Genomic DNA, 72,089 nt, shown 5'->3' with positions numbered 1-72,089 from the left:
GGATGCTAATGCTCTACCTTCACTCTCTGGCACTCCATACATTGAGCAACAAAATTAGTAACATTTCTCCTCATTATGCCCAAAAGTATAGCTATTTAAGATTATCATGCATCTTCATGACACCAAGATGTGTAGAATATGGTGTATGATGTGCTTCCAAAAAAACCAAGGTATGAAGATCACCAAACATAGGTACATAGATACACCCCAAGTGTCGCAATAGCTCATCAACCTCAAGAATATAACCTAAAATTCTCCTGTCAAGAGTACGTCTAGACCAATTTTTGCTCTAACCTCCTGATACCAAATGTCACTCCAAGATATGGCCTCACAAATCCACTCCCAATGACATCACCGATACCACATGTCACCTCCTACTCAAGGCATCTATGATAACATTCTCCTTCCCTTTAATACAATGAAAATCAAAGTCATACTCGCATAGGAACTCTATTTAGTGATGTTGCCATGCATTTAGTTTTGGCTAAGTAAAGATACAATGCAAGCTCCTATGATTGCTATGCAACTCAAACCTATGTCTCAAAAGAAAATGCTTCCAATGAACAAGGCTATGCACCATGGCCATGAGTTCCAAAACATGAGTGGGGCTATTAAGCTCATGATCCTTGAGTTTCATAGACTAATATGCAATCAATCAACCATCCTGCATCAACATTGCACCCAAGCCTTCGAACAAAGCATCAATGCAAACCATGAAATCACCTATAGGATTAGGCACTACAAGGATTGGTGCACTAGTCAAATAATCCTTAAGAGAATTAAATTTTTCCTCACACTAAACTAACCAAACATACTTCTTCCCTTTCCACTAAAGAGAAGTGATGGGATGAGCTACTCGTGAGAAATCCTTCATGAAGCAATGATAGTAACCTATCAATCCTATGAAACTATGAACTTTTGAGACATTAGTGGGTATTTCCCAATCCATGACAACATGAATATTCTCAAGAACCACTACAATTCCATCATTAGTCATGATGTGCCCCAAATACTTCACCTCTAACTAGAAGAACCCACATTTACTCAAGTTTCCATATAACTTATGGTCTCTCAAGCACTAAAACACTTGATGTAAATAGACTTCATACTCCTCTATAGTCTTTGAATAGATCAATATGTCATTCAAGAATACATGACACACTGATCAAGGCATGTGCAAAATACTCCATTCACCAAACTCATAAAAACTGATGGTGGATTGGTTAACCCAAAGGGTACAACCATAAACTCATAATGCCCATACAATATACAAAAATATGTTTGATGAATGTCAACCTCCTAGATATGAAGTTTAAGGTATCCCAACTTCAAATCAATCTTTGAGAACAATCGTGCCCCCTTCATTTGATCAAACAAGTCATTAATCCTTGGCAAAGGATACCCTTTCTTTACTGTCACCTTATTCAACTACTGGTAGTCAATGCACAAATGCAATGAACCATCCTTCTTCATGAAGATGACTAGTGCACCCCATGAGGATACACTAGGACAAATATAGCCCTTGGCCAAAAATTCCTCCAACTACAATCTGAGCTCACTTCACTCATGAGTAGTCATGTGGTAAGGTGCTCATAAAATTGGCTCTACTCTTGGTACAAGATCAATCTAAAAATTAATGTCATGTTATGGTGGTATACCTAGAATCTCATCAGGAAACACATTTGCATACTCATGAAGGAGTGGGTGATCATAAAGTGTCACTGTATAGCTCTTAGCTTCCTCAAGATCACTGACAAAGAAAATAAACAACTGAAAACCCTTTCACACACTCCACTTTAGCTAACTAGTTGAGATCATCTGAAGTAAGATTGGTCTCAAAACTCCCAAAAGTTCCACCTACCAACCTATTTCATCAACATATTGTACTATCTTACAATAGAAATCAATATTTTATTAATGGGAAGCTAACTAATCCATGCCCAACACAATGTTATACGATCCTAGAGATAAAATGTGTAGATCCACTATGGTGGTGAAGGTTTCCAAATTCAAACTGCAATAGCTAATCAAAAAATCTATAGCTGCTTTGGAACCCATGGCTAACTCAACCTACCACATATCAACCTAATGCATTGCCACTAACCCACATTGTTGAACAAGAGATGGTGAAATAAAAGAATTTAAAGCACCAAAGTCAAACAAAATTGAAGCTAAAATGCCATGCAATATAACTATAGCTTTGACTACCATACCTTGATGCTCAAATTAAGGGTTATCAACTACCATAAAGACTTGATGATTCCTTCTAGCATCTCTCACTATAGGCTTTGATCTGGCTACACCCTTACTAGGTCCTATAGATGGTTTAATACAAAACTCAAAATATTTATGGTTAGGCTGACCAAAAGAATAACAGTTTCCCCCAAAGTTGGAACTTGTTCCATGACCACCCTAAGTAGCACTAGGATAAGGAGCACTACCCCTACTAGAGTTTTTCCAAATACTTTGAGAAGGATGATCCTACTTAGATTTTTTTCCTCAACCCTAGTTATCTCCTTTCTTCCTTGAGTCAACTATATGCTATCTGCCTTTAGGCCATATTCCCCTTTGTCAAAAATGATGACAACCACCTTGTGAGGGTGATGACTGGGCTTGGCCCTTCCTTGAGGACCTAGAATACTATGTATCCTACCCCAAAGGTCATGTACTTTGGTTCTAAGAACCAAATCTACCACTAAACCCCCTATCTATATTACTCTCTAGAATCCTTGCTTTCTCTATGGTAAGTGAAAGTGTCCTTTGTTGGTGAGCATGGACATCACCAATGCTAGAGTCCCTAAGGCCCCTAACAAAATGTTGAGTGATGAGTGCCTCATCATGCCTATAGCTTGAGTACTATTGCAACCCAAGGAACTTCTTCTCATACTAATCTATTATCATGAAACCCTACTTAAGCTCATGGAATTCATCAATTTGAGGCTCACAGTATTATAGCAATAGGAATTTCTCCCTGAACCTATCCTCAAAGTTCTCACAAGTGAGATTTTCCACATCAATATGAAGCCTATCACTCTCCATATCCCACCAAATGGAACCATGTTCCCTTAGCTATGTGATCATGCAATAGGCTTTCACATTGCTCCCATAAGGTAGTAAGGAGAAGGAATGCCCCATATCAAGTAACCAAGTCTCATCCTTGAGTCTTGTCCCCTGGCCATCAAACAAAAATGGTTTGGACCACTGAAGTTCCCACATCATTTAAAGTTGAGTGAAATCATCATCATCCTAACCACAACCGCTCCATCGGTGACTTATTGCATTGGTTGGTGTATGAGAATGTTCCCATTTATGCTCCTCCTCTCTATAATCTGATTGATGGGAATCTCCATGATGAGATCCTTTTTCATGATTAGGTTCTTGTTAGTTCTCCTCCACATGAGGAACCAACTAAGAAATAATATCTTGAAGCACTGGCATTAATGTCTCAATGCCATTCTAGTTATTATTGCCATATCCTCCCCCTCATCCTAACATTCCTCTTCCTCGAGTTCTCTTGAACCACTCATTGGCTACCACCCTAACTACTAGGTGTTCATGTAGGAGGCATCACTATGGAAGCAACAAGAGAAAGTCAAAAACATCCTCACAAGCATAAGAAATGAAAACATGAACCAACAAGATATCAAAATACCAACATATTATAGCAATATGCAATAGAAATACAAACATAGTGGAAGCATAACATAGAGATCCCAATGTTGCAACATGGGCTCTGATACTAGATGCAATGCTTTTCTTGGAGATCCTTGGAAATAAGGATAAATATAAGCCAAGGTAAAAAAAATTAAGAACAAGTAAGGATGCACATGACATACAACTTACGAGCACCATAAAGATCACAATGGAAGACTAAACAACCATCCAAACACCACTATTGACCAAAACAATAAACTACATAAGAACATAAACAAATACAAATTTGAAAACGTACTAAATTTGAAATGCAACTCCAAGGTATTTGAGAACACCATAAAGGGTATCCAAAACACCTCCAAAAAACTTTTGAAAAAATAGAAAAGTGCCAGTTGTCCACCCAAGTAGGTTTTTTCAAAACCCAGGCGGTACTTTAAAACATCATAGTATGATACTTTTTAGTATGATACAACCTTTCTAATGAAAGCATGCAATACAATTAGGGTTTGGTTGACAGTTCTTAAGAAGGTGTACAATAATTTACTAGTATCATATGACCTTTCTTCAATGGGCGTGCAATACATTGTAGTATAACATGACATTACTCTAAAAGATGTGCGATACAATTAGGGGTCATATGATAAATCTCTTTTGGGTGTGCAATACTTTAAAGTATCACCCAATGTTGATGCATAGTCACCTAGGAGCATAAGAAAAACTCCAAGGATGAATCAAGGGATAAAATAAGAACATGAAACTTCCACACCAGGGAGTGCTAGATCCATAGTCAAGGCATAGACACTCAAACACAATAGCTACAAGAAGGAAACTACATCCAACTATCTAACATAATAGTAAAGGGAAAATATAGAAAGCAACATCACAATGTATAGAAATGACATCACAATAAATTGAACAACCAAAATAAGTATGTGGTTCCTCCCAACTATAATAAGACCATCATCAGTCCTAGCCATCCCTTGAACATAACATCCCAAACTACCCAACAAATTGTCAATACTATCTTATGAGAACGTCAGTACTAAAACATACTACAACATAAGAATAAGGAAATCTAACATGCTATAAGTAAAGCATAAGATAATCCTACAAATCAAACCCATCATCTAACATATGCTAAAAAACATAATAAAGAAATGTGTCTGACATCATCTAAACATGATATAGAAGCATTTATATGAAAGTATAAATCACAAGAAGGCATACTTTGGAACTTAAAGTACCAAGTGAAAACATTCAACAATAGTTGCACTGGGATAGTAGACCATCTCTGTACACTAGTCCCCAGTAGTGGTGAAGCTAGCTATGCCTCCCAACCATGTGGAACCCATAGGTCCACTCCCATCATGTTGATGAAAATAATAATCCAACCAAAAATACAAAAAAAGAAAGCTTCCATGGCTAACACTCAAGCTAGATAGTATGATGACTAAAACCAAGAACATAGGCAATACATTAACTACAAGTCCTAGTCAAACACTCACTGGGCTACCAAGTAGGGGCTAACATCATGGAGAGTTGCTTGGCATTGACAAGCCCAAGCTAATATTGGAAGTTAAACTCCCCAATGAGAAATGCACACTTTAGATGGTAGCTCTTCCGAATAGAAAGTGCACAAGCCCAACTTTTTAATTATCTTATATATATTACAACCTAGTATTTTAATTTAGTTATCACTTATATAAAACTTCCTCTTCCAACCAATAGGAAATAGTCACCAGGTTACAAGATAGAAGCCCCTCCATGTGCTACCCTACCCTACCCATGCTCATTTATTAACGAGTGCCCCTAGACATGCATATTCCCAACCCAACCCTAAATTATTATAACTTCTAAAAATACAATAGAAGATTGGGACTCACAAATATACATGCATGTACTCATGTGTGGTGCACCACCATCATAAAGTTCATAACACAAGGACTGGATGAGAACACAATGTAGAAATACATTCAACTAAAAATAGACTCGGGAGGAAAGATGTGACATGCATCCCAATGCAACATAAAAGTGCAACAATGGTTTGACTAAAATCCAAACAAATGATCTAGTTCCACAACCAACATCATGCCAAGAAAACATGAGAAATAGGGTGCACACAAAGTGAGGTAAACATCCCAAAAATTGGAAAACTTTTAAATTAAAATCCATTTGGTCCTTGGGTAAAAAAACTCTCAAAAATCCAATAATATTTGGGTTCAAACACTATATGCAAAAATGGAAAACATAACAGTGTGAAACCCCAAGCCCCCATCTCAAAAATAGGGAAAATTTTCATACTCGACAAACTAGGTAGAACCAACAAATAGAAATGAAGGGGAATAGTAGTTCTTAGCCTCCTAACAAACTACCACTAGAAACAAAAGCTAAAATAAAGCAAAAATAAGAAATTGGAAAAGCCCTACTTAACAACAAAAGGGTTGAAACTAAAAACAACACAATAAAACAAATTTCCCATTGAAACTACCAAAAATCAAGGCACAACAAGGTTCACCCCAGCTAGATCTAAGGAGACTAGTCTTGTGAAGATCCCACACTCACAAATCTCAAAACAATTAGAAACATGATCCTCCAGAAGAAGATTCTTAAAAAAGCTTTCAAATTTGCGTTTTGCAAAAGTAAGAAGTGAGAAAAAAATTCCACTTTTCAATACTTATTCACTTTTCAAGTGAATAATCAATTAGGGAAAATAGCTAGTTAGACTAGCTAAACTCTAAATCAACCCAAATGAAAATAGGCTATCCCTCATAATAGGAATTCACCAAAGCAACAACTGTTAGAAATTAAATTCAATAAAATTTAAAGCCCAAAAATCCAAAATCACATAAAACTTCTTAAGAACTTTCACAACCATGCAAACTAATAAATGCATACACACACTCACTAGTCCAATCGCATAATGCAAATTAATTTATATTTAATAATAACTGAATGGTTAATTAAACAATTAAATAAGAATGCTTTGACCCTTCAAGAATGATATTGGTAAAATATGAATAGCTAAATCACTAACTCTATGTGCCACTACCAGGGATATAAATCTTGCACACTAAAACATACGATCAAGTGCAATTACATATAACAACATACTTGAAGCAATAAATGCATTAAATAGCTAATTTAACCATTTATTCAATTATACCTAATCAATCCATTTGCATCACTCATGTTCACATAAAGCATCAAGATACAAGAATAAAGTAAATAACCATAGCATAAAATCCATCACATAATAGAATCAAAGATATGTCCAAATACTAGATAATTAGATATTATCATAGACCTACTGTCATCTCAAAATGGCATCAACATGCAAATATGATAAACTAAACAACATAGTAGTGTTAGATTGTGGTGACTGATCAGGAAAGTAGTATACATACTTCATAAATAGTGGGGTAGCCGACATATTATGGACAAGCCGACATAAATTTTTTTTTGGAAGTAGCCGACATGGTAGCCGACATATTATGGCCGACATATGGCCGACATGTTATAACCCTAAAGCGGTTTAATACTTGTATAAAAAGGGCTTAGGGTTGGGTATTTTTTATGTGTGGTGATACGAAATTGGTTCTTGCGGCGGTATTGAGCTGTAAGGGATTACGGGTTGTAATCAGGTTGTAATCACTGGATTGTAATAAGATCGGACTTGCTATTTGGTGGACGTAGCCTAGGGATTGGGTGAACCACATTAAATCTTGGTGCCTTGTGTTCATTTCTGTGTGTTCTATTATTTTTTTTATTGGTTATATTTGCATGTAGTTTTTATTTCTGTCCGTGGTTTATCCTAACAAGTGGTATCAGAGCCTAGTTGTTTCTCAGTTATCCTCTGCAGGAAAGTCTCACGGTTAAGTGGGAGTCTCACGGTTGAGTGGGAGCAATGGTAGATGATGGTAAGCTAAGGGTTGATAGGTTTAATGGGCAGAACTTCCAGTTATGGAAGATGCAAATCGAAGACTATTTATATCAGAAGGATTTATGGAAGCCGTTGGAAGGAAAAGCCAAGAATCAAGGAACTAGGTCAGAGGCTGAATGGGATCTTTTGGATAGAAAGGCACTCGAAAGCATTCGGTTATGCTTGGCACCATCGGTGGCATTTAATATTACAAAAGCAAAGACGACAGAAGATTTGATGAAAACCCTAGCGACACTGTATGAAAAGCCCTTCGCTTCAAATAAGGTATTTCTCATGAAGTGTTTATTTAATATGAAAATGGCAGAAGGTGGATCTGTTGCAGATCATTTAAATGAGTTTAATACTATTACTAGTCAATTATCTTCTGTGGGTATCAATTTTGATGAAGAAATTAGGGCTCTCTTGATTTTGTGTTCTTTGCCTGAAAGCTGGAATGGCTTGGTAATGGCAGTGAGTAATTCTGTTCCTGGATCAAGTACCCTAAAATATGATGATGTGATCGGTGTTATTTTAAGTGAGGAAACTCGTAGAAAATCCTCAGGTGGATCTACATCAGGAAGTGCTTTAAATGCACAAAGCAGGGGCAGAACGACTGAAAGAGGAAGTAACTCTGGAAATCGTGGGAAATCAAGAGGAAAGTCAAAGGGGAGGAGGTCTCAATCGAGAGGACCAAATGATTGCTGGTACTATGGGAAACCATGGCACAAAAAGAAAGATTGCTGGACTCGAAAGAAAAATGAAGGAGATAAATCAGATGGAGACAAAGAGGCAAATGTGGTAAGTAATAAATCTGAAGAGGATGCTTTGCTTCTGTCTTTAGAGAGTGTTGATGATTCGTGGGTTTTAGATTCTGGTGCTTCTTTTCATGCTACACCTCATAGAGGTTATTTCATTGATTATGTCCAAGGGGATTTTGGGCTTGTTTATTTGGGGGATAATGAACCCTGTCAGATTGGTGGAAAGGGAAAAATTAAGATTAAGTTGCAGAATGGGAATCATTGGCTACTACATGAGGTAAGACATGTTCCAAAGCTGAGTAGGAATTTAATTTCAGCAGGGCAACTCGGTGATGAGGGTTGTGTAATTACTTTTAATGATAAAAATTGGAAGGTTTCAAAAGGTTCCCTTGTAGTAGCAAAAGGTGTGAAAGTAGGCACCTTATATCTTTGTACAGGTCATATTGTTCCTTCTACTTTGATTGTTTCAGAGAAAAATGAATATTCAGGAACAATTACTGCAGTTGAGCAGGGAGAACAAATAGCTGCTGTAGATTCTGATACAAAGTTGTGGCACAATAGACTTGGGCACATGAGTGAGAAAGGTATGAAAGTACTTCATTCAAGGAAAGTTTTACCAGGTCTAAAATGTGTGAATATGGATTTCTGTGAAAGTTGTGTGTATGGAAAACAAAAGAGAGTGAGTTTTGTAAAGACAGGGAAGGAAAACAAAAAGGAGAAATTAGAGCTTGTGCATACAGATGTATGGGGACCGGCTCAGGTATCTTCCCTTGGTGGCTCTCATTATTATGTTACATTTATTGATGATGCAACTAGAAAAGTATGGGTTTATTTCCTTAGACAAAAATCTGATGTATTTCAAACTTTTAAGAAATGGAAATGCTTGGTTGAAAATGAGACTGATAAGAAATTAAAATGTCTCAGATCTGATAATGGTGGTGAGTATTGCAGTCATGAATTTGAAGATTATTTCTCCACTAATGGTATTCGTAAGCAAAAAATTGTTCCAAGGACTCCACAGGAAAATGGAGTGGCTGAACGCATGAACAGGACTATAATGGAGCGCGCAAGGAGCATGAGGTTGTATGCTGGGTTGCCCTTACACATGTGGGTGGAGGCTGTCAATACTGTAGTATATTTGATTAATAGAGGTCCCTCTACTCCTTTGGGCTGTGGTATTCCAGAGGAAGCATGGACTGGTAAGAAGGTGAGTTATTCTTTTCTCAAGACCTTCGGTTGTGAAGCTTTTGCTCATATAGACTCTGAAAATAGAACCAAGCTAGAAGCAAAATCAAAGAAATGTGTCTTTGTTGGATATGGCATTAATGAATTTGGCTATAGGCTTTGGGATTTTGAAAATCATAAAATTATAAGAAGCCGGGATGTCATATTCAATGAAAAAGTGTTGTACAAAGATCTGTTGCAGCAACATGAGAAGAAAGAAGATGATTATGTAGTGCTGGATGATACTCCAAAAGTTGATGTTCCAGCCATTCCTCATGATGTGCAACAACTGCAACAAAAAATACCACACACACCAGTGAATGTTAGACAGTCAACAAGGCCAATTAGACCTCCACAAAGGTTTTCTCCCTCTTTGTATTCTATTTTACTTACTGATGCTGGTGAACCTGAAAGTTATGATGAAGCTGTGTAGGTGGATACTAAGATTCAGTGGGAGTCTGCAATGAAAGATGAAATGGACTCTTTGCTAAAAAATAAGACATGGGATTTGTGCAAGTTGCCTGCAAGTAAAAAGGCTTTACAGAATAAATGGGTTTACAGGTTGAAAGAAGAGGAAGCAGGTAAGAAAAGATTTAAGGCCAGGTTAGTTGTAAAAGGATTTGCACAGAAAAAGGGAATTGATTTTGATGAGATATTTTCTCCTGTTGTTAAAATGACTGCTATTCGTACTGTTTTAAGTCTTGTGGCTACTGAAGATTTGCATTTAGAGTAGATGGATGTTAAAATAGCCTTTCTTCATGGTGATTTGGATGAAGAAATATATATGGCTCAGCCACAGGGTTTTGAGGTCAAAGGTAAGGAGAACTTAGTGTGCAAATTGAAGAAAAGTTTATATGGCCTGAAGCAAGCACCTTGGCAATGGTATCTAAAATTTGATAGTTTTATGCATGAGCATGGATATAACAGGTGTCATTCAGATTACTGTGTTTATTTTAAGAGGTTGGATGATGATAGCTACATTATTTTATGTCTTTATGTTGATGATATGCTTATAGCTGGGTCTAACATGCATCATATTAAGGGGCTAAAATGCCAGTTAGCACATGCATTTGCTATGAAGGATTTGGGGGCAGCAAAACAAATCCTTGGTATGAAGATTTGCAGAGATAGGAAGAACAGAACATTGACACTATCTCAAGCTGATTATGTTGAGAAGGTGTTGCAACGTTTCTCTTTAGAGACTGCTAAAGCTGTCAGCACACCTTTACCTGGTCATTTGAAATTGACTAAGGAGATGTGTCCCAAGACATAGGAAGAGGAGGATAAGATGTCCAAGGTACCCTATGCTTCAGATATAGGAAGTTTGATGTATGCTATGGTATGCACTAGGCCAGATATTGCACATGCAGTGGGAGTCGTTAGCAGGTATATGAGTCATCCAGGTTTTGAGCATTGGAATGCTATCAAGTGGATTCTTAGATATTTGAGAGGAACATCCAATAAGTGTTTACACTTTGGGGGCTCTACTACTGATTTACAGGGCTATGTTGACTTAGATTTGGCTGGGGATATTGATACCAGGCGGAGTACTACAGGTTATGTCTTTACTGTTGGTGGGGCAGCCATGAGCTGGGTTTCTAGGCTACAGAAGATTAATGCTCTCTCCACTACAAAGGTAGAGTATGTTGCTGCTACAGAGGCAGCCAAAGAGATGATATGGCTTCAGTTCTTCTTGGAAGAATTGGGACATCCTCAGAAGGATAATTATTTGTTCACAGATAGTCAGAGTGCCATTCATCTTGCTAAGAATTTAGCTTTGCATTCTAAGACCAAACACATACAGTTGCGGTACCATTTCATTCGGTCAGTTTTGGAGGATGGACAGTTAAAGCTGGAGAAGATACATACCAATGAAAATCTAGCAGATATGTTGACAAAGGTTGTCACAAGGGAGAAGCCGAACTCCTCTTCAGCTTCAGTTGGTCTTTTAGACTAAATGTGGATAAAAGAATAGAAGAGTCCAGGGTGGTTTGATCTAGTGGGAGCCCCATGCGGTAGTTGTATTTCTACAGGATCAGTCTCCAAGTGGGAGGTTGTTGTTTAGTGTGGAGCCTGATCAGTCCCCAAGTGGGAGATTGTTAGATTTTGGTGACTGATCAGGAAAGTACTGTACATACTTCATAAATAGTGGGGTAGCCGACATGGTAGTCGACATATTATGGCCGACATATGGCCAACATGTTATAACCCTAAAGCGGTTTAATACTTGTATAAAAAGGGCTTAGGGTTGGGTATTTTTTATGTGTGGTGATACGAAATTGGTTCTTGTGGCGGTATTGAGCTGTAAGGGATTACGGGTTGTAATCAGGTTGTAATCACTGGATTGTAATAAGATCAGACTTGCTGTTTGGTGGACGTAGCCTAGGGATTGGGTGAACCACGTTAAATCTTGGTGCCTTGTGTTCATTTCTGTGTGTTCTATTATTTTTTTTATTGGTTATATTTGCATGTAGTTTTTATTTCTGTCCGTGGTTTATCCTAACAAGTAGTAAAGCATCTATGGTACTGAAATCAAAGTATAAAATCTGACCCTCAAGTCATCACAAAGTACTAATAATAAGATTATCAAGTATCTCTCAAATCAAAATAAATAAGCTATAGACTACAAACATGAGAGGCACTACAATAAAAGTTAAGTTCACTAGCATCTGTGAGTAAAATAGAGTATAAAGAAGGAGAAAATCTTTTTGAAAGTCTACTTAGCCTTGTTGACCATCTAACATTCATTGGGTGTGTGGTATTTTTTGTTGCAGTTGTTGCAGATCATGAGTTATTTTTGGAACATCATATTTTGCAGTATCATCCAACACTACATAATCATCTTCTTTCTTCTCATGCTACTACAATAGATCTTTGAACAACACTTTCTCATTGAATATGACATCCCTTCTTCTTACAATTTTATGATGTTCAAGATCCCAAAGCCTATAAAAAAATTCATCAATGACATATCCAACAAATACACATCTCTTTGGCTTATCTTCCATCTTGGTTCTAGTTTTAGAATCTATATGTGTGAATACTTCAAAACCAAAGTTTTAGAGAAAAGAGTAACTCACCTTCTTTCTATTCTATGATTCCTCTAGAATATCTCAACCCAAATGAGTAGAATGACCTCTATTAATAAAATATATAGTAGTATTAACAACCTCCACCCAAATGTTTAAGGGAAACCCTACATGCAACCTCATGCTCCTTGCATGCTCCACTTTAGTCTTATTCATGTTCTCAGCCACTCCATTTTTCTATGGAGTCCTAGGAACATTTTTATGTCTATGAATACCATTAGTAGAGAAATAATCTTCAAATTCAAGACTACAATACTCATCACCATTATCAGATCTAAAACATTTTAATTTCTTACCAGTCTCATTTTCAACCAAGCATTTCCATTTCTTAAAAGTTTGAAATACATCAAATTTATGTCTAAGGAAATAAACATGTAGTTTTCTGGTTGCATCATCAATAAATGTAACATAATTATGAGAACCACCAAGGAAAGATACCTAATCTAGTCCACATACATCTATATACACAAGCTTTAATCTCTCACTTTTCTTTTCCTTCCCACTCTTCACAAAACTCACTCTCCTTTTTTTTTTTCCATACACACAACTTTGACAAAAATCTATATTAATACATTTTATACTTGGTAAAATTTTCCTTGAATGAATTAATTTCATACCTTTCTCACTCATGTGCCAAAGTCTCTAGTGCCATAGCCTTGTATCAAAATCTATAATATTTTGTTTGCTCTCCCTACTCAACTACAACAACTATTCCTGAACATTCATTTTTCTCTGAAATGATCAAAGTAGAAGGAGCAATATGACTTGTACAAAGATATAAGGTTCCTAATTTCACAAATTTTTTTACTATAAGAGAATGTTTTGAAACCTTCCAAATTTTATCATTAAAAGTAACTACACAACCCTCATCACCGAGTTGTCCTGCTGAAATTAAATTCCTACTCAACCTTGGAACATGGCATACTTCATGTAGTAGCTAATGATTCTCATTTTACAACTTAATATTTTCCCTTTCCAATAATGAGATAAGTTTCATTATCCCCCAAATAAACAAGCCCAAAATCTCCTTAGACATAATCAATAAAATAACCTCTATTGGGTGTAGCATGAAATGAAGCTCTAGAATCTAAAACCCATGAATCATCAATAATTTCTAAAGAAAGAAGCAAATAATCCTCTTTGGATTTGTTTCTTACCACATTTTCCTCTTTGTTCCCTCCCTTATGGTTTGCCTCCTTTTTTGTTCTTTTGATTCTAGCAATCTTTCTTCTTATGCCCTAGTTTACCACAGTACTAGTAATCTCCAGGTCCTCTAGATTAAGACCTCTTTCCCTTTGACATTCCTCTTGATTTCTCATGATTTCTAGAATTGTTTCCTCTCTCAGTCATTCTACCTCTACTTTGTGTGTTTAAAGCACTTCCTAATGCAGATCCACCTAAGGTTTTCCTACAATTTTCCTCACTCAGAATAATACCAATCACATCATCATGTTTTAAGGTATTAGATCCAGAAACATAATTACTCATAGGCATTACCAAGCCATTCTAGCTTTTAGGTAAAGAACACAAAATCAAGAGAGCCATAATTTTTTCATCAAAATTAATACACATAGAAGATTGAGTAGTAACAATATTAAACTCATTTAAATGATCTACAAAAGACCCACCTTATTCCATCTTCATTATAAATAAATGCTCTATGAGAAATACCTTATTTGAAGTAGAGGGATTTTCATACAATTTTGCTAGGGTTTCTATCAACTCTTCCATCATCTTTTCTTTTGTAATGTTAAATGTCACCAATGGTGTGAGGCATAATTGATTACTTCCAAGTGTCTTTCTATCTAAATCTCCCAATCCTCATCTTTTATAGTTCCATGTTCCTTTTTTTTTTTCTTCCAATGGATTCCATAAATCCTTCTGATAAAGATACTCATCTATTTGCATTTTCCATGATTGAAAGTTCTACCCATTAAACTTGTCAACCTTCAACTTACCCTCATCTACCATCACTCCCACTAAACCATGAGACTCCCGCTCAACTACAAGACTTTCCTATAGAGGATAACTAAATAAAAAAACATCACTCTAATACAAGTTAGTAGGATTAAACCATACACAAAAATAAAAATTACATGAAAATATAAATAGTATCATAAAATATTGAATTACACAAGAGAGAACACAAGACACCAAGATTTAATGTGGTTCACCAAATTCCTAGGCTATGTCCACAAAATAGCAAGTCCAATATTATTATGATCTAGTGATTACAACATGACTACAATTTATAATCCCTTATAGCTCAATAACATCACAAGAAACAATTATTACATCACACATATAATGAAAATCCCTAACCCTAAGCATTTTTATACAAGTATTTTTGTCATTGTAGAGTTGTAATAAATTACAACATATCAGCCCAAATAATTATGAAGTATGTATAGTACTTCTTTGGTTAGTCACCATAAACTAACAAGCATTGTGTCCTTGAAGGAAAATCTTAAGCACTTAAGGAGATCTATGACACATTTTAGGAAAGATAGTCTAAATTTTGATGGAATTAAATATGATAGCTAGAAGGAAAAGATGAAGATAAACCTACCATGGATGAATCCAAAATTTTGGTTGGTTACGATAGAGCCTAAGAATATGATTGAGGAATATAAACTTGAAGGCTATGATGAAAAAAAGAAAAATATATTCATGCAATCTATGCTTTAAAGAGAAGCATTGTTATCACCTCTTCCTGAAATTGAATATGAAGAGGTAAAATATTCAAAACTTGCTAATGATATTTGGAATGCTTTAAAAATTACTTTTGAAGGTGATAAGAGTGCTAACTAGGATAGACTACATAGTAGGGTGTGTTTATTTCAAGATGCTAAGATATTCAAAGATGAAACAATAATAGGGTAATTTTCAAGAATATTAGAGATTGTCATAGGGATAAATAATTCTGGAGGATAAAAATCAAAAGACAAAGCTGTCTGGTAAATATTGAAGACCTTGACAACTACTTAAAAGCAATCAGTGCAGATGATTAGACATTTTATTCCTTGCACACATAACTTTATTAGATAGTCTCTTCTTGTGAGATTCTAGACATCTGAGATGTAGATGAAACAAAGTGGAGAATTTCCTAGAGTGGATACCACTTTTACTAGAGAGAGAGAGAGAGAGAGAGAGAGAGAGAGAGAGAGAGAGAGAGAGAGTTATTTTGATAAGAAGTGTTGGCACAAGTAGAGATTATGCTAGTAGTGGCCAAAAGAGTGATGAAGAAGATAAGAAGATTGAAGGACTTTCCTTGCTTATGAAGAGATAACTTAAAGGTAGAAAAAAATTTATTTGTTGGACACATAAAGAATTCAATCATTATTCCTCCAAATTTCCTAAAAGAGAAAAGAAGTTTAAGAAAAAAGCTTATAATTCAAGAGTACCTAAGCATTTCTTTTGTTTTAATGAGCATTGCAAATTTGATTTCAAAATGGTAGAATTTCTGAATTATAGTGATAAAATTTGATTTATTACTATTAAGAAGAAGAGTACTGAAGCACCTCACAATAGGTGTTCCATAGTCATGCGCTAGGCCTAGCTTAGGAATAATCTATTCAAGCTAAGGACTACTTTTCCCCTACCATGAGGTGCATTTAGATTGTCAACCCAAGGATGTATACTTGAAATGGTCGGCACAGTATGTGCACTAGGTACCTTGATGAGTCATTATGCTTGTGCTGCAGGAAAGTAAAAATGCAAAGGAAGGAAACTACACTACTGCTGTGGAAAGGAAAATACTGAATCTATGAATGTTAAAAACACAATGACAAGATAACAGAGATTCCATCTTGACTCATCCACTAGACTATTCTCATAGATGCTACAGGAATGTTCATGAAGTGTGATGCTACAGGAAGGAATTAACTAGCTACGTCTTACTTAAAATACTGCTAATGCTAGTAAAATGAATCTATTCTATCCTAATCTAATCCACCTTCCAAGTGGGCCCCCTTGGTTGGCATCTCTAATCTACCAATGCAGGATAGAAGCTAAAGAGAACTAATTCATTTCATTAATCAGTCATTACATGATTCAGAATTGTAAAACACAACTGCAAAAAACTGTAAATCAGTGTTCTCTCTTACTCCATAAAACTTATCAAAAACCAAAATTTTACACACAGGAGTCGATCCTGACATATATAGGAAATCTATTCTTTATTACATAATAGAAAAGTAACTATCCTAAGTTAAGTCTACAGGAGATAATATAGGAGAACAACTAAAAGTGGAAAGGAAGGATAACAGAATTGAGGAGGAAGCAATGAAGTCTTAGCATCCACTTGTTACAACATAAATGCAAAGAAGGCAATGGCTTGTAAAAGCTCCTCCTTATTCACTGCCATGTTTCTTGGAGTGGTTATAACTTGCTTTTCGTGGTTGTTCCTTGATGCTCGTTTCTCCTTGAATGCTGTCGGCAACCAACTTCTGGATTCTTCTGCTCATCCGTTAATCCTTATCATCAGGTTAGTTATGATATAAGACATATTTGCAAATAAACATCCATCAAACTAAATTCAAGCATAAGAATGCACATTTGGATATTTATATGAAATATTGTATATTAGATATAATTTAGGCAAAAGATGACATAGTTTTTCTACCTCATAAATCATCAAAGGTTTATCAAACATAGGCTTATAAGTGTTAAAACAAGGATAAACAGAGTATCACAAAGTATCTTAAACATAACAAAATAAAGGCATTTTTTAGACTCATCATCTGCCCCCTACTAAACTAATGCTTGTCCTCAAGCATTACACTTCTCTATCAAAAATCTGAGCTCCCCAACTTCTATCTTTCCCTTTCTGTTGCTCTTGAAGGTGTAATAGAATCCTCTAGTCGTTTCCCATACTTCTCGCCTATGGTCTTCCTGAAACTTATCAAGTTTGTCAACATCAATATCATACAGGGGCCACAAAAGCATTGGAGGTTGCATGGTCAAAGGACACCGTAGCTCTGGCCTTAGTTTCTTTCCTAGTTCTAAATATTTTGGAACTTGATATAGTGCTGCTTCCAAATTAATAGGACTGTGTGGCTCTAATTTCTTGAGAGAATCAGGTAACCGTGCCCATCTACTTCTTACTCTGGTCATAGATCTCTCGAATGCAAAATAGGGCAAGTTTTCATATTTGGCATACACTTTGGCTCTGGCAGAAAATACCTTCTTTCTAACTTCTAGATTACTCTTCCCATAGGTTAATGTATACCAATCTCGAAGCATTTCTTTTGGTTGTTTACTTTCTTCCCTCAAGGGTAAAGGTTTTTCTTCTCTCCTCATCTCTATAATTAACCAGTTGTTTGTCATAATTTTCCTCATTAGACATCCATGACATAAAAGCTTTCAAATGCACATCTCCTATATAAAGCAAAGGATTCCACTCAGTTTCTGCAGGAATGACAAAATTATGAATATACAACTCACACAATAGATTTTGCTGCCATGGTGGTAAGGTTTGATACAGCCCATAAAACTCTTATGCGGTTTTGAATTCTGCATTTACATTTCTGAGGGTTAACATCAACTAAAACAAAAGATATTGCTCTTCCAAACAAAAAGCATAAACTCAAGGAGGTGGTTTGCAAGAAAGAGCTTGATCAGCTAATTTAAGTGCATGTTCCATGCACTGTTTCTATCTTTCTAGTTGTTCTTTCAATTCTTCAATCTCCTCATTTTGTAATGTTATGATCTTGCTCATTCTTTTCTTCTCCTCTTTCCATAATGCTTCAGCAAATAAATATTGTCCATATAATTGGAAAAGGAGTTTTTGCAAGGTGGCAGCACTGTTATCCTCTTCATAATCCTTTTTCTTTTTCTATTCCTGCCATAGATGTTCCACCAAACTATTGATCCAGAAGCTTTTGTCATCTCAGTGTGAAGGGGAGAATGGTCAAAAATTATCTGCACAAGAGACTCTAGAGTAGGTGCTTTAGACAATATTGGATCTTTAAAAATATGCCCTCTCATTCTAGGGCTTCTCTGCAAAGGAGTTTCTTCTTGTACTACTATCTTTTGCCTACTTTTTTGTTTCGGTATCACTGCTATAGGATTAGTTGTTGCAATAACCTTCTTTGTTTTCTTCTATTGCTTAATTGCAAGACTAGGTTTTTGTTGAGCAATGGTTTCTTTTGGTGACTTCCATTTCTTTTTAGCTTTACTAGTAGTGGGTTTAGGGATGTCTTGTTCAGGTGGAGGTGCATTCTTTTGAATGGAAGCAAATTCTGGTTCAATCCCTTGTGCGTTTTCTGTTTCAGCTCCCTCAATATTTTGTTCTGCAAGCTCACTACTGGGAACTACGTTTTCCTGACCCTGCCATCCACTAAGGTCAACTTGAGGTTGTAGGGTTTTAAATTTCACAAAGTCATCCCATGTCAAAGGGGATACATCCCTAAGAGACCTTTCTATTAACAACTTAATCAAGGCATCGTGAGTGAATGAATTATCTTTCCCTTTTTGAGTCTCTTCCACACTAATACAAAGCATATTATACAGAAAATTTGGAAGATTCACAGCAATATTGTGCCTTATACAACTAAGCAACTTAAAATGGTGTGCATGTAAGTGAGAAAATTTTCCTTCACAAGTAAAATACCTGATGACATGCATTGCTAGCTTAGGGTATGGAGGCGGCAAAGATAATCTCTTGTACCCCTACTTTGTAACATCCAATTGAGGGTCATGCGGGGTAGTGAATTGGGCCCTTGCTGACCTAGCATCATGTGAGCTCGAATAATGCTCTCCAATAGAAGGTAACCCTATTACTTCTGCAATTCATTCTTCTATTGCAATTACTGTCAAACTCCACACAGAAGCTTCACCTTCATCAAATGTCTTGGTAAATTCTACAGCTACTTCTTCATCATATGCTATTAAATTCAAACAATAACCTAACCACCCACATGGATTGAATCTTCTTACTGCTTCTACATCAGAGAGCAATAAAATATGCTCAATCGGCTCTCTTCTCTATAAACCTCCTCCCATTTCTTGATACTTCTACTACTTCATTTCTCTCTCCCTTTCTAAATGCAAACTTCAAGACTCTGCATTATTTCTTAAACAATTCACTGCTTCTTTTTGGGGACATTAATTGCCATAACCAATTGTTATGTGCCATAATTAAACTTTAGGTAAAAGTAAATCATGAATTTGTGTGGAAATCGTCTGGAAACATGGTTCAAATGCCAAGATTTTAAAAATGGGTCACATCATGGCTTAGCATGAAAAATTAAAAAAAATTGTTCAGAAATTGGGAGTACAACACTTGACATGGCATACTTATGGTAAAAATTTCTCATTAATAAAGGGAAATTCCAAGATTTTAGAAAATCATCACAGTTAATCAGGCATGTCATTGGATAGTATGACACTCCCCTGCCGCCTGCTAATTTTATGACAAGTGTCCTCACTTGTCAGACTAGTATGGGTGAGGGACTGGAATACGCCATAATTATAAAGATTATGTAGTATTATATATAATTAACAAAATCTGCAAACTTATAAATGAATAATAGTTTGAAAATGTTTATACCTGCCAAGTGGATTGTCACATGCTCCAAAAAAAAGTGGCAGAAATAATGTAAACGGTAGCATCCATCAGCATGTGCAGATTTGATTGAAAACACAAAAACTTAATTGTGTAGAAAGTGAGTGGATGGAAGATTAAGAAATGGAGTGGGGTGGGTGGATGGAAGATTAAGATATGAATGGAAAGAAATATCATGAAAATAAAATGGACTTTATGTGAACATAAAGTTATTATTATGGACATGAAAATTAGAATTAATGTTGAAGAGGAGTAGGCGGAAGGTTTTCACCTTTTGCTGCAGGAAGAGATACTTGAGTTGTTGTTGGATCTAATTGTTTGAACTGTTGCATGAATTCAGCTTTTGTTTGAGGCTATTTGTAAAGTTTAAGTTGATGACCATTGATCAGCATTTTGAAAGGCACATCATCAATTGTGGTTAGTTGAATGGTTCCATTGTCAAAGACATGGATGATTTGATATGGTCCTAACCATCGCGTCTACAGCTTCCTTGGCATATCTTTAAAGCGAGAATCATACAATAATGCCCAGTCACCAGCTTTGAACTATTTGTTGAGGATATGAGAATCATGCTAGTTTTTTCTCTATTTTTGCACCAGTTCAGTGTGTTCTAAAGTGGTCTTGCACATTTCATCCAAAGAATTAAGATGCTGGAGGTGTTCTCTTTTTGCTGCAGGAAGATCAATATCTAAGAACAAGGCTATTCTTAAAGTCTTGTGTTCAAATTCAATAGGAAGCATTGCCACTTTCCCATACAAAAGCTCAAATGGTGTGAATGTGATAGTGGTTTTCCAAGTTGTTCTATAAGCCCAAACAACTTCTTGTAATCGGTTGGTCCAATCCTGACGATGCAAATGGACTATTTTAGTTAGAATATTTTCTAGCTCACGGTTGGTAACTTCGGCTTGTCCATTGGCTTGTGGATGATAAGGACTATATCTATGATGCCTAATGTTATACTATTTCATCAACTCTAAAATTAGGTTGGAAGTAAACTATGTGCCTTGATCAGTAACCAATTCTTTAGGAACTCCATAGCATGTAAAAATCTCTTCATACAGGAATTTGGCAACTTTTTCATCACGGGCATGCTTCATAGCCTTAACCTCAAACCATTTGGTTAGGTAGTTAGTACAAACCACAATATAAGACTTCCCATTGGATGGAGGATCAATAGGACCGATGAAGTCCATTCCCCATTTGTCAAATGGTGTTAACACCACTTGAGGATTCAGAGGCATTTCATCTGTTTTGGTTGGGCGACCCATTCTTTGGCATTGGTCACACTTCCTTGTATAATTGATTGCATCTTTATGAAGGGTAGGCCAATAGTAACCAGTGGCTAAGATTTTGAAAGCTGTTCTTTTGGCTGCAAAATGTCCTCTGCAGGGCTCATTATGAAATGCATGAAAAATATCATATGTCTCATCTTCTCTTACACATCTGCGCATAACTTGATCAGGTCTAGTATAGAATAGAAAATTATCTATCCATGAGAAATGGAAGCTTTTCTATATGAGCAACTTTCTCTCCTTATAAGAAAAATGTGCTGATGTCTTATTAGCTACAATGTAGTTAGCAATAGCTGCATACGATGGAACTTTAATAGCAATATGAAACAAATGTTCATTTGGAAATGCATCATCTACTAGAGTAGTATCAGTATCATGATGATTGATTCTTGACAAATAATCAGCTATGACATTTTTTTTTCCAGGCTTATCCACTATGGTTATGTCAAATTCTTGTAGCAATAGTAACCATCTTGCTAGCCTACCAATTATAGCAAGTTTGTTCATGAGATATTTGATTGCTACATGATCAGTATGAACATAGATAGGATAACCTGTGATGTAATGCCAAAATTTATTTAGAGCATAGACTACTTCTAACAATTTTTTTTTAGTCACTATGTAATTCAGTTCTGGGCCATGAAGACTCTTACTGATATAATAAATGGCATTTTCAAGAATTGAGTGTTTCTATGCTAAAACTGCACCTATGGCATAATCAGAAGCATCTGTATATATTTGAAAAGTTAGGTTCCAATCAGGGCCTTGTAAAATTGGGGTTGTGGTCAAAAGTTGCTTAAGCTACAGGAAAGCTTTATCACACTCAGGTGTCCAATTGAATTCAACTTCTTTGGTGACCAACTTGTACAAGTGACTGGCTATTTTATTGAAGTCTTTTATAAAACACCTATAATATCCAGCATGTCCCAGAAAAGATCTGATATCTTTTAATTTAGTGGGTATGGGTAATGTTTGAATTACCTCAATTTTAGCTGGGTCTACTTGTATACCTGTAGTAGATATGAAATGACCGAGTACCACACCCTCTTGCATGAGCATGAAACACTTTTCACTATTTAGTGCCAAATTATGTTCTTGACATCTTACCAAAACTTTTTCAAGATTTATCATTGCTTCTTCAAAAGTAACTCCAAATGTTGTAAAGTCATCCATATAGATTTCCATAAAATCATGTGATATATCAGCAAAAATACTAATTACAGCCTGTTGAAACATTGCAGGAGCGTTACAAAGACCAAATGGTAAAATAGAGTATGCAAAAGTACCCCATGGATAGGTAAATGTAGTTTTGTCTTGGTCTTTAGGATCAATACTAATTTGATTATAGCCACTGTATCCATCTAAAAAGGAGAAGTACTTCTTTTTAGCTAGTGTATCCAAAACTTGATCTATGAAGGGTAAAGGAAAATGATCCTTTTTAGTAGCCTTATTCAACTCCCTATAATCTACACAAATTCTCCATTTTCCTCCTTTCTTAGGTACTATAACCAGCGGTGATACCCATTTACTATCAGATATAGGATAGATAAAGCCAACATCAAGTAGTTTCTACAATTTTATTTTGATTATTTTTCTGAGGCTTGGATTTATCCTCCTCTGAGGTTAACGAAGTGGTAGACAACCTTCATCAATGTATATCCTATGGGTACACAGTGTAGGGCTTAATCCTTTCATATCACCATAATCCCAAGCAAAAGTCTTCTCATGCTTTTGAAGCAATTCTTTTAATTGTTCCATCTGTACAGATGTCAATTTGGGGTTAACATGCAGTTTATGGCCTTTACTGAGTTCAATAGGAATAGTGGATTCTACCATAGCAATTTCAAAAATTGGGCTTCCTTCTAATTCACAGGGAAGTAGTGAACAAAGATTTTCAGGTTCCTTAAGTAAAGTACAACTTGTATCACACTCCTCATATGTAATCAATTCTAATACAGAGCTTTTAGACACGTCTTTTCCTACCACACAAGTGTTGGTAAGGATGAGCTGGATTACTGAATCTTCTTCTTCCAACTTTAGAAAAGATTTCCTATGTAACATCATAAGTTGTACTATGGAATTTATCTCTTCTTCTTCATCTCCTAATTCTGGCCAAAAAGATGTACTCAAATCTGGTAATGGTTGTGCAAGAGGATATAGATCAAATTTCTTGGTTGCTTGGCCATTTGATATGGTCATATTCCCTGATCTGCAATTTATGTTTGCATTAGCTGTGGCCAACCATGGTCTACCTAGAATGACAGGATAGCCAGATAGGTTTACTTTAGGGGACAAAATCATGAAATCTGCAAGATATTCTAGGGAATCTAAGGCCACAACAATATTTTCTATCCTTCCATCAGGAATGACAATGGAACTATTTGCAAGCTACAGAATAGTTGGTGTGGGCCTTAATCCGTCTATTTGTAACTTCTTCATGGTTTCTTTAGTCATCACATTTATAGCAGCTCCCAAATCTATTAAGGTATTTTTAACAAATTGACCATTTATGCTGACACTTACTACTAGACTCCCTAGGTCAAAATATTTTGGTGAAATCACTCTTCCTAACATGATATCAGCTAAGTGTCCAACAACATGAACTGTGGTAGGATCCTTCTTCTTCCTTTCAAGTTTCTTTAGACAAGCTTCCCTTATAGCTTTTCCATAAGCAGGAATGTCCTTAATAGCTTGACACAAAGGTATTTGGACATGCATATTCTTCAACTGATTAACAATGTCAAAGGGTTGTTCCTTTCTTTGTTCAGGTTCCTTTTGTATTAGTTGGCCTAGAAAAGGAGACTCTACTGTTGGTTGAACTGGTATTGGTATGGTAACATTAGTTGGGTCAACAAGTTCATCAACCAAAAGTTTTGATGTTGCAGGATAGTGTGATACTTCAGTTATAAGAGGTGGCTTTGGTGCTGGTAAGGTCATTCCAGATCTCAAATGTATATCTGCAACATCTAGGGCATAAGCAGAGTACTACTAGGTATCAACACTATACATGGGCTGTTGTGGTTGACTATTTGGATTTGGCTGAGGTTGTGCAGGTAGTTGTGTTTGCTTTTGAGGTCCACTATTTGTAGGTGGTGGCATTAAAGTAGGTTGTTGAGTTGGAGGGGGTAATTGTGGAGCACTAGTATTTTGGTTAGGCCATTTTTGAGATCCCTTCCATTGGTTTGGAGATTGCCAATTCCATTGGTTTGGAGATTTCCAATTCCATTGGTTTGGAGATTGCCAATTCCCTTGGGGTGGTTGCCATTGGTTCTGCTGGTTCTGGGGCCATTGGTTATTCTACTGGTTAGGCCAAGGTTGTTGGGAATTTTGAGACCATTGAGACTGTTGTGGGTTATTTTTCCTAGCATTATTCCAATTGGGTTGGTTTTTTGGAGGACCTTGGGTATTGTGGTTTTGCCATTGATTACCATATTAATTTGAATTTTGCAAGGGGTCTTGAGGCATACCTTGACGTTGAGCCCATGGTTGGCATTGAGCAACAAAGAATACTTTCTCATCATCCCCATTTATCTTTACATATCCAGTTGGAAGATGTTGGTTCTCCATGCTTGCAACCAATTTACAATGGCAATCCTTCTTTTTCTTTCAGCAATGAGGACAGTACTCAGCTAGTTGTAACTCAGCCTCTGCTTGCTTCTTCTTTTTAGTCATTGTATCCAACTATGTAGCGACATCATTAATGATGTCTTGTTTGAAATCTGACAACAAATTGGATATTTCAAGTTTTGAAATGCCCTGACTAATTCCTTTTGTAACTGTAGAATGGGGTCCTCGACCTTTCTTCATGGTTGACCTTGAGTAGTTCTGACATATCTTTTTGAGGTCATCCCATTGAGCTTGATATAGATCTCCACCGGCCATCAGGTCCAATGCTTCCAAACAGTCTTCATTCACTCCTCTTAGAAAGACTAGTTTTTGGGAATCTTCAGACAATGTGTGTTGAGGATTCTTTTGTAGTATATATAAAAATTGAGAAACATAGTCTTCTAATGTCTCTTCCTCCTTCTATGATATCCTAAAGATATCATCTCCTCTTGTGCCAGATGCTTTGCAATATTCTTTATATTTTTCCAAAAGTAAGGCTTCAATTTCATCCCAATTCGTAGCTGCATTGGCTCCTAAGCCCATGAACCATCGTAAAGTTGATTCTTTCAATGTGGCTGGAAATAAATTAAGCTAATGGGCATCAGTGTTGTAGTCAAAACTATGACAAAGGATGTCAAACTCAAACAAGAAGGTATCAAGGTCTTCAGTTGCAAGGACATAGAACTGCGGAAGAGCAGTGGGAGGTATATTCTTGAGATTGGCATTGGTTATGAGACTTGGAAGTGGAAATGGAAAATTGGGTTGTGCCATGACTGGTGGGACTAGATTATGAGGTTGCTACTGAAAAGGAATGTTAGGCACTAGATGATTAACAACTGGTGGATTCAAGGTAGTGTTATCAAGAAGACTGGTCACTATTTCAGTGAAAGGTTGGAGACCAAATATATCGAGGGATTCAGCTCTTGATGATGACACTATCGGGAAAATAGGACTCGCATCTTCAAAGGACAACTCAACTTCTTCTTCAACTTCTTCATTCAAATTAATAGATCCTTGTGGAAGAAATCTACCATATTCATCTCGTCGTCTTCCTCTTCGATGCATGAAAATAAAATTTTCACACTAGTAAAAAGAACTTAATTTAAAAACTATGACTCAAAAATGCTCCTTGCTTGACACCATCCCCGGCAACGGTGCCAAAAATGAACTGCCTCACAATAGGTGTTCCATAGTCATGTGCTAGGCCTAGCTTAGGAATAATCTATTCAAGCTATCGACTACTTTTCCCCTACCATGAGGTGCATTTAGATTGTCAACCCAAGGATGTATACTTGAAATGGTTGGCACAGTATGTGCACTAGGTACCTTGATGAGTCATTATGCTTGTGTTGCAGGAAAGTAAAAATGCAAAGGAAGGAAACTACACTACTGTTGTGGAAAGGAAAATACTAAATCTATGAATGTTGAAAACACAATGACAAGATAACAGAGATTCCATCTTGACTCATCCACTAGACTATTCTCGCAGATGCTGTAGGAATGTTCATGAAGTGTGATGCTACAGGAAGGAATTAACTAGTTGTATCTTACTTAAAATACTGCTAATGCTAGTAAAATGAATCTATTCTATCCTAATCTAATCCACCTTCCAAGTGGCCCCCCTTGGTTGGCTTCTCTAATCTACCAATGTAGGATAGAAGCTAAAGAGAACTAATTCATTTCATTAATCAATCATTACATGATTCAGAATTGTAAAACATAACTGCAAGAAACTGTGAATTAGTGTTCTCTCTTACTCGATAAAACTTATCAAAAACCAAAACTTTACACACAGGAGTCGATCCCAACATAGATAGGGAATCTACTCTTTATTACATAATAGAAAAGTAACTGTCCTAAGTTAAGTCTATAGGAGAGAATATAGGAGAACAACTGAAAGTGAAAAGGAAGGATAACAAAATTGAGGAGGGAGCAATGAAGTCTCAGCATCCACTTGTTACAACGTAAATGCAGAGAAGGCAATGGCTCGTAAAAGCTCCTCCTTATTTGCTGCCATGTTTCCTGGAGTGGTTATAACTTCCTTTTCGTTGTTGTTCCTTGATGCTCGTTTCTCCTTGAATGCTATCAGCAACCAACTTCTGGATTCTTCCGCTCATCCATTAATCCTTATCATCAGGCTAGTTATGATATAAGACATATTTGCAAATAAACATCCATCAAACTAAATTCAAGCTTCAGAACACACATTTGAATATTTATATGAAATACTACATATTAGATATAATTTAGGCAAAAGATGACATAGTTTTTCTACCCCATAAATCATCAAAGGTTTATCAAACATAGGCTTATAAGTGTTAAAACAACGATAAATGGAGTATCACAAAGTATCTTAAACATAACAAAATAAAGGCATTTTTTAGCCTCATCAAGTACCCTAAAAAAGATGAAATAGAATATACAAGAGAATTAGTATCACAATTTGAAAAGAAAAAATTTGATTGGATTATAGATAGTGATTGTTTCCATCATATGACAAGAGATATAAACAATTGTGTTGAATTCAATAGTTGTAATGGTGGAGTACTTATAGTTGGGAGCAATGCATCATATCACATAAAAGGGAATGGATCTATTACACTTGATGGAAAAACTAATGTTGAAGATAAATACTTTGTGGATGGTTTGAAATACAATCTTTTGAGTATTGGACATCTTATTGATTAGGGATATTAGTTGCAATTCACATAGATGACTTGTATTATCAAGGATAAGAATGACACATTGATTGATACTAGTACAAGAACAAGAGATGATTTATTTCAGTTGAATCTTACAAAAATAACATCTTTATTTTCTAAGGTGGATGAGAGTTAGCTATGGCATAAAATATATTTCCATGTCAACTTTAATAAAATTGTGAACATTAGTACTACATTTGTACTTACAAATTTTCCTAATATTTTGAGACCTACTAACATGATGTATAAAGAATGTATGATGAAAAAATAGAAGATAATTTATTTTCCAAGAAATAAGTTTACTACTTTAATGAAATTAGAGATTATGCACATGGATTTGAGTTGCACTACAAAGACTATAGAATTCTATGGTGAAAGGCATTTTATTATTCTTGTTGATGATTTCACTAGAATGATATAGGTTGTATTTCTTAGAGAAAAATATGAAGCTTTTGAGAAATTCAAGATATTTAAGATTAGACTTGAGAATGAATCTTCTTTGAAGATTAAATTCTTGAGATCTGATAGAGAAGGATATTTATTTCATATGACTTTAGCAATTTTTGTCAAAAAAATGGTATAAAGAGACAACTTTTAGCTCCTAAGACACTTGAGAAGAATGAGATAGTAGAAAGGAGAAATATATTAGTGATTGAAGCAACAAGAGAATTTATGCTAGAAAAAATGTATCACATATATTTTGGAGAGAATTAGTGAATAAAGGAGTATATAGTATGAACAACCTGCAAAGAAAGAAAGGCATTGACAAGAGCCCCTATGTTCTTTGGTTTGGACATGCACCTATTGTAAAGTAGTCTAGAATCTTTCAAAGTAAATTATATATTAAGAGAGATGATGATATTATAAAGTTTTATCCTAGAAGTGATGAAGGAATTTTTCTTGAATATTCATTTAAAAGTAAAGAATATAGATATTTTAATCAGAGATCAAAGACTATCATTCAGTGTTCTAATGTGAGAGTTGATGAAAATTTTAGAATTAAAAAAAGGATACTTGATTATGACTTTGATGAGGAATTAAATCTAATAAATAATAGTAATAATGTTGATAAAGGATTACTTTATGAAAATGTCATTGATTTAGAAACTGAATTATGAGAAGAAATAGAGAAGAACTTAGACTAGAAATTAGAACTGAACAAGTGGCACCTAAAACTAATTTGGAAAAGAATCATCTTGTTGAACATATCATTGGAAGAAAATAAAAATGAGTTATGAAAAGGAACAAGGTACATGAAGAACTATGCCCAATTTCTCAAGTTGAGCCTAAGAATGCTAATGAATCTTGTAAATATGATTATTGGATAAGAGCTATGAAAGAAGAATTAGATCATATTGAAAAAAAAAAGACTTTGGAATTGGTTCCAAGAATTAAAGATAAGAAAATTACTAGAACTAAAAAGATATTCAGAAACAAGATGAATGGACAAGCTAAGGTTGTAAGAAACAAACAAAATATTGATATGTAAACATTATTCACATCAAGAAGGAATTTATTTTGAAGAAACTTTTGCACTTTTTGCTAGACTCAAGGTAGAGAGAATACTTTTAGATTATACACTCAACAAGAACTTTAAATTTTATTAGATAGATGTCAAATAATCTTTTCTAAATGTAGCATTAGAAGAAGAGGTATACATTGAACAAATTGATAGTTTTACTTAGAAACAATAGTCCACCAAGATAACTGGGAGGGGTGAATTAGTTATCGAACAATTAAAATATTTATCTTCCTTAAATAAACTTAACCATTCAACCAAAGTAAACAATAACCATACAAAGATGCACATAGATAATTATACCAAATATGTTAACTAGAGAAACCCTTGATTAGAGGAAAAAACCCAATGGGAATAATGCCCACAAGATGATCTACTAATATAAATATTCCTTGTTAGAGGATGGACCTTGTTAGAAGTCTATTACAACATTTAGTACATATTAGTCCTTATTAGGAGACTTTGAATTCCTAATATTAGTTGTGCCAACCCTATTAGGAGTTGTAATACAATGTATACAAGAAGAGCCCACTGCCCAAACATGTAGTTTCAATTACAAGAAGAGCTCACTACCAAAACAAGTAATTTACTATTATGTTCCTCTTTCCTCTATTTTTTCAACTGAAACAATCATTATCAGACCTTGTAGACCAAGACATGAACCTCAAATCCAAATATCAAACCTTGGATCACTCAATAAAACCTCGACAATGAAGTTTCCTTCACTTTTTCTATTCTCTGCATAACTTCTCATTCCACTCTCTCTTCTTCTTATAATCATTTCTTCATGTCATAATTCCATACTAATTGATAAAGGAAAATGTCCTTTCTTTATACCAAGTCCATAAGATAATTTCAAGAGTTGGCTATTAGACCTTTTCAATTAATCAGTATAGGACCATATTAAGAACACGTTACACTTAGCGGTAATATTAATCTTCCACCTTGCAACTTGAATATCTTTTTGTACACATTTCATTATGATGAGTGAACTTAGCCATGTTATCACCAACATGCTTTCTTCATATTCTCAACCTCAATTCTCAGAATAACAACTCTGCTAAGAGATATGACAAGTTTACCAAAACATCCCTCTATAAACTCTATAGACATCACCAAAACTTACATAACTTCTTCTAGACTTAACATTTCTTCATCTAATGATAATTTTATATACTAGATACTCAGACATATCTCTCATCACCTTAGATAGTTAGAATATTCAACTAGTCATCTATACCAACTTGATCATTCCACTTTTCTTCTCTCAAATACCACACAAAAATGCTATGTTGACATCAATGAAAAATTTAGTCAATATAACATATCATCATAGTAGCATAGCTACAATACTACCCTATAGGAATATCATTATCATTCATGCTTCCAACAATCTCCCCCTTTGGCGTTGATGACAACATAGATGAAAAACATCTAGTTCCAAGAATACCAACAAAAGATTGTTTATCTTTCTTTTACAATCCCCTTCATCAATCATCCTCCCCCATTGATATACCTCAATGTACTTTCCATCAAACTATAATTCTATGCTATAATTCTTCTTACTTGTCCTTTCTTTCTCCCCATGATGTTCTTCCTCATGATCTTCTCCCCCATGATTTTTTTTCATCATGATGTTTTTTCTTCTCCCATATCATGTTTTTCATATTGTACTCCCCATTGACATCAATGTCAAAGGTTTCAGCAACCATCAAACTCTAAAATAATTGATTCTTACTATCTCAAGTGTCCAAAGACATTGTTCAAAAAAACATCTAACAAGAGTCCTAGATGAATTTTTCCATTATAGATACTCCCCCATACAAGAAGCATCAACATTTAGTCCAGACAAATAATAATACTCTTTTCCACTAGACTAATGCACTCTTGCATATTCTAATCTAATGTAAGAAAGTGCATAACCCATAGCATACCTTCCAAATACTCAAAAGTCTCTTTAGGAAGAAGCTTAGTGAATATATCTACAATATATTATTTAGTTCACACATACTCCAATCTAATTTCCTTTTCTACAACTATTGTCACTTAGGTTTTCACCTTTGTCCAAATCCTATGCATGAGGACAACCTAGTGAAACATGGAAACAAGCTCCAAGCTATGGGACTTGAACTGTGAGGTTGAGTCTCTGGAGAAGGTCGGCTTCCTCTTACTATCAGGGTGCACCTAACTACTCTTGGAGAGGAAAAGAGAGAAGGAGAGCATGAAAAAAAATCTACCTAATCTAATCTAAAGAGGTGATGCACCAAAATAGAGTGTTCAGACCAATCTCTGCCCATATATGCACTATTAAACTAGAATGAAACTAAGGATATACACATCTATACTTGCTTTAATCTAATAACCACATGCAGATCAAAAAACAAGAATGAATGACACAAGGAAGAGAGATTCACTTATATTATCATTCAAAGGCCAAAAGAGATACAGTCATGCAGGTTACAGATATCCACAAAACATCAATGAGAGGCAAGGATTCTTGCACTTTCACACCAATGGTTGAAGGAGATAAGTAGAGAATCATACAGTTCAGAGGCATGGGGGAATTTACACTGGAATTGTAGAGAAAAAATAGAGAAAAGTTAGAGAAAGGTTAGACAAATGTGAATATCTCCATGTGGGATGTTGTTGCAGCAAGAATTGGAAAGAATTTAACCAAAGGATCAGACATCTGGCATGGAAAGTGCCACAAGCCTAATACAACCATCAAGGGAGGTAGAAACAAGAAAAAATGTTAGACCTCCTCCATTCTATGTTTCTCTAATTATAGGGGGCAAACTAGTCCACAATTGCATGATTGATTCAGGGGCTAGCAGTTCAGTGATGCCTATGTGTGTTGCTGATGCTTTGGGAATGGAATATGAGCCCATTGTTAGGGATTTATTATAGTTGGATGGTAGTACTATCAAGATTTTAAAGATCCTTAGGAATGTGGAGATGGCCTTACATGCATGCCCTGGTTGTACTGTAACCCAAGATATCTATGTTACTGAGGTCAAGCCATATTTTTCCATCTGTCTGTCAAGAGATTTTACTACCCAAATAGGTGGTTACATATCCTCTGATTGGTCATATATGTTTTTAGAACAAGATATGGAGCCAATGCTTCAATTAAAGTAGAGCCTCAAGCCCTCCATCATACTGAACCCTACACCCCTAATCTCATCAACATGAATTGTACTATCCTAGAAATGGATGAGAATGACATAGTGAAGGAGCCCACCACCCCCCTGGTAGAGATACCTTATTTCTTCTTGGATGAGTGGGCTGATGCATATCAATTTGACCCTATGTTGGAGATCCTTGAGACAGGTCTCATTACATATTGTGTATTGGAAAAGGATGCTCTAGTCCCCAATCTTGTGGAGACTAAAGAAGATATGAATGGGATATGGAGTATGTACTTTGATGGATCAAGGAATAAAAATGGATGAAGGGCTAGTGTGATGTTAGTTTCTCCTGCACAAGTAAGATACTATTTCTCCTTTAGGCTCCAATTCAGTTGCACTAATAATGTAGCTGAGTACGGATCCTTGATCCAAGGTCTCCTACTTGCTCAAAAAAGAGTAATTCAACCCTTAAGGGTGTATGGAGATAGTGAGTTGGTGGTTAATCAAGTGAGAAATCAGAATACCACCAAGAATGGTTTGCTCAAGTCTTATAAACATAGAGTATGGGATTTTCTTGAAGGTTTTAATGCATTTAATATTCAAAGCATCCCTAGAAAAGAAAATAGACATGTTGATAGACTTGTAGCAACAGATGCATCTTATAATGTGCCAGGGAATCTTGAGGAGGAGAAGAAGCAAATAATCATAGTGGTAGTAAGGCCTACCATCCCTGATAACAACATCCATTGGTAGGTGTTTGAGTCCAAAGAGAAAATTGTCAGCTTCTTTTAGCATGAGGCAAAATTTTTAGAAAGAAATCAGTCAAGGCTGCAGGATCAGTATGGTGATTAGATCATTAACCTCAACTCCAACAAGTTGCCTAGAGGTCTCATTAGCTTAGAGAGTTTTTTTAATCCTAATGACCAAGCAAGAAGTAGGGCCATGAACCTAGCTGCTGATGAAGGTGACTACACTCTAGTCATGGTTGCTGATGGAAAATCCTTGAACGTGGGGAAGGTATGTTCTAAAATTGAACAAGAAAATTCTATTCATCTATGTCAAGAATTTAATGATGTATTTGCTTGGAAATATGATGATTTAAAGGGTTTTGACCCAATGTTATTTCAGCATACCATAGATCTAGTTGATGATGTAAAACTAGTAAGACAAAAAAAGAGACCAATGGATCCTAAAATTGAACACTTAATGAGAAAGGAGTTATCCAAATTGATTGAGGCCAACATAATTTTTCTCATCAAACACTCATCATGGGTAGCAAACCTTGTCCCTATTAGGAAGAAGAATCGAGAAATTAGATTGTGTGTGGACTTTAGGGACCTTAATCAAGCTTCCCTTAAAGATCACCATCCTCTCCCTTCTATGGAGCATATTTTGTCCAAGGTTAGTGGTTCAAAGAGGTTTTCATTTCTTGATGGATTTTCTAGTTACAATCAAGTGTTGGTTAAGGAGTCTAATAGATACAAGATTGCATTTACCACCAAGTGGGGTACCTATGCTTATTGTAAGATGCCATTTGGGCTAACCAATATAGGTGCTACATTTTAGAAGGAAATGGAGATGGCCTTCAAAAGATTGATTCACAAGTTTGTCTTAGTTTACTTTGATGATATCACTTTGTATTCAAAGGATGTAGAGGATCATTTTGATCATCTAATACAGTATTCCTAAGATGTAGAGATTTTGGGGTTTCCCTTAACACAAGCGTGTCTTTTCTACTAACCAAGGAAAGTTATTAGGACACATTGTATCTAAGGATGGTTTAAACATTGATCTAGAGAGAACAAAACCTATACTTGCCCTCCCCCTTCCTAAACACAAAAAAGGGCTACAAGGTTTCCTAGGTAGGATAAATTTTGTGAGAAGATTTATCCCAAATCTTGCTACCATGATGAAACCTCTTATAGCTATGCTTAAAAAAGGCATGGTATTTGCATGGACCAAGAAAGGGAAGGAAAGTCTTGAAGAGATCAAGACAACCATAGCCTCAACCCCTACTCTCATGAATCCAAATTTTGAGAAGGATTTCATTCTTTATACCTTAGGTGGTGAGTCAAGTATCTCTGTTGTCTTGACTCAAAAAAATGACAAGAATAAAGAGCAGCCCATAGTCTTCTTGAGTGAAAGGCTCAAGGAGTATGAAGATAGGTACAGTTATGTAGAGAAGCAAGCCCTTGCAGTCATCAAAGCTTTAAAGAAATTTAGACACCTCCTATCCCACAACAAGATTCATTTGTCAGTACCCCATGCCAATGTGAAGGAGTTCCTTTTAAGCAAGGATATTAGTGAGAAAAGAGCTAGTTGGATTACAAGAGTGATGGAATATGATTTTGACATCTACATCACTAGGTTGGTAAGATGGAAAGGATTGTGTAAACAAATGTTATCATCTCAAGAAATAGATGAAGAAGTTGTCATGGTATTAATAGAAGAACAAGAAGCAAGAAATGATGGCCCAAGGAATTGGATGGATGATATGAAGAACTTCTTGCTAGGAAATGGATACCCTCAAGGATTAGATAGAACTAAAAGGAGATAGTATAGATTATAGTCAATTCCTTACATCAGAGTTGATGGTATCCTTTTTAGAAAATATTTTAATGGAGCCCTATTAAGATGCCTTGATACAGACTAGGCTGAAAGAATGATCAAAGAGCTTCATGATGGTCCTGATGGTGGCCACTTCTCAGCTAGAACAATTGCAATGAAGATCATGAGGGCTGGTTATTACTGGCCATCTCTATTTCATGATTTTCATAAGTATGTGAGGAAGTATGAAATATGTGCCTTCTTCTCTAGCAGACAAAGACTTGTAGCTCTTCCCCTTCATCCTATCCAGCTGGATCAACCTTTTGCTCAGTGCGGGTTGGATTTCATAGGACCTATCAATCCTCCTTCTAGTTTAGGTCACAAATGGATTTTAGCTACTATAGATTACTTCACCAAATGTATAGAGGAAATTTCATTGAAGGATGCCACTGAATCTTCAGTTGTTGAATTCCTTGATGGAATTGTGACCAGGTTTGGTGCCCCTTCAACTATTATTTTAGATAATGCAAAATATTTTGTTGGAGCTCAAATTTGTGCATGGGGAGTGGACCATAACATCTATTTAAGCACATCCTCAAATTATTATCCTCAAGGTAATGGTTTGGCTAAGTCCTCCAACAAGAACCTGATCAGAATCATTAAAAAGATAGTTGAGGATAACCAGAGGTGTTGGCATAAAAAGTTAAAGACTGCACTATGGACTAATAGGATAACACCTAAAAGGTCAATAGGGAATTCACCATTTGTGTTGGTATATGGCAGAGAAGCAAGGCTTCCAACTTCATTGGAATTTTTATCCCTGGAACTAGCTCATTAGCTAGAGTTGATTGAAGATGATGCCATGATAGTGAGAATGGTAGAGCTGATGGAGTTGGAAGAAAAGAGAAATACAACTATGCAGACCCTAGAGACACACCATCAGCAGGTGAAAAGGAAATTTGAGAGGAAGGCTAGGGTCAAAATCTTCAGGGAGGGATATTTGGTTTTAAAATGGGATGGAGATAGGGCAAACTAAGAAGACACTCAAAGTTTGATACATTATGGAGTGGCCCCAATCTAATTATTAGTTGCAAACAGGCCAATGCTTTCCAATTAAGCAAGCCTGATGGTGAGATTCTACCCATCCTAGTTAATGGGATTTATATTAAGCCATGTTTTTGACAAGGTTTGAGGTTCCATGTACATAGTTAGTTTATTTCTATTCTTTGTTTTTTTCCTATTTTCCAAGAAGTGCAAGAGCAAAGGGCTGTCTCCGTGAGACAACAAGTCCCAAAATTTTTGAAGGTTGTAGAAGCAGAGTTTCTTCAGTATTTTGCTATTGTTGTAGAGGTAGGGTTAGGGTTTCATAATGTACATGGGATCTACATCTTTTGACTCTATAGCCCAATGGATGCTTCAGGCCACTAATCTTATGCATAGCAGGCTAGCATCCCCTGTGAGTCACCAGAAATGTTGCTCATTTTTGCACCTCGCCAATATTCAAATTTTAAATGCTTACCCACCAATGGCTAGTTCCTAGAGTTAATATTATTTTAATGTTTGAGAAACATCAAAAAAATTAAAAATTCAAACTTATGATATGTTTTTGTGGGCCTGCAAGTTCCTCATCGTTGGATCAATCTGGATCAATGATTGGCGCTATATCACTTTTGAAAGTTGCATGATGTTTTGCATTAGCGACATAGCACCCTTTTGCCATGTACCAGGTGGGTCCCTCTTTACCTGGTTGTTTCTTTAGCATCGATTTCAGATAAATCAATAGAGGGCCCTATGGCGCTACCAAAAAATTCATGCTTCTCGCTATTAGTGACATAGCACCCAGACAAAAAATGATACGTCAGTGACAATAGGAAGGAAGGTGGGTCCCAGGTATGCCCCTTCAGATATTAGTGATGTAATTGGGTCCTAATGGGCAGCTGATCAATATTTTCATTGGCTAAGGCATGACTGTGTGGAATGTAGGCCTTACGAGGACTTGTTAGACAGTTTGGCATGTGGTCAGTTCTCATTGGTTGATACATGGATAGAACAGACCCATCTTGCTCATTGCCAGATCAAGGAACATCTACAATAGGTGTTATCATGCAATTGAGAGTTGCACAATATATACCCATAGCCACATAATGCCTCAGTGATGAGTGGCACAGATGATGTAATGGGCCCACCCTTCTCCAAAGTGATAGTATAGCTCATCCTCGATGGTAGTTGTCAGATGGGTCATAGTACGATGGCAATTTTTCATTGGTCCATTCAGCTAGCTTGATGCGTACTAGTACAATTTTGTGGCTCACCATAGATCTAAAGGAAGATCCACAGTAGGCGTTATCTCGCTATGGAGAACTAAAAGGATGTTAACGTTAGTGACATAGTGCCCTTTCTCCATGTGGATTAGTTGGGTTGAGTGTTATAAAGCTATAGGGATGGTACCAGTTTGGGTTGAGTTAGATGCCAAGTTGTGCCAGGTGTGCTAACAATGGTCTATGGGCCCAAAAGTCTTAAGGGCAAGCGCAAGAAATGACAAGTCTTCACGATTGTCAGATTAAGGAAGATCTATGGCAAATGCTATCTCGCTATGAGAAAGCACTTGAAAAATAACCATAGCAACATAGCACCTAAGTGACACATGTCCCAGTGAGTCCAGTGTGGGCAGTAACAGTTAAGTGATGGCGGTTATGTTGTAAGCCATCGTGGTCAAGTTTTAAAAGGTTGGCATAGTTAGTAAAGAAAGAGAGTGGTCAACACAGGAAGACCTTGCGAGGTGGTAGAAAGAAAGGAGGTTATTGGCCCACATGACCCATTTTGGATGCAAATCTTGGTTGACTTATTGACTCTATTGATTCATGTACTAGAAATGATAAGAGATCAAATTTTTGCATGATTTGATATCTATGATCGGTCCCAACCACCCAGAAGTGAATGTTGAATGCAAAAGAACAGTCTACCACCCTAATCCAATCTATCCACCTAGTCAAAATGTCTTAATGGTGCCATTTCTATCTTCTCAAGGCATTATTTGACACAAAATATCAGATTTTCTTTAGATCCCCATGATTGTCCTTGGTAGAGCCTTGATGGTGGTGGTTGCAGGATAGTTTTGGAGGGAAAATCTCAGTTATGCCTGCACTATAAACGCAAATTTTGTAGATTTTGTAAAGGTTGACCTTTCTCTAACTTTTCTTTGCTGTTGTTCTGCAATTCTAGTCTAAATTCCCCTATACCTCTGAACTGTATGATTCTCTACTTATCTCCTTCAGCCATTGGTGTGAAAGTGCAAGAATCTTTTCCTCTCGTTGATTTTTTGTGGATATCTGTAACCTACATGACTGTATCTCTTTTGGCCTATGAATGATAATATAAGTGAATCTCTCTTCCTTGTGTCATTTATTCTGGTTTTCTAATCTGCATGTGGTTATTAGATTAAAGCAAGTCTAGATGTGTATATCCTTAGTTTCATTCTAGTTCAATAGTGCATATATGGGAAGAGATTGGTCTGAACACTCTATTTTGGTGCATCGCCTCTTTAGATTAGATTAGGTAGATTTTCTTTCATGCTCTCCTTCTCCCTTTTCCTCTCCAAGAGTAGTTAGGTGCACCCTGATAGTAAAAGGAAGTCGGCCTTCTCCAAAGACTCAACCTCACAATTCAAGTCCCATAGCTTGGAGGTTGTTTCCATGTTTCACTAGGTTGTCCTCATGCATAGGCTTTGGACAAGGGTGCAAACCTAAGTAACAACAACAACTTTCTCTCTCAACATGTGATACTTAATAGAAATGTGCTTGGTCTTCAAATGCAACACTAGATTCTTAGACATATTTACTATGCTTGTGTTGTCATAATGTATGACAATAGGTTAACTAATTTCTTAGACATAAAGTATTTTTTCCAATTTAGAAATAAAAGAATGGACTTTTTGTGTCACATTGAGATGCGAAAGTCAACTCTTTCATATTGGTGGAAATGATCTTGCACATGGATCATAAAAAAAGTTAACTCTCCACCCTTAATTAGATCTTCTTGTCCCATAATCTCTACTGTATGTGCTTATTTAAAATGGAGAGATATCTCCTTATCTAAGGATCCATCTCTTTGCATTAGTATTATGATGCAAGTTTTTCTAGAGGTACTATTGGAGCTCTTGGAGACTTTATGGCTACACTCTCATTTCTTTTATAGCATACTATTTAGTTTCAAAGTGCATTAGTGTATTATTTATTTTTTCATTGGCATAACATACTTATATTAATTAGGAGATTTATAACATTTTCATATTTCTAGCTTAACTTGCATTCTTCTCATTTCATATTGGTTTAGCTACACTTTGCATAGCATTTATGTGGTAGTTCTTGGACACTAGCATCCTTTCTCTTGTCTTTGAACCTCTAATTTTATGGTGTACTTGCAAGGGGTTTCATCTCTTAGGCTTAGTTAAGAGCCCTTTTATTCATATCTTGTATTCATTTGCACTCTGTGAATAGGGAGCTCTAGGTCACCATTTGGGATTCAAAATCCATGGGATTCTTAAATAGAAGGACATAGAGAAGTATACATTTTGGTGTGTACATTTTTGGCACCCGCCGTGGGGTAGAACAACTCTATTTTCCCTCTCTTTGTATATTTTTGTCACTATTTTTTTTTTTTTGTTGTTTGTTTTTATTATATGTTGATAGAGATATTGTGTGATACTTTTCATGTATCATATGATTCTTTTTTCTATCCTCTCTTGTCTTTGAACCTCCAATTTTATGGTGTACTTACAAGGGGTTTCATTTCTTAGGCTCAGCTAAGAGCCCTTTTATTCATATCTTTTATTCATTTGCACTCCATGAATAGGGAGCTCTAGGTCACCATTTGGGACTTGCAATCCATGGGATCTCTCAAACAGAAGGACTTAGAGAAGTACACATTTTGGTGTGTACATTTTTGGCACCCATCATAGGGAAAAACAACTCTATTTTCCCTCTCTTTGTATATCTTTGTCACTTTTGTATTTTCTATTTTTGTTTGTTTTTCTTTTATGTTGAAAGAGTTATTATGTGATACTTTTCATGCATCATATGATAGTTTTTTCTATACTTGTGTTATACTTTACTAGTTAAAATCATCACACAAAGTGTAAGATTATATCACATGGTAGTTATAAGATTTATCATCTTCCTTAATAAAAAGTATCACATAGGGCTAAAGGTCACCCAACAATACAATGAAGTATCACACAATGTTTTTGAAATAAAAAAATATTGCCTACTTCAGGGTAGAGGACTATTTCAATTTTTTATTTCCATTTTGAGCCTTGCAACATCTCTTTTTGAGTCTTTTGCATTATTTCTTGCCTAATTGGTGCCTTGCAGGCTTATTATAGATTTTTTCTAACCCTTGTTGATATACTAACTCATTGATTTTATAGAGTTTCCTAGGTTTGTTACAAAGTTTTTTATTAAAAGAATACATATCAAAGATAATTTGCTAAAAGGGGCTACTAACATTTTTGTAGGGCTACCCAGGAAAAGGAAAAAAATAACAAGTGTGCTTGCTCTTATTTTACTTCAATGTGTGGCATAAACTAGTTTTTATTCTTTTCTTAACCACATAAAACTTCTGAATAGGTCTCTTTTTTGGTAGGATAGTATGTTGTTCACCCTTGAGGTGAATAAAAAATCTTGACCCTTCATTAAGTCTCAAACATGAGTGGCATATTCCACTCTTTAGTGGTCTTAATTAACTTTTCTTGGTGTGTTTGGTAGAAGTTCTTAGAATAGGAAATTATCCTCTTTACCCTTTGGGTGAATCATAAATATTAACCTCTAAGTGTAGATCCATTTTTTTTTAATCTCTTAGTGAGATACTACCTTTACAGGGTCTGCTACTAGTGGAAATATACCAATAGGAATGACCCAAAGAGGGAACAAGCACAACCTAGCTATACCTACCCACTATAATCACAAACCCCTTGACAAAGGCCAAAGCCTTGGAGGGTGTAGTTCTTATCTTTCTTTAGTAGAATTATTTGTGGGATTGGGACCATGAGAAAAATACTAAGTAAGAATTATTAAGGTAATCTTGTGGCCACAAGGTAGGGTGTCCTATTTATAGGTGCAAGAGGACTATTGTGAATGGAACCCTTTCTAAAAGCCTTAGGATTAGAAGCTACCCTTATTATCTGCTCAACATCTTGGTGCAAGGATCAATCCTAGTAGACTACCCATATCACCCCAAGATTTTACACTCAACATTTATGTCCCTTTGGTTGTTCCAATGGTACCTACATGACAAAGCCAACATCTATAGAGGGAAACCACTAAGTGTGAAGAAAGGGGGCATCAAGTGTGGGCCAAGTTGTTGAGTAATGAGTTTTGACCTTTAGGTAGTTATTCTTGAATGTGTTTTTGAATGTGATAGACCCATGGAAATATTTTGGAGATGCACATGACATTACTATTCATAGGGTTTTATTTTTTACATCACAAGTGTTTGTGTTTTCAAGATTTCATTGTCCCTTGTTCAACAGCTTGAAGACATGTTCATATCCCCAATTATTTTGAAACCATGGTGTATGTTGTTCCAAACTAGTATTTTATTCTAGCATGACTGTACTCTAACTTGAAACACTTGAAAAGCTTAACTAAAACATAGATTTCTTAGGTGACAAGTCACATATTATAGAGTTTATTGCGACCTTTATCATGCATCTTTTTGGAGAAATATCATGCAACACTTCACATCTATAAAAGTAAAGCACAACTACAAAAAATTATCACACACTTATGCATTGTTCTATTGTACTCCCTATCAAGAAGTATTGCTTTCTTGGAAAGTATTGCATGACTATTGTAGAAACTATCACATGGTAATATTTGTTTAATTTCTATCAACTATTTTACTATGAAATATCTCTTGCTTCTTGTTTCTCTTAGAATTGAGTCTAGATTGCATTTTAGTTAAATTAGGGATTTTATTTCCCTAGTCTTACCATAGTCGGGTCGAAAATCTTCATGTCTAGTATAGTCTAAATCTGAAAAGATGGGTTTAGTCTCTTGGATATAAACTTAACATCTCTTTTGTTCATTTGTCAAAAACTTAGTTGATTTATTCTTTGGCTTCTTTATATCAAACTTCTTGCTCAATTCTCAGCTAGAATCATTATTGGGTAAAAGCACAAACCCACATCTCCCTTTTGTAAAGGAAAAGGATAACAAAAGTATAATTGTTCAAATTCAATGACATAAAATTGGTATTATTATTTTGGATTTGAAAATGAAGTAAAATAATGAAATGTGTAGAAATGGATGAATTTTAGGATTATAATTTTTAATAATTATTTGGAATAGCAATTGATATATGTTCCTAATTTTTATAGATAATTTTTTAGCTACTGAAAAATGTTGAAAATTAAGGGTCTAGTTACCACCACAAAAATATAGGAAAATAAATGTATTTCTCTTTGATCTCATACTATGTTATACATAACATATATAGCTAGAACAATCAAAAATAAAAATAAACTTTAGACCTATATTTTCTCTTTTATAATGATTCAAATTTTAACTCACCTAAAATTGATAGTTTTCATCTCCCACCACATTTTTCAAAATGAATATGTTCTAACCTAGAGAAAAATTATACATTCTAGAAGATGACTCTCTCCTTTAAAACATTATATAATTTTATTTTATTTTGATATGATTTTGGAAAAAAAATTTCTTAGACATTTTTTTGATTGTTCAAATATGTTCTTTTAGAATTTTTTAATTACAATATACTATATCTAATCAAGACATTATAAACCCTACATGAGATTATTCTTGACTCTAAGCTCTATAAAATGGTGTTTATATTTTATTAAAAAAACATCTTTAAAAATAGTAAGAGTTATTTAAATGCCACTTTTCTAAAATAATTTTATTTCTTTAGTAATTGGATATAAACTAGTATAAAACATGCATTTAATAAACATTTCCAATTGGAAAATTGCAAGACAGTATATAACTTAGCTAGAATGAATTTATATAGATCATATGTTTGAACATAATTGATTTTTAAATAGAAATGCTCAAATTTAATTGTTTATATATATATCAGCCTAAAAGGTGACACAACTTTGTACTTTTACCCTATTGTTATAAGTTATTGAGCACTAATGACAAGCCACTTGCTCCATATTATCTTTTGACAAGTGATAATTGTGAATTTACAAGTTTTAACCCTCAAAGGCTCTATTTTGTCTCACTACACTAAAGAGTTATCTTTATATGATGGTTGCAACTGGGCTTCTAGTTGGTCAAGGAAGCCATCCCTTGTTTACTTTTGCAAAATTGACTACTCCAACTAGATTTCCTCATAAGAAAACCTATCCTTGATTGGAAGGAAGGGGCTTACACTAAAACTTGCTATAATCCCCTATATTGCTTTGACAATTTTTTTAATACCCAGTTTGACACCCCTAGGGCTGCAGACAATGTTTCACTCACCATGAATCCCAAAGAGAGGAATTTCTGCCTAGAGGATATTTTTTCACATAGAGAAGAACAAGTTCATTTGGATAGAGAGAGACTAGAAGAAGCTAGGCACATATCCACTAGAGAAATTTCACATACATATGCTGAAACTTGTGCCACACATGCTGAAACTAGTGTTCACATGTACTCATGGAAACTATAGCAACCCATTCTATAGAAACAATGGGAATAACATGTCACATAGATCTCTAAGGACACATGTTTTTGGATGTCCCTCATCACCTAGAACCTCAATTGCACCATAAGAGTGAGGAAGATAATGAGTTTACTAGTGAGGACCTAATGAGATTTCAACAAGAAAAACTTTTCCAAAACTCATGCTGAAAGCCTTAGACAAAAATGGAGACAAATACTTCCAATACATGACCTTTGGGGAATGGAAACTCCCTCATGAATATTATCCTCAAAGGATCATACAAAAAAGAGAACCAAATAAGGTTGAGATCCTAAGGAAAGAGATGTAAGATTTAAGAAGTCAACTTGCATAATTACAAATGGAAAAAGAGGAACCCAAATCATCTTTTGTGGAATCTATATGTGCTCTCCCATTTTATAGGAGCCTCTACATGGTACCATTTCCTTTGGATATTGAGGTTCCCAAGTATGAAAAATTCAATAGAAATTGTGACCCACACAACCATGCACGTCACTTCTACGCTCTTAGCATGGACTTTATGCATGAATATACATATCTCATGAGACTATTTCCTAGAAGATTAAGGGGGAAAGATATGGAGTGGTTTACCAAATTATCACTCCCCCTTATGACATTTGATGGACTTTCATAGCACTTTATCCAATAATACTCCTACAACATACAACATCTCATTACTAAGTTGGACTTATGCAACAAATTAAAAACAAGGGGAAAAATTTTGTACATATCTAAAATATTGGAGATCATTGCACTCAAGGTGTCCTCAAAAAATTCATGAGATTGAGAAAATTGATATTTTTGTCCACACCCTTGTAGCTAAACTATATTATGATCTAAGGAAGTAACTATTTACCTCATTCAATGATATGATTAAGAGTGTTTATTGCATCGAGGATGTTGTTGTAAAAAAGGGAGTCATCATTCTCAAAGAGGAGAACAATGGTAATGGAAATGGGAAAGACAAAGGTAAACCTTGGAACAAAAATACATATGTAGTCAATGATGGAGCTTTAGAGTCTCCTAAGACTAAGGAATCATCCTTTAACTTATCTAATATCACATATGCTACAAAACAACAAGAGACCTCAAAGCCATAATCTTTTGACAAACCTAAGAGGTCCTCTAAACCAAGATGCACTTACACACTGATGGTTGAATCATACAAAGTGGTCTTGAAAACTATGCTTGCCAATAAGCTCATCATGCCACTTGATAATTCTCATCCCTATGACCTACCTATCAAACTTGATTTGTGGAGAGATCGCCAATGTTGTAATTATCATAAGGAAAATGGTCATAATATAGAAAATTTCTTCAAACTTAAAGATACCATCCAGGCTCTTATATATCAAGGAAAAGTCATCTTGGATAGCTTAGTCAAAAAGTATGATCACAAGGCTTTCAAGAAACCATTTCCCAAATATGAAAAAGGAGAAACTTCCAAAGCCAAGGTAATGACACCAAAGTTAGTAATGCTTGTACTAGCACAAATAATATTATTAACATAATGGAGCCCATTAGTGAAAAAAGCTACATGATGAGCCCAAAATTTGATGAGAAATTAAAGTATGATACTGACAATGAGAAACCTAACATAGTCCTAAGAATATGCAACTCTCATCAAAACTACAGAGACACTAGGTCTAGGGTGTCACTTAGGGTGGTGGTTTCCTCCTCTTCATATGGTGAGACCTTAAATGTTGTCACTAGGGAGCAATCTAAAGGTGTTCCCAAAGTGGAAAATGATCCCAAGAATGCCTCATCTTCCAAATAGGTGGCTTCACCTACTATAACTAGTTATGACCTTGTAATTTAATTGCAAAGGAACTTTGCATGAATATCTATTTTGAAGTTTCTAGAGTTGTCTCATTTGCACAAGGAGATCCTAGAGAAATATTTGTACACTACTAATGTTTCCAAAGATTGTGGTGGTGAATGGTTCCATGCTATGGTTGACCATATTTCTTTACATTATTATCTTATATTTCTAAAGAAGATGAAAAATCTCACTTAGGGTGGTGGTTTCCTCCTCTTCATATGGTGAGACCTTAAATGTTGTCACTAGGGAGCAATCTAAAGGTGTTCTCAAAGTGGAAAATTATCCCAAGAATGCCTCATCTTCCAAATAGGTGGCTTCACCTACTATAACTAGTTATGACCTTGTAATTTAATTGCAAAGGAACCTTGCATGAATATCTATTTTGAAGTTTCTAGAGTTGTCTCATTTGCACAAGGATATCCTAGAGAAATCTTTGTACACTACTAATGTTTCCAAAGATTGTGGTGGTGAATGGTTCCATGCTATGGTTGACCATATTTCTTTACGTTATTATCTTATATTTCTAAAGAAGATGAAAAATCTCTTAGTCATCCCCATAATCTCACTCTCCATATCAAAGTATAGTTCTACCTCACCTAAGTCTAAAGAGTCCTAATAGACAATGGTGTTGGGTTAAACATTATTTCCTTCAGCATAATTCAACAACTAAGAATGTCACAATTTACAATTGACCCTAGAAAGAAGATCACTATCAAATCATATGAAAAGTTTGAATGCTATTCCAAAGGCCTAATTGTGCTTCCTATCTTTGTAAGTCCTATGGAAAAAGGTGTGGTCTTTAAAGTGCTAGACATCCCACTAGCATACATTATCTTGTTGGATCGACCATGGAATTGTGAAATGCAAGATGTATGATCCACATATCACCAATCTATCAAATTTTCATTCAATTGTGCATAAATAATAATCCAAAGACAATTATATGTCCATCAACATGCTTATGGTTATAGAGTCACTAGTGCACACATTTAATTCTTTAGAGACATTAGACCATCACTTACAAAATATGAAAAGAAACTAAAAATGATGAGTATTGGGATGGGAGAGTATACTTTATACTCCATTGTAGAACTTCCTATTTCCCCACAATCCCATGGGAAAATTTCTAGGAAAATGAAGCCTTTGGCTTCTTCCATGAAATTTTTTGGTACTCTTGTTCAATCCTCAATTCCTTTACAAGTTGAAAAAGAACATCAGGTTGTTAGTAATTGGATCTATAGAGATGAAGAGGATAATAATGAGTTCATTTTAACTACAACTATTTCTCCTAAGTGATATGGAAAAGGCCACTAATTTCTAACAAAAATGGGTTACCAAGGTCAATGACCTTCGAATGAAAACAATAATGGTCTTGTAGAACCTCTAACTCACACCAAGGAATGAAAAATAGAAGATACTAAAGGCTTTGGGTACGATGTTGAAAATGACTTGCCACAACTTAATAGAGAAGTCCCTACTAATAGTAAGTCCAAAGATGATATTCAACCCACTACTATCACTTTGATCCATGAAGAGGACTTCATGCCTTCTACCTCCCTTATTTGGGAAGAAGATATATCTTTTAATGATAATAATATTGAAGAATCCAAATCTAGGCAACCTAAATTTAATGAGTCAGATGTTGAAAATCCTAATATAGAGAGAATTACAAGAAACATAGCTTCACTTGTGGCTCATGATGAAAGTACTAACTCTCAAGAATATGAGTGGGAATCCCTTTCTGATGCTTCCTATGAATTAGCTATGGATGTGATACACACATATGTTACCCAACCAAATGTAATTAATGAGTCTTCTGTAGGGTTAGATGAGTTGGATTCACAACTTGCCTTAGTGAACTACATTGATTCCTCTTGGTCTCATCTTGATTTGGACTCCTTTGGGGCCTTCTCTATAGGATAAACCTCTCTGGTCAGTAGAGATGACTCCTCTCATATCAAAAAACTTGAAACTTCCACCATACTTTCTCTCATGCATCTAGATATCATAGATTGGTCTACTCAAAATCAAAGACTAGAGCTACCCTAATTCCAAAATGATTATGAGATTTTTTGTTAGCTAAATGTCATTGAACCCAGGGCTTCTTCCATTAAACAACAAGTAGTCAATATGATTGAAATAGAAATTCAATACCTCAATCAAAAATTAAAGAGAAAAATGAAAAATAAGCACTCAAATAGTGAAAACCACCTTCTAGCAATATCTAAACAAATAAAAATAAAGACATATCCAAAGGTGAAAACCTCTTCATCACACCTAAAAACTCTTCCTAGATACTTCCAATATAGATTATTGGTTTTGATAGAACTGACACAACCAATCAACTTGAACACAAAAGAATCTCCCAAGATCATACATGTAGCTCAATCTTTATTAGTAGAGGAAAAATAAAATTTTGCATAGTTCTTCAAGGAGAAAAAGATTAACTTTGCATCAACTTACGTTGATATGTATGGCTTGGATATAGAGCTTATTATGCATCATCTTTCTATAGCACCTGGCATGAAACTCGTCAAACAAAAGTTAAGAAAGATGCATCATTATATAGCCTTGTTAGCAAAAGTTGAATTAAAGAAGTTGCTAAGTGCCAATTTCATTAGAGACATTGACTATGTGCAACAGATATCCAACATAGAACTTGTTTCCAAAAATAATAAATCCATTTGTGCCTACACTAATTTTAGGGACTTAAATAAAGCATGAACAAAGAATAATTTTCCACTACTAAACATAGAAATAATAGTAGACATGATTTCTAGCTATGAAATGTGCTCCCTCATGAATAGCTTCTCATTATATAATTAGATAAATTTAGCTCCCAAGGATCAAGAACAAATAACTTTTATAGAGAACCTTTTGCTAGAATGTCATGCCTTTTGATCTAAAAAATGAAAGAGCTATATACCTAAAGAAATGACCACAATATTTCATAATATGATGCATAAAAATATAGAGGAATAAGTCGATGATACCTTAGCAAAATATAAATAATGAGCACTCACTTATCTTACCCGAGTTTAACACTAGATGAAATAGAACAATTTTAACTTGGGCTTAATCTTAAGAAATGGTCTTTTCAGTGTTACAGTTGGAAAATAGTTAGGGTACATCATCTTAGTTAAGGGCATGGAGGTCAATACAGAAAAGGTGCAATATATCATGGAGATGCCACCTCTTAGAAATATTAGTCAACTATGGAGTTTACAAGGACACCTTTAGTCTATTAGGAGATTTATCTCATATTTAGTTGATAAAGCATGTTTAATTAACAAAAATCTACACAAAGGATCAAAATGCATATGGATGAATGTAGAATGTGAAAAAAAATTTGTTTCAAATCATAGAGTATTTATCAAACTTGCCTATTCTCATAACTCCAATCTAAGGGAAACCATTGATTCTCTATATATATTAGCTACCAAAAATTCCCTAGGAGCTCTTTAGCACAACATGATAATAATAAGAAAGAAAGAGCCATTTACTACATCAATTGCACATTGGTTTCTTCTGAGCTTAACTATAACAATATTGAGAAACCCTATCTTGCTATAGTGTTTGCATCAAAAAAAAAAATCCACTACATTCTTTCTCATATGACATAGTTGATTGAAAAAATTGATCCTTTGAAATATCTCTTGAGTAAGGTTTCACTTATGGGTAGACTAGAAAAATGGATGATGATTCTTTCTAAATATGACATCCAATATGTTGAACATAAGGTCATCAAAGGAATGCAATTATTGATTAGCTAGTTGAGTTCCCCATCATAGATGGTGATCCTATCCAAATTGACTTCCTTGATGATTCCATCATGTACATAACTATAAGAACCTTGAAGATGTTCTTTGATGGATCACATACTAAAAAAGGATGCCAGCACTAGAATTTTGTTTGTCACACCTCATAGATTCACTGTCCCAAAATATTAGAAACTATTGTTTCCATACACAAATAGTATAGTTCAATATCAAGCTCTACTAAAGGGAATCAAGATAGACCTAGAATGGAGAATAGTAGAGCTACATATCTATGGAGATTCCCAACTTGTGATTAACCAAGTGAACAGTGAGTACCAAACTAAATATGACAAGATATTACCTTACAAGAAGTTGATTTTGTTAACCTCATAATGGTTTTTGACATTTGAGTGCCAACACACTTAAACATATTCCACATTGGATGCCGAGTACATCATGCATGCCGAGTGATCTTCATGTGCCGAGTAGTTTTTAGATGCCGAGTGAAGAATCAGTTGCCAAGTGAAAATCAGATACCGAGTAAAGATTAGTTACCGAGTGAAGTATAAGTGCCGAGCAGAGCAAGGTGTCGAGTGTTAACAAGTGCTGAGTGGTTACAAGTACCGAGTAACATAAAGTGTTGAGCTACTTAAGGTGCCGAGTAATACAATTTTGTTAACATGTCGAGTTATCCAGGAAACAACAAGTGCCGAGTGTCTACAATACTTTAGGAGCCGAGTAACTTAGTATATCAACATAAAAGTTTGTAATTGCACAAACTATGATGCAAACAATTTTTACAGCCAACAGAAGATAAATCTCGAAGGATTGAATGATAAGATTGAATCTTTTATTTTTTCTATGCAATTTGCATGCAGCCAATAAGAAAAAAGCTAAAGGCATGCAACCAATCAGAAAAAGATAAGTATTGAATGAAAACTGAAGATTGAATGTGGATCGTAGATCCATACCTAACCCTAAATTTTAAAATGTCTTTATAAGGAAGATGAAACTTCATTGTAAAGCACAATGAGAAAAAGATAAGAGGTGTGAGAAGACATAATAGGGTTTGCAAGGAGTTATATTTTCAGAAGTGAGGATTATTCAGATCGCAAAAAGGATCTAGATCAGAGAAAGCAATCAAGGATTGTAATCAGTCAGGATTATTCAGCAATCAAGGATTGTAATCAGTCAGGTTTATTGTACCTAATACTCTCTAGCAATTGTATTAGAATGAAAATCCTATGGTAATAGGTTAGCTTAACAACTATTTTGATAAATCCTTTAACTAGGTGATGAAATCCTTTAATCAGGTGACACTTCATGTTAAGTGTTTGCAAATCCTCTAATCAGGTCACTATTGACACAGTGTAAAGCCTTTAACAGGGAAAACCATCAGAAGTGGTTGAACAATATTGCTGCAATAATTTTTGTGGGTATCATCCCCACCCCAATTTTACCTTCTTATTCCTAGAGGGTATCTGGGTTACCAAATTCCTGTGTTAAGTGTTATTGATGCATGTGTTTTGCTACAAGTTTATTTGTTATAATTACATGCATGCAATTTACCTTCAGTTAAAAAAATTTATCGGCTAAAGTATGATACTTATGATTCACCCCCCCCTCTCATAAGTACTCTTTCCATATTTGAATATTCCAACAATTGGTATCAGAGCTAGCCAGGTTCTCACAAGAAATAGCCTAATAGCTTGGAGGGAAAAGATCTAAAGATGGAAGCTTTCAAACTTGGAAAGATCATTGAAAATCAGGTGATAGATGTGCAACTTGCTCTGCATAGCTTGGAGGAATTCAAAAACAAATTGAGAAATTCATTAAAAAAGAGGAAGGATCTAGCCATAGCTAAAAATGATATACACTACAAGGAGATTGACACCACCAACATATTTTCCAGTGGAGACACTAAAGAGTTTGATGCAGCAATAGCAGAACTAATGGAAAAAAATAAAATTCAAGCAGAAGAAATAAGAACTCTCAAGATGGAACATGAATCATAGGCTATAATGATATGTGAAATTACTAAACAAAAGAAAAGAGCAGTTGATGATAAGGTCATGATGGAAAATGACAAAAGGAATCTTGCAAACAGACTTGAAGAAAAATGTACTGAACTGACAAGGATCTCAAACATGCAAATGGATACACTTGCACAAATGATGAACCTTCATCATAAACTTAATGTAAAGGATATTGAGATCTCTACCTTGAAGATGCAAAATGAACAAATGCAGAATGAATTAAATAGGGAAAAAGAGGTAGTAGAGAATCTCAACAAATCAAGTGAAGCAATCAAGTATTTTGAACAGCTGCTGAAATCTCCAAAATCTGCCCATGATACATCAGGACTAGGATACAATAGCACTGAAGTTGGAGAATCATCAAAGAGTGCTGAAAAAAGAAGTGATAAAGGTAAGAATTCAAAACCCACTTGTCATTTTTGTAATAAGAAGGGACATACAGCTAATGTGTGCAGGAGTAGAAGATTCAATCAATCAAAAGTATCCAAAAGTGTTTGTCACAAGTGCAACATGCAAGGACATATGACTCAAAATTGAAAATCCAATGTTACAAGGACTCAAAGATTTTATGGACATTGTTATAATTGCAATAAATATGGACATAGGGCATTTGAATGCAGATCAAAACCTATGTGGACATTAAATCAACCAGCAAAAATAGAAGGAAATGAAAGTCATTATCATTGGGATTACAACACTAGGTACAGTTGTCACTATTGTCAAGAATATGGACACATACCACAGAACTGTATAAGAATACATTTCAAAGGAAACTACAAAAGATGGTTGAATCAAACTACATGTTTTAGTTGTTTGAAAATTGGTCATATCAGCAGAAACTGTCCTACAAGATCAAAGGCACCCAAGACTGAAGATTGCAAAGGGAAACAAAATATTGACATTGAAAAGATAAGGGGGAAAATGAACAAGACTTGGATAAAGAAGGATGAGTGCAACACATCAAGTGGAGGGATCACCTTACCCAATGGGTTAAGTGATCATACTTCATCAAACTAAGCACAAGAAGTACACAGGACAGATATACAAAGTTATATCATGCATCAGTCCCAAGAAAAGGAAGTTAAGCAAAGTATAAATCTACATGAAACAAGATGTTAAGATAAAACTAAAAGTTGATGCCGAACGGCCTTTGGATGCTGAGCTCCCAACAGCGACGGAGCTGAAAATTGATGCCGAGTTGAAAAACTCCAATAGAATCCGAGTAAAATGAAAATAATGGAAGCCGAGTTAGGTCAAACTTTTTTTAGAAGTCGAGTTGGCAGTTGAACATTTAATGCGATGACATTAGGCTATATTATCACAATTTTAATCAGATTTTTGCATCACAATTAAGAAGAAAATGAGAAGAAAGAGAGCTAAGCGACTTCATAGCAAGAATCCAGTATTTTCAAGCAGATTGCAAACTCAATCAACAAGTTTTTCATCGATCTAAAGGTATTTTCGTCTGTACAGAGCTACGTAATTTCATACCCATTTTTTGTATAAACCCTAGTTTACAAAAATGGCATCAATTTCAAAGAAAGTCAAAGGAAAAGAGTCATTTGAAGTTTAGTTAGTTTCAAATGAAGTTAACTGTGTGTAGATGGAGTACTAAAAGAAGAATTTAAAATTGTTGAAAGAAAGGGTTTGACCTGAGTTTTAAGTTTCCCTACCGTATTCAAAAATGAATGGGTTAGACTTGTATTGAGCAGAATCCATGGAGGAAACTTATGGTTAGAAGATATGCCCATAAAATTGACAAAGGAAATTATACATAGAGTAACAGGGTACCCAACCCTAGACCAGTACAAGACCCTAAGAAGTGAATCAAAGGAGGTCATTGAAAGGAATAATAGTGCACAATGGAATAAAAGAGGAATGACAATTCACACTATAAAGGACCCTCTAGTTGAGTTTGCTGTTAGAGTCATTGCTCACAAATTTTATCAATCCAATAGACTCAACAGTGTACCATGCATTGCAGTAGATGTAGGTTACAAATTGGTAAAGAAGGATCATACTTATGATCTTGCAGAATTGCAATTGCAACAGATAAATGAAAATCTAGCTACCATAAGAAGAACAAAGGGCACACAATGCAAATTTGGAGCAATCCTAGTTTCCATATTCTTTTATGTACAGAATGAATTTCCTTCTTTTGGTAAAGTAGCATGGAGGAATGACAGAACCATTATTGCACAAATAAATGAATATGTTGAGCAAATGGGAGAAAATTTTGATACTTTGATGACAAGCTATTTTGAGGATTTCAAGAAATCCATGAAGCAAAGATCAAGGATACCAGAATCCTTAGTAGAAAAGCATACTAATGATATATGTTTCTTAGTTGACATTGATTTCACTTACATTCAAGTAGTAATACCAAGGGTAAGATGGCTAAGGCCATTTGGTTACGAAATCAATATTGATGAAGCATCAACAGCAATAACTGCACTATTGGCAGAGGAAGCAGATAAGAATGCACCACATTTTGGCACTTAAGATGTGGTAAGATAAAAAATAAACATGGAATTAAAAACTGCTTCCACATTGAAGAAGAAAGATAAATTGATCAAGAAGATCAAGAAGAAGTTTGACAAAGAAATTGAGGTTGAGGCAGAAGAAGAAGAAGATGATAGTGAGAATGAAGATGAGCAAGAACAAGAGCCAATAGAACTAACCCAAGGTCTTGGAGAAGACAAGGAGGAAGGTGCAAAGGAAGAAGAAGCCAAGGAAGCACCAAATGAAGCTGAGTCAAAGAAGAGAAAGGCAATAGAACAGACTTCAGCCAAGCCCAGAACGAAGAAAGCTGCCACTTCATCACCTCAAAAGCCAACAACACGAGCATCAACAAGAGCCTCTACTCAAAAGACTAAAGAGGAAGTTGCCAAGAAGAAACAAGTCAAGGAATCTCAAGAAGATTCGAGGAAAAGAAGAAAGTATGTGGCTCAACTTGACACTGATGATGAAGAACAACTAGAAGAGGTAAGCAATTCATCAGTTGATACCCTATGTAAAAGGATTGCAAGTGGTGACTTGAATAATTTAAATAAAGTTGATTTTAGTAAATTTAATAAAGAAGAACAAAATAAGATAGAAGAAACAGTGTATGGAATGATGGCATAGTTCAAGTACACTCCACTTGAACTAGATGTTCAATTGCCAAAGGAGCTATAAAAAATCATAGAAGACAGATGGCATTTTTGCTTTAAAATGGAAAAGGAGATGAGGGAATCAACCCTAGCTAGTGCATTGCCTGACTTGACTAGAGAACAAATTAGCAAAGCAGTCAAAAGGCATAATAACAGGTTTACACCCAAATACAGGGCATTCTTTATACTTCAAAATTGAATGGAAGAGATTGTTCAAAGAACAATAAAATGGTGGAAGAATTTTTATAAAAAGATTGAAGATTTTCTTGAGGAAGAATACAAGGAAGAAGAAGCCATACCAATAGAAGAGAGGAAAAAGAGAAAAGAAGAAGAAGAAAAGAAAAGAGAAGAAGAAAAGAAAGATGGAGAGGAGGAAGAAACAAAAAAATAGGATAAAATGGCAACAGCTGAACAAGATGAGCAACCAGATCAAAGTGTGCAAGACACACAATTGCCACCCCCTAGCCCTCCACAAGCATCCATCTCACCTGCAGACACAATAAAAATTATTGATGTTCCTGACACTTCTGGTCAGAATATCAATCCACTAACTGTAGAAGATTTGAAAAGAATTCTTGACCAGTCAACACAACAAGCAATATTATGTACAGAACTAGTATTGGTCAATATAGATGAGTTACAGAAACTAGTAGAAAGTAAAGTTAAAGATAAGGTGAATACACAAGAACTACCTTCTATCACAACTACTAGTAGTCAATTTGATATACCAACTAGTATAATTGATGTTGCAAGACAAAAGAAAAGTGCAGCTGTAGAACAAGGAAAGGAACAAACAGGAAAGACCATTATATCTAATCCTATAGCACAAATACAAGGTGGACTTCTACAGATAACAATAATTGATTATGGTAGACAGGAGGAGGAGGAAAAAGTAAAAACCCCTAAAGAACAGGAGGCAATACAAACACTAATAAATTTGCCTACCTCGGGGACTCCTTCACACAAGCCATTACAAATTTCAGTACCATCATCCAGTACTACCAGAATTGCAAGGGTACTTCATTATGGAGACCCTAAATTAGATGAAGAGATAGTCATACCAAGTTATGACTCAAAATCAATAACCATTGATCAAATCAATGAAGTGCAGGATGTACTAAATAGAAGGAAAACGTAGGAAATACTCAGGAAAGAGTATAAAAATAAGAAAACACTTTATGAGATCAAGGACATCTTTATGGATGCCTTCAGTTTGCAATCACCGGATGAGTCAAAGCATATCACAGAGAAATTAACAAATATTGTTGACCAGGTGACAAATGAAGACCTAAAAACTAGTGCAAAACTTATGGAATGGTTAGAAAAGAAATTTCAAGGGAAAGTGAACGAGAAAATATCAAGACAAATCGCACTTTCACAAGTAGAATTCACAAAGCTCATAGATAAGGTGAAGAAGGTACTTGAGAATATATTCTCACTATATAAAAAGTTGTGTGATTTTTCATATTTCACACAAGAAACTAGCCAAAAGATACTGAGCTTGGAAAGAAATTTAAACATTTCAAGCATGCAACTACCGAGTGATCCAGCTCAAAGTGAGAAGCATTTTGCTCAATCACTTCACACTCACAAAGAAATAGCTATATTAACAGTAGATGAGGCCAATATTAAGGCCAAAGTAATACAACTCCATTCCTCCATTACCCCACATTTAGAAATACTCCATAAAGAGCAAGTATATGCTGAAAATGTACTCAAGAAAGATCCAAATCTTTCTACATCAGATGGACTTGTTCATCTTGCTATCGAGACTGCCATCCAGCATAAGTCACTAGAAATTGCTTTGAATAATTGGGATGCAGCTCTCAGAATGATTATGGAGGTAAATAGCACATTCTTGGCCAAATATGCTCTTAACCCTTAAAAATTCTTTGACATAAGTGTCAAAAAGGGGGAGATAAATATTGATATAAAAAAGGGGGAAGTGACAAATTTTGATCAAAGTTTTCAATATTATAATGGAGTTATACAGAAAAAGGGGGAGATATAGATTAATGATGAGAACGGATACAAAGGAGGAGCACTGATATACAGATAAGACACAATCAACTTAGGGGGAGTTACAAAATTTTTGAGGTATATACGGTAAAACTGTAAGTTATAAAATTTGATCAAAGTTTTCAATATGTACATACCAATCAGATTAGTAAATGTACTTATAAGGTCAGTTAAGTATTTTTTTCACTCATGTCAAAGGGGGAGATTGTTAACCTCATAATGGTTTTTGACATTTGAGTGCCAACACACTTAAACATATTCCACATTGGATGCCGAGTACATCATGCATGCCGAGTGATCTTCATGTGCCAAGTAGTTTTCAGATGCTGAGTAAAGAATTAGCTACCGAGTGAAAATTAGATATCGAGTAAAGATTAGTTACCAAGTGAAGTATAAGTGTCGAGTAGAACAAGGTGCCGAGTGTTAACAAGTGTCGAGTGGTTACAAGTATCAAGTAACATAAAGTGTCGAGCTACTTAAGGTGTGGAGTAATACAATTTGTTAAGATGCCGAGTTATCCAGGAAACAACAAGTGCCGAGTGTCTGCAATACTTCAGGAGTCGAGTAACTCAGTATATCAACATAAAAGTTTTTAATTGCACAAACTATGATGCAAACAATTTTTATAGCTGACAGAAGATAAATCTTGAAGGATTGAATGATAAGATCGAATCTTTTATTTTTTCTATGCAATTCGCATGCAACCAATAAGAAAAAAGCTAAAGGCATGCAACCAATCAGCAAAAGATAAGTATTGAATGAAAAATGAAGATTGAATGTGGATCATAGATCCATACCTAACCCTAAATTTTCAAATGTCTTTATAAGGAAGACGAAACTTCATTGTAAAGCGCAATGAGAAAAAGATAAGCGGTGTGAGAAGACATACAAGGGTTCACAAGGAGTTATATTTTCAGAAGTGAGGATTATTTAGTTTGCAAAAAGGATCTAGATCAGAGAAAGCATAACAAGTGCCTACAATCAGCAATCAAGGATTGTAATCAGTCAGGTTTATTGTACCTAATACTCTCTAGCAATTGTATTAGAATGAAAATCCTATGGTAATAGGTTAGCTTAACAGCTATTTCGATAAATCCTTTAACTAGGTGATAAAATCCTTTAACTGGGTGACACTTCATGTTAAGTGTTTGCAAATCCTCTAATCAGGTCACTATTGACACAGTGTAAAGCCTTTAACAGGGCAGGCCTTTAACAGGGCAAACCATCAGAAGTGGTTGAACAATATTGCTGCAGCAATTTTTGTGGGTATCATCCCCACCCCAGTTTTACCTTCTTATTCTTGGAGGGTTTCTGGGTTACCAAATTCCTGTGTTAAGTGTTATTGATGCATGTGTTTTGCTATAAGTTTATTTGTTATGTTTACATGCATGCAATTTACCTTCAGTTAAAAATTTTATTGGCTAAAGTATGATACTTATGATTCACCCCCCCCCCCCCCCCCCCCCCTCTCATAAGTACTCTTTCCATATTTGAATATTCCAACAGATTGATGCTTTGAGGAATTAATTCATATTTTTTATACTCCATCAAATTCCTAGGTTAGAAAACAAGGTTATTGATGCTATGGAAACTTTGGTGTCTATCTTGCAACTACAAGAACATGAATCTTGCTTTGAGTTCCTAGTGGAAGAACTATACTAACCTGCTTATGATTCCCCTAATGACTATGTAATTTACATTATTGTCAATCTTGATTCCTCCCAGTATTCTACTATTTTATCTTATTTTCATGACCAAATCATTCTTGAAAACCTTACATGTAATGAAAATGCCAACTTATTTGTAATGCCTCTTGCTACACTCTCATCTTTAGTGACCTATATAGAAAGAGCTTAGATGAAACACTCCTCAGGTGTCTAAAGATAGTTGAATCTAAAAAGGTGTTAACTAAAGCCCATTATGGTATTTGTGGATCACATCAAAAATTTCTTAGGGAGGGTTATTATTGGCTAACTATGCAAGTTGATGTTGTCTAGTGTGCTAAATCATGTAAGAAGTGTCAGTTACATAGAAACTTGATTCATGCTCCTAGGAATGAACTTATCCCTTCTATTACACACTGGCCTTTCCAAAAATGGGTCTTTAACTTGGTTGTTAAGATTCATCCAACTTCCTCCAGTAGACACAAGTTCATAATCATAGCAACTAAGTATTTCACAAAATGGGTTAAAGTTCTTCTAATTTCTGTAGCTACAAACAAACATGTTTCCTTGTTCAAACTAAATTAGATCATTTGTTTCTATGGTGTCCCTTCTTCCATAGTCACTAAAAATTGGGGAATTTTAAGAAAAAGGACCTAAGAAAAATTTTCAAAAACTTTAAAATCAAGAAACATTTGTCTTCAATATACTATCCCCAAAGGAATGGAAAAGTGGAGGCCTCAAACAAAACACTACTAAAAATTTTGCATAAAAAAATTCACTAGTCAGGAAGGGATTTGCACCTGCAAATTAATATAGCATTATGGGCTTACATAACCACTATATGAACTCCTACTATGGATATTCCCTTTGTATTGGTATATGGTTCTAAGGTTATCCTACCTTTATAAGTTGAGATTCCTTCTCTACAAGTCTCTATACATGGATTGATCACTTATGAGGACCATGGGGCTATGAGGATCCATGAATTGGAAGCTCTAGATAAATGTTAAAAGTTTTCTTTCGACCACATAAGAGGTTATCACAAAAGGATGTCTACCAATTATAATGATAAAATCCATTGTCATGAATTCTAAGTGGGTGAGCTTGTTCTTATAGAAAACTTAAAGAATTAGCAAAATAGAGAGCAGAAAGGTAAGTTTGAGCCGAACTAGTTGAGTCCATACTATTAGTAAAGCATTAATTTAATTTAATTTATTATATTATCTTTACTTCTTAATATTTCACTTTATGCACTTATGCATTCACATTTAATAATTAATTAGTAATTATTAAATGACATTTACCTTTTAGGTTAGCCTTTTTTGGGTTTTGATCTCCTTCTATAAGGATTGATCTTTTGTAATTATCTCTTATCTTTTTCATTTCTAAACATATAATTTGCATATTTTCAAATAAAAACCCTTTACTCTTCTTGTCTTTCTCTTCTTTGTGACAAATTTTTACATGCAGGTATTCTTCAAGCTTTATGGATTTGTATTGCTCAAATCCTTCATGGTATTAGAGTCAGATCTGATATAGCTTGTTTGGTATTTGGAGACAAGAAGAATGAGGGTTTGATAGAATAGATCTAATTTTTTTGGGTATTTATTATAAAAATAGGGGGGTCTCTAATTTTTAGTTCACTTTGAGGAAAAATAGAGCTCACAATTGGATTTAGAAGGTGTCAAATCCCTATTTTCATATAATGTTTGTCAATTTTGGACAACATTGATTAGGGAGGAAAAATATTTTGCATAATAAGGTTGTACATCCTCTATATACAATCTGAGACACAAAAAAAGTGTTTTCTAGGTTACTGCAGTTTTAAAAACTTGCTAGCGATCACCGAAACCGCTAGCAGTCCTAGTAACCACTAGCAGTTACCTTGACTATTGTGGCTCCCACTATCGGCCAACACTACTAGTGGCTCCATCCACTAATTGTTGCTACTCCTCCTTGTCACTACTCCTCTAGAGCTCCACTTGCCTAGTGGCTTCGCCCTAACCAGTCACCAGACCAACACTTGTAGTGGTTGTGGTGAATTTAAAAAAAAAATTAGAAAAAATAAATTCATTTTTATTGCTATTCTAGAGGCCCTATTATTTTTTGTGATATCTTGAGCATATAGGGGTATTTTTTCAATCCAAAAGAAGAAACAGAAAGATGATTCAAAGATGGAGACAATGAAGTAGGTATTTTTTGGATTTTTTTAGTTTGATACCTAATTTTGTGTCTGAAGTCTGTTGATGTCTTCTATCTTTTAGGGGTCTAACTTCTTTGTTATAGCTCCATTTTTCGATACAAAAAAAGTTTTGAAAATCTCTTCTTGAGAAATTTCTAGATTCTCTATCATTTCACCGGTATTTTGTACCAAGTATTTTTTATTCATATCTAGAACTATTTTTCTCTTTTCTTGATTACACATTCCTTCTGTAAGCTAGGGTTCAATTATTTTCATTGTGGGGGGTTTGTTTATATTACTTTCTATTATTATATCAACATTTCAAAAAAATTCAAAAACCCCTTTTGAAAAAATGGCTGAGACCTATTCTTGTCTAGTACTTCTAAACCCACACAACTATCATACATGGAAGACCCATATGCAGTAGCTTCTCCATTCAAAGGGATTTTGGTCTTGTCTAGATACAATGCAGCCAATTTTTCATAGTCAATACTAGACTTTGAAGCATAGGAATAGGATGGATGAAGCCATTGGTCTAATTTCTTTGAGTGTTTCAGATAGCTTACAATTTCATCTTGATGAGTATTCCACTCCTCAAGAAATGTGGTACAAGTTTAAAAACTTGTGTAGCACCATCAATGAGTTCAAAGCACTTCAAATTGAGACACAATTTACTTCTCATGTATGTGATGCTTTCTCATCTATTGAGGACTTTCTTATGAAGTTCAAATAGTAGAGGACTTTGTTATAGGGATGCAGGAAAGAGAAGATAGATAAGGAGTGTATCTACCTGATTCTCTCCTAACTTCAAGGAAACTTTTAGATTTTCTCTTCTACCTTCCATTCCACTATGGATACCTTGGATCTTAGATTTGTTATGCCTACTTTTGAGGTCTTTTATGATTTCTTGACTAGAGAGCAGTCCAATCTTATATAGTTGAATATATCATTGTGATTACCTGATTTTCCATCTAGTAAAAAATTGTGTTATCCTCTGAAAATTAGGAAGAAAGTTTGTTTCATTTTCTTAGGGTTTTAGAAAATATATTTTTCCTCATGAAAAACACTAGGGAAATGGTCATATCTCATGTTTGGTTGAAATGTTAGTGAATTTACATGCAAGCATAAAAAGGGATATGTAAAAACTTTGATTATAAATTATTTTTCTATATCATTAAGTCCTTTGGATATTTTTCTTCTATCATAAGTCATGTCTCTAAAAAATTTTAAGTTGAAATTTTGCGATATTGTTTCAATCACAACATCACTCCTTTATAATCACTATTTTGTGGAAGGATGAGAAGATGTGAAGAAATTAGGATAAATACCATCACCATGTCACAACTATTAAGGCTAACCTCCAATTTTGGGTTGAGAAGAGGCACTAAGATGCAAATCACAAGGTTACAACTTGAATTAAGCCTTAGACATTTCTAGTTGCAATGATGTAGAGGATGACCACTATAGTTAGAATAAAGAGCTATCATAGCTTCATAAGAAGTTAAGGTTAACCTATGGTCAAAGTGGCAAAGTATTGATGTTGATCTTAGATTAGTTTTCACAAGTGAGTGTCAACGCACTTAAGTTATTTACTTATTTCATGTCAAACAAGTAGTACATGTTGAGTCACAGTGAGTCTTGAGTCACTCATGTGTTGAGTCACTCAAGTGCCAAATAGATAGTGTATGCCGAATAACACAAGAGTTGAATAAATAGTGGATGCCTAGTGAAATAGATGCATATTCATAGCATAGAGACACAGATGTTGAGTGACACAATTCTAACATATTTGTTTGTAATGGCACAAATAATTATATAAACCATTTTTGAGCTAACTTAAGATTGAATTTTGATATTTTGGAGATAAAGATGAATCTCAATTTGGATTCCCTATGAAATTACATGTAGCTAATAAAAAAAGGGAAGGTTTAAGTAGCGAAATGGATGAATCTCAATTGTGGATTCATACCTAACCCTAAGTCAGCAAAGTCTTCTTAAGGAGGGAAAACCCTAAACTCTCCAGTGAGTGAGTAAGGTATTGAAGGAGCTAAGAGACAAGTTTGCATGTGCAAATAGTGCATTCATAGTGGCATTAGTTTAGAGGTGATCTGTCATCAAGCAATCAAGTGCTAATCACAAGATCAAAGCTAAGATATTTTAACAGGTGATTTTAGTCAAAATCTCTTTAAAAAGTAGTCCTAACAGGTTGTATGAAATCCTTTAACAATGTGCTTAATTGTGAGTTAAAGTCCTTTAGCAATGCACATTTTTAATAGGGTATTGAAATCTTGTAACAAGGTGAGACTTAATAGTCTTTGTAAGATTTTAATAGGGTAGACCTTTCATAGGGTAGATCATGTTTCATGGTCAAAACATTGTAACCTTCATTGGATACACTTTATTACTATAGTAGTGAAGATTTGTGGGTGTCATCCTCACCCTAGTTTTATCTTCTCATTGGACGGTTTCTAGGTAATCATATCTAGTGATATATGTGTGTGAATGCTTATATATTTACATGTTTTAGATGTACATGCTTTACATGTTATTTTAGTATATTCGTTGAATGTATGAGATGGATGTGTGGTGAAATTTTTATGAGTCCAATTTTAAACTACTGATTTACCCCCCTCTTAGAAGTTTACCTTTTCTATTATAATTCCAACAATTGGTATCAGAGCTTTTTTCACTAAAAGAGAAGCTTTGTAGCTTTGAGGAAAGATCTTGAAATGGAAGTCTACAAATTGGGAAAGATTATTGAGAACTAGGGAATTGAAATACAACTCATTCTACATCAACTAGATGAAGTAAGAGAAGAACTAAAGAAGTCTTTGAAGAGAAGGAAATAAATTGCTATTGTGAAAAATGACACACAATACAAAGAGATGGACACTACTAAGCTATTTTCAAGTAGAGACTCCAATGTATTTAATGTAGCAATTGTAGATCTAATAGAAAATGATAGAGCCCAAGCTGAGGAAATTAGAAATCTCAAGTTAGAGTAAGAATCACAAGCCATACTACTATGTGAGGTTATTGAATAGAAGAAGAGAGAAAGATAAAGCCATGATTGAAGATGATAAAAGGAATTTGGCCAACAAACTAGAAGAGAAGTCAATAGAGCTAACCAATATTTCCAACATGCAATTGGATACTTCAAGTCAAATGATGAATGCCAACTATGAACTGAATGTAATTGAGATAACTACATTAAAATTGTAGAATGAGAAATTGTAGAGTGACCTAAAGAGGGAAAATGAGTTTTTTGAAAATTTCAACAAGTCAAATGAAGCCATCAAATACTTTGAGCAATTATTGAGATCCACTAGATCCAAAAATGATACATCTAGATTGGATATACAAGCACTAAATAAGGAGAATCATCAAAAAGTGTTGAAGAAAGGAACATCAAAGGTAAGAACTCCAAACCTACTTGTCATTATTGTGGTAAGAAAGGACATACTACTAATGTGTGTAGGAGCAAGACTACAAATCAAAATATCAAGCCTAAGCACATGGTTCACTACCATAAGTGCAAAAAGAAAGGTCATTAGGCACATGAATGTAGAACCAAGACCATTAATACACAAATATTTGAAGGAAATTGCTACAACTATCAAAAGTATGGACATAGAGCTTTTGAATGTAGATCCAAACCCATGTGGTCATCAAACATGGAAACAAAGGTAAGGAAAAATAGAAACTCTTATAATTGGGATTATAATACAAGATATAGTTGTCATTATTATCAAGAATATGGACATGTTCTTGAGAATTTTATTAGGACACACATTAGAGGTAACTACCAAAGGTGGTTGACTCAAACCACATGTTTTAGATATTTGAAGATTTTTCACATCAATAGATATTGTCCAACAAGGTCAAAGGCACCAAGTTGTGAATTTGATAAAGGCAAAGGAAAGCTAGATGTTGAACACATTAGAGATGAAATGCATAAAACATGGAAGAAAAAGGATGATTGCAACACATCAAATAGAGAAGGGATCACTTCACCCAATGGGTCACGTAATCACACCCCATCAAACTAGGCAATCAAAAGGTATGTGGAACTAACATTTAGAAGGGGTTATATCATACATCAATTAAAAAAGGTTTTATTACTAAAAAGATTGCATTAGCATGAATAAAGATGCAAGATATTGTTAGAAAACCAAGATAAATCTTTAAGTTTTTATGTCTCTGCCAAGTATGAAAAGTTTCCTATATGTGTTGAGTGGAATGCTAGAAGATGCCAAGCTAATAGACTGGCTAGTTGATACTGAGCTCATGGTGGTTTCTGAGTGATAAAAATATCAATGGATGCTGAGTGAACCTAAAATTAGTTTATGCCAGGCTTATAGCTATGTAAGAACTCAACATTAATTGCAGGGTTTCAAAGGGTATTTGATCAATTTTTGACCCATTTCTCATCATTTCAAATTTGAGAAAGAGTGAGTAGAGTAGAAGGAAATCTAGAAAACCATTCAAAGTGATTAAAACATGTTTGAGAAATGATTTTATAGCAATTTGTCACATTTCAAAAGGTATTTACCAAGAGTCAAGTTACGCATTTTATATTTTCATAAACCTTAGTTTCACACAATGGCATCTAGTTTGAAGAATGTAAAAGGAAAAGAAATTTTGAATGTTCAATTAGTGATAAATGAAGTTAAGAAATGATGGAAATATAAGAGGGGTAACTAAGAGGATGTGAATTAGTTACTACTAAAATAAATCCAAGATCCCTTAGATGTCAACTATAAAATTCAGACTTGATAAAACTGATCACTATTGATATTAAGTAAACACATTGAAATTGTTGTAACTCAATAAATGCATAGTGTGAATTAGTTTAGAAAATATTAAGATGTTATCAAAAAATATTTGCAAGCATGAAATAAATAGCATGAACACATGAGACACTAGGATTTAACATGGAAATCCAATTTGGGAAAAACTAGCAATACATAACTAGTTACTATTTTTCACTCTTTTGAAGTGAGCCCTATTAGGAGCCAACCCTATTAAAGGTTACAAAATACATTGTTAGGTATGACCCTATTAGAAGTGGCCTTGCAAAATTTCTTAAAATAATTCAATGGAATTGCCACCTTGTTAGAGGATTTACAAATGGCTATTAAACCAACTCTATTAAGAGATTTTAGATCACTATTACAATGGTTAGAGAGTAATAATGAAATGACCTAATTGTGATGCAACTAAATTGTTGATTACAGATCTCTTCTCTGGTTCATACTTGATCCTTCTTGATTGAATGATACTTTTCTACTCCTCAAGGATATTTACTTATCATTCAAATTCACCTCCTCTCTTATCTTTTTCAACTCATTCAACTTTCATCTTACACACTTTGAAATCACAACTTGACCTTTTTACATATACCTTTCAGCTTGTCAAGTTGGCTCAAATGCAAATTAGAATAACCAATATTCATCACCTCAGTTGGCTAGAGTCAATAGGTAAAATAATTAAGCTTTATATGCTAAAATAAGAAAATCCTTTCGTAGTCGACCCATCTTGGTAGCAACTAATTTTGAAGCAATTTTCTATGTTAACCAATAGAAGCTTAGTTAACACTACAAACTTACAAAATTCCTTTGGTAACTGAGTGAAATTGGTTAACACTCCCTTTGTTATCCAAGTGAGCTCGGTTAACACTCTTTTCTATATAACTTCCTTTGATGCCTAAGTGAGCTCAGTAGATACTACCTTTTGCAAAAAGCAAACTAAGGAACATTCAGTAGACTAGGAAAACTGTCTTCACTAACCAAGTGAGCTCGGCATGCATTGACTATCAACTGATATGACATTTGTGTAACATCAAGGACAAACACAATTAATCAATTCTACCCAACAATTTCCCTCTTTGGCATTGATGGCAATACAACATATCATAGCAAAATGAAATTTTGAGAACAAGACTCCCTCTATCAAAAAGTTTCTCCCTCTCAGATTTTATGTAAAAAAATTCTCCTATAGTGTTCTCCCTCTACAAAATTTTAGAAAGGTATGATAGTGAACTTCTCCCTCTTTGACAACACATACCAAAGATAATTCTAATTAGTTCCAATGTACCTTGAGTACAAATTTATCTACAATATGTCTTTGTCAATACTACATCAACTGATTGATCTTCAACTTAGTTCATGTTGATGCATCACTAAACTTTATTTAGTCAGCTTCAAATAGGGGAATGACCCCTAGCTTACCTCTTAGATACAAAAATGCATCCTTAGGTAATGGCTTTATGAATATATCTACATTTTTTTCTTTTGTATGCACATATTCCAATCTAATTTCTTTGTCCTTTACTAATTCTCTTACAAAGTGATATTTGATAGCAATGTGCTTTGTTTTGGAATGCATCATTGGATTCTTGGATATGTTGATTGTACTAGTGTTATCACAATACATCACTATTGGCTCTTTGATTTCAACCTTCATTCCTTCCAACAACTGTTTGAACCAAACAATGTTAGAACAATTCACTACTGTTGCTACATATTTTACTTTTTTTGTGGATTGATATATGTAGTTTTACTTCTTGCTTGTCCAAGATACCAACCTTTTTACCAAGAAAGAATGCTCCACCACTGGTGCTCTTTCTTTCATCAAGATTTCCTACCCAATCAATATTAGTAAATACTTTTAGGTTAAGGTTGCCTCCAAGTTTGTACCATAAGCAATAGTCTTCAATACCTTTCATATATCTCAAGATTCCTTTTATTGTCATCATGTGGTTTTCTCTAGGTTTAGCTAAGAATCTATCCACTATCCCAACTGCTAAGGTGATACCATGCCTTGTATATACCACAAACTACAATTTCCCAATCATTGATCTATATAAAGTCTAATCTACTTCTTTAGAATCATCATTTTCTATAAGCTTGAGTCTAGTACACATGGGGGTTCTAACTAGTTTTGATTCTTCCATTCTAATTTTTTTGAGTATCTCTTTGATGTACTTAGAATGAGTGATATAGATACCATTTTTATTTTTTTGTAGCTAATAATGTGGGTAAAGGATGAATAACTAGGGCCAAAGGCTCACCTAGCTATCCAAACCACCCTACAAGAATTACACAATAGAAGAAAACATAAAGAACACTAATTGAATAAGGAAGAAGAGTGAAATACTTTTATTGATTCATTAAAATATCTTCATACATGTCTAGTTGTAAGGCCTTATGGGTTATGGCCAAATACAAATACATTCACATTCAAAGATCCAATAGTGAATTTGCACTTTCCAATTCTACTCTGTAATCCTCTTCCAAAACCTTTCTTAACTCTAATCCTAAGAACTCTATATATTCTTGCACAAATGGCTTACAAATTATTCTAGAAGATTACATAAGAGGAAGTCTGACCCAACAATGGTTTGGACAAATCCCAACAAAAATATCTTAACATAAATGTTGCGACCGAAATAAATCCCACAACTTAGCTCGTAGAAATCATGTCTTAATGCTAACACTCGGCATAAGCAGAAAAACTCAGCACATGAAGGGTCACTTGGCATACACTAGGTAACCTAGCACATGCAATAATTACTATAGTAACTTGACACATGAAGGAATTACTATAGTAACTCAACACATGAAGGAATTGCTATAGTAATTCAACACATGAAGGAATTGCTATAGTAACTCAACACATGAAGGAATTTCTATAGTAACTTGGCACATGAAAGAATTGCTACAATAACTCAACTCCAACTGAGTGCTATAGTAACTTGGCACCAACTTGCAAAATGAACAAAAATGAGTAGGATAGCAAGGCAACCCAAGATGCTCCTACATCAGACAACCAAGGTTGAAAGAAATGATTCTCTTGAATCATTGAATTGTCACAACCTAAGCTAATTCAAACTCAAATTGAAAAATCCATGAAGCATCTTCAATAGGTCTATTCTTCCACTTCACCAAATATTCATTGTAATCTTTTCCTCTTGTTCTCTTGTAACTCTCTGATCCAATATATTTTCAACTTCTTCAATCTATTTCTTAGGATAATCATCTGATACAAAAACTTCATCATCTGACTCATGATACTTATAAAAATCAAAAATATTGAATATAGGAGATTTATACATGTCATCAAGTAACTCAACTTCATAAGCATTACCACTATCAAACTTCTTCAAGATCCTACAAGGTCCAAATTTCTTTATCTCATCTTACTGTATGTTCCAATAGGAAATCTTCCTTTCTTTAAATGAACCATCACCTCATCACCAACTTCAAAACCATGATGTCTTCTAGACTTATCAACATTCTCCTTATACTTCTGATTACTTTGTTCCAACCTCAAGTTCACTTCCTTATGCAAAGACTCCATAAAATTAGCAAATTCTTCTCTTCTAGCACTTCTCTTTTCTTCGCCAACAACATCTCTCAAATCTGATACTCCTCTAGGCTTCATTCCAGTCACAATATCAAAAGGTTTCTTTCCTATACTCTTATTCACATAATTATTATATGTAAGTTTAGCTTGTACCAATAACATCTCCCAATTACTTTCCTTATTCCCAACTAAACATCTCAGCAAATTACCCAAGCTTCTATTCACAACCTTTGTCTATCTATCTATTTGCGCATGGAATATAGAACTAAACTTCAATTTAGTACCCATCTTCTTCCACAAAGTCTTCCAAAAATAACCAACAAACTTACTATCTCTATCAAAAATAATGCTTCTTGGTAATCCATGCAATCTTACAATCTCTTTAAAGAAAAGTTCAGCAACATGCTCAAAATCAAATGTCTTCTTACATGGTATGAAATGAGCCATCTTAGAAAATCTATCCACTACAGCAAATATGGAATCATAATCCTTCATTGTTTTAGGTAGTCCAAGAACAAAATTCATACTAATGTCACTCCAAGGTTTCTTAGGAATAGTAATAGGAATATGCAAACTAGTATTTTGACTTGCTCCTTTTGCAATTTGACAAACTCCACAACTCTTTACAAATTTTTGAGCATCCTTATACATTTGTAGCCAATAATATTTCTCTTTTAGAAAACTCAATGTCTTATCAATTCCAAAATGTCTAGCCAATCCACCACTATGGTTTTCCTTAATCAGATTCAACCTCATAGAACTTCTAAGAATACATAACTAAATGCCTTTGAATAACATACCTTCTTGAATGAAATACTCATCATGTTTACTTATGTGACCTATCAGATTTGGTGCTCTGCACTCTCTCCACACCTCAGAAAAATTAGGATTAGCATCATACAACTCTTTCATTTCATCAAAACCAAGAACTTCAACCTTCATTTCAGTCAACAAGGAATGTCTTCTACTCAATGCATCAACAACTCTATTAGTAATTCCACTCTTATGCTTGATAACTAATGTGAAACTCTACAAGTACTCAACCTACTTCATATGTCTCTAATTTAATTTATGTTGACTTCCCAAGTATTGTAAAGCTTTTATGATTAGTATACAACACAAACTCCTTAGGAATCAAATAATGTCTACACTTCTTCAATTCTTGAACAATAGCATAAAACTCTTGATCATACACATACTACTTCCTTCTAGCATCATTCAACTTCTCACTAAAAAAGGAAATGTGTTTACCTTCTTGACTTAATACAACTCTGATTACATTACTACTTGCATCAAATTCAACTTGAAATACTTTGTTGAAATTAGGCAAAGCCAATACAGGTAATTCAACAACCTTTTATTTCAAAGTCTCAAAACTCTTATCAACTCCATGTGTCCACTTGAATTCTTTTTTTATCTCCCCTCATTGTTTCATTCATAGCATTACAAACAACACTAAAATTCTTTATAAACTTTCTATAAGAACTAGCCAAACCATGAAATGATCATACCTCACCCACATTCTTAGGTATAGGCCATTCCAAAATTTCTTTAACCTTCTCTAGATCCATCTTCAATCCATCGGCTGAAATCACAAATCCCAAATACATAATCTCCTCTTGCATAAATCAGCACTTTTTCAGATTAATTAGCAACTTTTTCTCTTTCAACCTTTGTAATACTTGTCTAATAGGCTCAAGATGTTCTTCCTTAGTCTTACTGAATATCTAAATATCATCCAAATAAAAAATCATAAACTTACCCAAAAATATTTTCATAACTTCATTCATCAACCTCATGAAAGTACTAGGTACATTAGTCAAACCAAAAGGTATAACTAACCATTCAGACAAACCACCTTTTGTCTTAAAAGTAGTCTTCCATTCATCACATTCTCTAATTCTAATATGATTGTTCTCACTTAGGTTTGCACCCTTGTCCAGAGCTTATGTGTGAGGACAACCTAGTGAAACATGGAAACAACCTCCAAGCTGTGGCACTTGAACTATGAGGTTGAGTCTCTAGAGAAGGCTGACTTCCTCTTACTATCAGGGTGCACCTAACTACTCTTGGAGAGGAAAAGAGAGAAGGAGAACATGAAAGAAAATTTACCTAATCTAATCTAAAGAGGTGATGCACCAAAATAGAGTGTTCAGACCAATCTCCGCCCATATATACACTATTGAACTAGAATGAAACTAAAGATATACACATCTAGACTTGCTTTAATCTAATAATCACATGCAGATCAAAAACCTAGAATGAATGACACAAGGAAGAGAGATTCACTTATATTATCATTCATAGGCAAAAAGAGATATAGTCATGCAAGTTATAGATATCCACAAAACATCAATGAGAGGCAAGGGTTCTTGCATTTTCACACCAATGGTTGAAGGAGATAAGTAGAGAATCATACAGTCCAGAGGCACAGGGAATTTACACTGGAATTACAGAGCAATAGTAGAGAAAAGTCAAAGAAAGGTTGACCTAGACAAAATTTACAAAAGTTGCCTTTATAGTTCAAGCATAACTTAGATTTTCCCTCCAAAACCATCCCATAACCACCTGCTATTAAGGCTCTGAAAAGAACAATCATGGGGAACTAAAAAAATCTGATCTTCTATGTCAAATAATGCCTTAAGAAGATAGAAACGGTGCCATTAAGCCATTCTGACCAGGTAGATAGATTAGATCAAGGTGGTAGAGTATTCTTCCACATTCAACATTTACTTCTGGGTGGTTGGGATCAATCATAGATATCAAATCATACAGAAAACTCGATCTCTTATCATTCTTGGTTCATGAATCAGTAGAGTCAGCAAGTCAATCAAACTCTGCATCTAGAATTAGCCACGTGGGCTAATAACCTCCTTTCTTTTTGCCACCTTGCAAGGTCTTCCCATTTTGACCACTCTCTTTCTTTACTAATTTCACCAACCTTTTAAAACTTGATCGTGATGACTTACAACATAACCGCCAACACTTAACTGTTACTACCTGCACTGGACTCACCGGGACATGTGTCACTTAGGTGCTATGTCACTATGGTTATCTTTTGAGCACTTTTTCATAGCCAGATAGTGCCCACCGTAGATATTCCTTAATCTGACAATTGTGAAGACTCACCATTTCCTACACTTGCCTTTAAGACTTCTGGGCCCACGGACCACTGTTAGCACACCTGGCATAACCTAGCATCTGACTCAGCCCAAACTGGAAATTCACAGAGAAACTAGTCCTACAGAGACATGTGGCATCAAAGCATTGTGTTGCTATGGAAAAATAACATGCAACTTTTAATAGTGACATAATGCCAACCGTGGATCAAAGTCACATCTACGGTGCTCAAACTCTTTGTAGGACTACATACCTACTCAACTAGATGGGCCAATG

Source organism: Cupressus sempervirens, chromosome 4 (assembly GCF_028749045.1).
Source record: "Cupressus sempervirens isolate cs-2001-9-10 chromosome 4, ASM2874904v1, whole genome shotgun sequence".
Lineage (NCBI taxonomy): Eukaryota > Viridiplantae > Streptophyta > Pinopsida > Cupressales > Cupressaceae > Cupressus > Cupressus sempervirens.
Note: the sequence above shows the minus strand (reverse complement) of the source record.